The following is a 72,089-nucleotide window of genomic DNA, read 5'->3' on the forward strand; positions in this document are numbered from 1 at the left end:
CGGAAAGTTATGGGCATTTTACTAACGTCATAGAAAGCTATAAAAAAAAGCGACTTTAAGCTAGCAATTTTGGGAGAGATTTTGATCATCATTTTAACATGAGATGGAATAATTGATTACACATATGGAAAGAGTATTAAAAGAGATTTCTAACCGTATAAACAATTTTAGAAAAGATCACCCAAGAAAAGAGTAATTACCAATAGAAAGTAGAGATTAAAACCACCAAAACTGCATTCCTGTTTGCATTTGAGACTCCAACTTAGCAAAGTCCTTGCCTTTCATCTTGTTCATGACACAAACTAGAGAGTAAGGGTTAATTAACATTGCACAGTGGTGGATGACGTAAATCTACCCATGGTTCCCAAAGTCTTTCCACATGCTCATTATCGCTAAAACCATTGGTACCTCCAAAGGAGGAGGGCGGCAATAAGGCAAGGGCTACCTTGAGAAGTCATAGGCCCACCAAGATAATAACTCCTTATCTCAAGCGTTCCAATCTTAGGGTACAGCCTTGGGAGCTAATGCTAAGTAAGCCTACATATGCAAAGAGAGTATCTTGGGAAGAGGATTAAGAGAATTGGGAGAGTGATAATGACACAAGAATGCTCAAAAGCTCAATTGTGCACTCATTGATTTGAAAGGGAGAGGAGGGATCCTTTTATAGATGGAAAAGTGACCCCCTCTCTCCTTGTTACAAGTTACAATTATAGAGTCCTTCCACCTCCCATGACACCTGTGAGGAGGTCACATGAAATGTCTCTTTAGGCAAAATCTTTTTTCTAATTTTTAATTTGGAGATTTTTGACTAAAGATACTTGCATGATGAGACAAGGTTAAGTTGGCACCTATGTGGCATTTTCACTTTACAAATGTCAAAAGGCTCCTTATCCATGTAGGATTTCTAGAAGAATCTTCCATAATTATGCACCTACACACACTTCTCCACATGCTAGCTTGTGGTAAATAGCATTGAAATATTACAAAGGTGAGCCATGCATACATTTAGGCCCACTTTTATTTTCCACATCCCTATACAACCATAGTAAAGCATTTATAGAAGATACTTGGTATTTACAATGAGCACATCCACACATTACACAAAATTTAGGAAATGCAAAATATTGATGAGAGACGCCGTCTGGGTAGCCGCCAAGCCGCTGCCATGATGTCATTTTATTCGGGCCCACCACAATCTTCTTGGACAAGCTTCCACCTTATTACCATTGCAAATCCACAAAACTATATACAAAGTTGAAAATGAAAGATATTATTTTTTCATGTCACATCTTTCCTCCCCCAACAGAGATCCCCATGCTTGTCTTGGGGGTCTGCTGCTGGCCATGGTGTCCTAGGATAAAAGATTTTTAGCCGATACTCATTGACGTGTCTTGGAACCTCCTAGCCATTTGCATCTTCCAAAAGATAGGTGTTGTTTCTGAGCTTGTGTTTTATTCTAAAGGAGCCTTCCCAACGCGTCGAAGAAGCTTCTTATCTAACCGCTTCTCCACACAGTCTTCAAACCGCATGACCAAGCTTCCCTCCTTGAGTTCTGGCTTCTTCTTCTTTTTTGTCAGAGTGTCATGCCTTGCCTTGCACCGTTGTTGTGCTGCCTCTAAATTTTAAAGTCCCTGAAGCCGCTTTTCATCCACGGTCTCAAGTTGTATCAAGCGCTGGGCATGAGTTTCTTCTTCATTGTTCAGGCGTGCAAAAGATGTGCGGAGGCTTGTGATTTCCAATTCTATTGGCAAAATAGTCTCCACTCCATAAACTAGTTGAAAAGGTGTGAAACCAAAGGAGATCTTATGAGTGGTCCTATAAGCCCATAGGACCTCTGGTAAATGCACATTCCACTTTCGCTTCATATTATCCATTAGCTTAGACAAAGATCCACAAAGCAAACCATTAGTCTTTTCCACTAAACCATTGCATTGAGGATAATAAGGAGTCGACATAGCATGATTTATTCTTAATTTTTGCATCAAAGATTCAATCAATTCATTCCTAAAAGATCTCCCTCCGTCTGTAAGAATCTCTAATGGACACCCAAATCAAGCACATATGTACTCTCTAAGAAATAATGACACAGTCCCTGCTTTGTTATTGATTGTGGCCTTTGCTTCTGCCCATCTCGTTGCATAATCTGTGGCCACCAATATGTAATACTTTCCATGTGAGGAGCGAGGAAGTGGACCCACAAAATCTAATCGCCACCTTTCAAATGGACCATATGCTGGAATGGGATTTACGGGTCCAGGAGTCAATTGTTTGTGACCATATGCTTGGTACACTTCACAGCTTCGACACCACTCATAGACATCTTCGCTGAGTTGAGGCCAGTAATACCCAGTGTTGAGGATCCTACGAGTTATGCTAGCTGAGGCAAAGTGACCTTGCCTCCTGTAGAGAATGTCATCTTGCCTGTAAGGACGAGCTTTCCTCATAAGCCTTTGCTTCTGCTGAGGGTTCAATCCAGGAGGAGAGTGGCCTTTATCCAAGTAATGTTGAACATCTTGGAGCTTTGGCCAACCTGTATCCACCATCAATGCAAGAATAGCCACCTTTAAAGAAGCTAAAGTTTTAGTGGCCAACTCATCAGCCTTTTGATTATCTTTCCTGTTAACATGTACAAATTTGCAAAACTCAAAAACTTCTTTTAACTCCATTGCCCTTTGGTACAATTCTTGCAAATTAGGACTCCTTGCTTTGTATTCTCCTTTCATTTGCCTAATGACCAGTTGGGAGTCCCCTTTAACCTCTACTTCCTTCACACCCTCCTTCAAGCAATCTTCCAATCCATAAATCAATGCATTATTCTCAGCCACATTATTTGACATAGATTCTGGAAATTCCTTACCTTATGCCCATACCTCCTTTCCTTTTCCCAATTTCAATAATGAGGATCCTTGATCTCTCATCTTGAATCCCTCTTTGTGCATGCATTTAAAGGACGGAAGTCCACACATACACGCCATTTTCCACCCTTTTTTAGAGTGACCACAACTGGAGAAATCCATTCTGAATTCTCTACAAGAAAAATGAACCTAGCTTCAAGCAAGTTAGTTACCTCTCTTTTAAGCACATGACAATATGTGGAGTAGCCCAAATAAGAAGCAATGGTAGCCGTCAGAAGAAGCACATGACACAGTGTCCAACATGAGTAGGAGAGGTAGGTGGTAGTTGCAACAGTACCGACGCGAGCAATAGCAGCAATTTATGCACCAGTTTTGTCAACAGAAGGAACATGGGCTGATTGGAATAGCTCAGAAACAAGCTATGGTGGTGAGAAACTACAGTAGCTGACAACATCAGACGGACAGCAGTAGGCATAATGAGCTGGTCTCATCAACATAGTAAAGCAGAGACGGATAATAGAGCATTGACGTGGGAGCATGGAGAGACAAAGACACAACTCAACTGTAGAAATGATTGTTGTGACGGCATCTGAGGCGACGATCTCTTCCTTAGAGGCGGCAAAGAGATCGTGTGGTGCGAGTGAAAATAGAAGATAAGGTGGTTGTGGTTTAACAGAACCTTCAAAAATAAGAACAAGTTCACATGGAAAACAAAATAAGCATGGAGCCGTTCACATGTAATCTATTTGGTTGACATCATGAGGGTGCCCAAGAGGAGACATGGAGTGGCCATGATAACAAACCAAGTGAGGTAAAATTTTGGTGTGGCTAAGAGATTTCCAAGATGTGCTTATAGGAGACACAAGTAGATGGATGTAGTCACATCGAGCTACAAGGTTACCATGGTGAATGATGTAAATCTTTTTGGTTACCACTATGTTTTGAGATGGGTGCCCTGCCCTTGCCTTAATGCATAAAAAGGATTATATTTTCTCTCACCCAAATTTATGAGGGTCCCCTGCTCGAGACTATGGGTGCTCGAAATGGTTTGTAAATGTGGTGTGCGTTGAGTTGTTCACGCATAGGCATCACACTTTATGGGTTGGCTCCTTTTCTTAGACACGTGGGTGTCCTAAAAGCACTTGGGTGGTTTCGTTCGAGCGACTTGGTGCTCGAAACAAACTTGAGGTGTCTAGGTTGGCTAGATACATGTACATAAACTTGTTGATCACTCCAATTTTGCATTGAGAGGGAGTGTTGAGATTGGCATTGCCAAATTAATGGGAGTTAGAGGTAAGTTGATCAAATTGATTGGAGAGATTGTATGCACACACCCAACTTTATATTGAGGAGGGGTGTTGAAATGTGCAATGTAAAATGAATGGGTTATTTGGTTAAGTGTGGGAAAGCACCCTAGAGGTGCAAGATATTGTGGTGTGTGTGTTGACCAAAAGAGTGAAAAAGGGAGTGCCGTGCATGGCATGATGATGTGTAAAGTGGGATGAGGCTAGAAGGACTATATCATTGTATGGTTCATTGTGAATGCAATAGAGATCTTGTGTTGAGTGTGCAATCTCTCTCTCTCTCATGGAGTTTTTAGTGTGGTATAATCCACCTTAATTCTTATGCTTAATCTTGTGTCTATCACCATGATCAATCCCATATTAGGATTGTTAACACAAGTTATGAGAGTGATGCACACCCAGATTTTGTGTGTAGGTTACCAAAGCCCTATATGGCTTGAAGCAAGAACCCAGAGCATGATCAAACAAGATCGGGGAGTATCTTGTTAGCATTGGATTTCAGATATTCAATGAAGATTTTTCACTTTATGTGAAAAAGACAAATAGAGGGATCATGCTATTAGTCATTTATGTGGATGACTTGATTATCAATGGTGATAGTGATGCTAGCATATATGATGGTGATGGGAGGCTTTTGAAGCAAAAGTTTGAGATGAAGAATTTGGATGAGCTGTGGTATTTCTTGGGCATAGAGGTGGTGAGATCATCTCATGGCATTTTGTTATTACAAAGGCAGTATGGTTTAGACATGTTATCCAAGTATGGTATGATAGGCTGTAAGCCTATTTCAGTGCCATTGGAGAAAAACATAAAGCTTTCCATAGATATAAGTGAGATTTTGGAGGACCCCACTATGTACAGGCACATACTGGGGGGGTAGCTTGATCTACACGACCATTATTATAAGGCTAGACTTGAGCTATGGTATTGGACTTGCGAGTCAGTTTATGGAAGCCCCTAGGCTTAGCATAGCATAGCACCTTCAAAAAGTCTCGACATGGCATCTTATCGACATGATGACTTGTAGATTACATTACATCAACACATGACATAAAAAGAACCATGTGACATATAGGTTCATGGCATCCATAATACATAGTGACATCACATTGCATTTGAAAGCTAGGAATCATAGAATAGGAATCTGTTAATGCAATGAAAGAGTTGGCTTTTAAGCATCAAGGAGATGATAATTAGGAGTAATAATGTGAGGATTAATTGTAATTAATCACTCTAATGAGTGATTAAGTCTTTGGTCACTTAAATTTTGATAGTTTGTTACACCTTAAAAGGCAAGAGATGGTGTCAGATTTGCCAAAGCTTGAGGCCCCTTGTCAAACATGTATGTGAGGGTGCATTTTGGGGGCAACATGAAACGGGGATCATTCTCGAAAGATGTATATGTTAGGGTTGTCCACCAACAATCATAGCTCATACATAGTGATGTATGTGGTTCTATGAGGACACCATCGATTGGGGGATACATTATGACTTTTATTGATGACTACTCCAAACACACCTGGTTACATCCGTTAAAAGCAAAGGCAGAGGTTTTCACATGCTTCATGAACTTTGTTTCTATGGCTGAAAATGTGTTTATATATAAAGTTGACAGCCTTTGTACAGATCGAGTGGAGGAGTATATATCAAAGCAGTATCATGTATATATAAAATTGACAGCCTTTGTCAGATCGAGTGGAGGAGTATATGTCAAAGCAGTGTCATGAATATATGGCTGAAAGAGGCATAAAACATCAATGCACATTGCCTTATACACCTTAGTAAAATGGTATGGCTAAGAGGAAGAATAGATCTCTCATGGAGATTGTTGAAATATGGTGCTCGTCATGTCATGTATGGGGCACATGTATGTGAGAGCATAGAGGATGTGAATGGATGAATGTAAAAGGGAGTCAATGGTTAAAAAAGTAGGCACATGGAAAGTGCAAGGGGGTTCAAGACATGTGAGCATTATGAACAACAAGGGTGTATGGAACATGTGGATGAGAGCTACAAATGGATGTAACAAGCTCATTTCTCATAATGAAAAAAACGTGATCATGTGATTAGTACCTCTCTTTCCCTTAATTATACTAATTGGTGTTAATTTCTCTCATTAACTATGGCATTTCTCATGTTTGAACCACCATAGCTTCTGTTTAGCACTCTCTTGTACATGAATGCTATGTTATTAACATGGTATCAAGCCAATGTGCCATTCCTCCACTCATATGCATCAAATCTATCTCTAATTAGAAATAATTACTATTAATCATCATTTTATTAAGTATGAGCATCTTAGGGCATCCACACACACCAGAGGGATTAAGCAGAAACACGAAAAGACAAATGAATTCGATGTTGCAATTGGTGCTTGAAAAATTAGAAAAAAACACAAATTCGTCGAGCATGCGTGAAATCAAGGAGATTCCACCAAGCTCGGGGATTTTCGAGCACGCTGAACACGTTTATGTGGTTATTTTCTCAAATGGTGCTGCCGTTTATGAGCTTCAGCTCTATGCATGTCTTTTTAAGTGACTTTGATTAAGGTAATTAATCACTCATTAGATTGATTAATTATAATTAATCCTCGCATTATTACTCCTAATTATCAAGTAAGTATGTGTCACTCGTAGCACATGTGGTAATAACTTAACAAGCATTATGAGCCAATCTCTCATACTTTAAAGCCCATGGCTTAGAGTATCGGATACCATAATGATGTCTCCATCACACCAATTATGAACTATACACTTGTCATCAACAAATCTAACTGGAGTGATGTCCCATCACTCTGGTCATGAATTGTGGTCCCAACACAAACAAGTGGTCATCCAGCATGAGCATGCGGTGTTTACTGTAAAAGCACATTAGGAATCCATTGGATGGATATACATATGATATTAGTATATCCACTTTCCCTTCATGCACATGTACGAAGGGTTGAAGGTAGAAAAAAGTATATGATGTGCAAGCACCTTTACTTTGTGTACATAAGGAAGCTTGGATTGAATGCTACTAACCAAAAGTTTATTCACCAAGCTACACTAACAAAAAGAGAGTTCCATCACACACTTAAGACAACAACCTAGGTGCCACATAGTTGTCCTCCTTGGGTTGCTTCTCTACAAATTGCTTTTTGAGGCACTACTAGTTTTGTGTTAGTGTGAGTACTTATAGAATGGTTTGTATTGTGAACAATCAAGTAAGTATAGTTTTGGGAACTTTGTAGCACATATGTGTTTTTTGGAATTTTTGAATTTGTGCATAAAGAAGTTAACCTTGTTATTGTAAACAGGGTTTGACCTCTCCACTCGCTATTAACTCTGTTGTACAAATTAAACATGTCTCAGTACATTGTGTGAAGGCTACTTTTTAAATATTTTTGGTATATTTGTAGAACTAGAGTTGGGTTTCTAAGGGAAACTTACACTTTAAGGTAAAGTCTTATTTGTTTGTTTTGAGAATTTAATGGGTTGTTTTTTTTTCTGTCGCTCAAAAGTTTCCGCTCGAAAAATGGTTGTTGCCCCTGCTAAGCATCATTTCCACACTCTACATTCTGTAATTTTTCATACACTTTATAGGATTCCTTCATCATAAGTGATCCACTAGCAACAGCCATATCGATTACATTTAGTGTGAACATTGAAAGTACCTACAGGAAAGTACCTACAGGTAGTTGGGATAAATTCATGTATTGCTTTAACCATGTAAGCATAATGATGGGTATCATATCTTAATCTATCAAACATGGTACCTAACCCTCGTAGACCTGCGTACACTTGGATCATTGCTAGGTGTCCTCAAAATAGCTCTGGTTCTCCTTACACACACCGATAATAACCATAGATAGAATGCTAATCTTCTCATCAAGGTTTGCTTAGAGCCACTAGCGTCACCATCCACATATGAGTGACCTGTTGATAGATTAGGCACAAAGGTTGATCTACCTTTTCCTTTCCTTTGTGTAATACATGTGTATCTACATATTTCTCAACCTGCTTGATGATGGACTAACACTAGATTCACTGTTAGAGGGCTCTCCAAGTCCACTAAAAGCACCTGTGATTGATACTCTACATGTGGTGCAACATCAATACTTCTTGTATCTACATCTTTTGTTACCTTCACTGGTGCATACCAGCTACTCATCTCATCAAAGATAATATCTCTGCTTACTCGCATCTCATGAGTGGTACGCTTATAGCATTTATAACCCTTCTGATTCAAAATATAACTAATGAAGATGCATTTCTCTACCTTTGGATCCAATTTTGTTCTCACTTCGTCGCGACGAGAACATGCCCATATGCAATACACCCAAACACTTTTAAGTGAGACACATCCGGTTTATACCTATAAACTTTTGTTCAAGTGACATACCATGAACAATTGCAGTGGGAATCCTGTTCATATTGTACACAACAATTGCTACTACTTCTGCCCAAAAATAATGTGGCATATTATTTTCATACATCAAGGCATATGCCACTTCTACAATGTGCCTATTTTTTCTTTTTGCAATACCATTTTATTGCAAAGTGTACATGCATGTAAATTGTCTCTTGATTCCTTGTGTTCTCAAGAAATCACTGAACTCATTGAAGAAATACTTTCTCCTACCATCTGATCTCAGGTATTTTATTTATATGCCTTTTTCCTTCTCGACCAAGACTTTAAATCTTCAAAACTAAGCGAACACCTCACTTTTCTCCTTTATGAAATAAACCCACACTTTCCTAGTGTGATCATCAATGAATGGAACATAATACCTGCAACTTGCAGTTGTTGCAGTCTTGGTTGGTCCCCATTTTCATGTAGGAAGGCATGTTTGGCCTGCCAAGCTGGCATGCTTCACATACTTTATGCATACCATCAATCTTAAACGTTGGCAAACCTACAACAATATTTTGGGTTTGCATAGATTTCAGCCGCCGCTACATATTCACATGACTAATACGCTTGTGCCATATGTCAATATTTGCAATGACACTTGTTCCATGCACAAACATGGATGCCTTTACCTCAAGCATGTTCAAATCTAAAGTAAACATCCTGCAATTTCTGTTACCCTTTGCAACCAAGCGATACTGATTTTTGTTACCCTTTGCAACCAAGCGATACTGATTTTTGAAGTCTTCCACAAAACATCCTTGAGGATTAAATCTCACTTGCAAACCCTACTCAATCATCTAGCTAACAAAAACCAAGTTTTTTGTAATATTTGAAACATAAAGTACATATGCCAAGTACTTCATGTAATGGGATGTACAATATCATCACATGTTTCTACATAACTTGGTTTTTTTCATTTTCTACATCTCTCTCTAAACCGCTCGCCATGAGTGGTCATGTGGTTAGAGGAACTAGAATCCACATACCATATATCTTTAGATCCTGACACATCTCTTGTTATAGAATTGAGCATGTACTACATCACAAACAACTGCTCACTTTTGCCACCACCATGTTTACTCAATGATGCATAGTTGCCTTGCTGTGCGTCTTTCCATTTTTAATGTCATTCTACTTTTTAAAGCAGTCCTCTGCCATGTGCCCTGGTTTGCCACAATAATAGCAATCTATGCTATTTGCACTCTAATTTCTTTGTCAACCACCTCGACCCCTCTAACTCCCACTGTCTCTAGACTGGCCTCTTCCACCTATGTATGATTGCTACTGCCTGCTGTGAATCATTGGACTGCTGTTGTCCATAGTTTTGGTTTCCATGTTGGCCACCTTGTCCTCGACCACGACCTCTATCTGCCTCTACCTGAATTGGAGTAGAAGGCATGTTCTAATGTGTTCTTGATTTGTGAAGAAGAGTCTACACCCATAGAATTTTCTTCTATAATTAATATAGACACTAAGTCTTGAAAGTTAAGAACATTCTCCCTTACTACAATGGAGATCTTGAAAGTTAAGAACATTCTCCCTTACTACAATGGAGATCTTGAATGGCTTATACTCTTTATCAAGTCCATTCATACAGACGCTCACTAAATCATCATCTTCGATCAATACATTGATAGACCCAAGGGATTCAATAATGCCCTTGATCTTTAAAGCATACTTATTGATAGACATGCTTTTCTTCTCCACAGTATGCAACTCTTGTTTTACTTGCAATTTTCTTGCCTTTGTATTGGTTTGGAACATCTGCACCAGGTTCTGCAATGCAATTGGTGTAGTGTTGGCATCTTGTATGTGTCCTATCTTTGTGTTTGTAACACTGATTGAAAGCCAATACATGATTTTCCTTGTACGAAGAATATAATTCTTCCCAAAGTAAAACAATTCTCTAAACAAGCTATGCTTGTCTTCTTTCCGAGGCGAGTTCCCTCTTCAAAGGATATTGGACAACGCTTTCAAGTTTACATGTAGAAGGTGTCTACTATGCAGCCCGTGGCTTTTATGAAGTGGTGCTCAAGCAACTTTTATGAAGTGGTGTTGCTCAAGCAACCTAATTTCAAGCCGTTGTTATTTCAAAAGTCTCCTTTGTTTTATGATCAACAGATTGGAATGGTAATTCTAGTAAAAGAAGATGCATAACACAAGCCAAGATTGTGAAAGCGTATAAAGAGCATGTGGAGGAGTGTGCAAGTATGCATAATAGAGAAGCATCCTTCTAGAGGTCCTATGTAGACTAAAGAGACTTTTTACATATGGACTTGAGGAGCCTTTGTGTGGGCTCAAGCTGAGGTGGATCCTATCTTCCAAGTCAACAAATCTTTAAAGTAAGAAATCGAGAAGACACATGCCAAAAGTAGCCAAGAAGGACACCCATACTTAGGTAATCCAAAGTTGAATGCTTCTTCTCTCTCTCTTAATGTGATTCTCAAGAAGGTGAGAAATCTCCTATATAAGGAGCCTTCTTACAATGCATATTTATTCAAGAAATTATACAACATTTCTTGGGGAGTTTCTGGCACATCATCACCTTTTTCTAGAGGGAAAAAATGTTCTACCCTTTCCATCTGCAAGTGGAGATTGAAATAAAAATACTTTCCATAGTTTAAAGCCTCTTCGCCTACAAGCCAATCTGATAAGGTAAAACATGATGGGTGAGCGCCACTTTTCACGTTGTGTATAATGAACACTACAACACGAAAAGACAATTATAGAGACAAAAAAGTACCTAGATCAAGTTGCCCAAAAGGTAGTTAATTACCATTTCTTAGTCTTTTTTGTCCATCTAATTTCCAATCCATCAGTCTGTTTTATGCATTAAGCGACGAAACAGATTGTATAGACTGCATTATCTGCATAATCTCTTGCCATATTGATTTGTGATGCATGACCAAATCACATTGACATTTTACTTGAGGAAAGTTGAGAACTTGTCCATTTGCATCTATAACATCTTGTACATATGTACATATCAAATACCTTTGGTGGATAGAAAATAAGCTTTTCGAGGTTCCAATAATGCTAGTGGTTCATCAAAGACTACTCCAACATATACTTTCCAAAGCCATAAAGTTTCTAGTGTCTGAATTCCGACTAGACCAATGCAAGTGTGAGAGGATCTATTTCCAATCCTGAATAAGCCTCGTGCAATACGGATAAGAGCCAAGTATTGTACCATCAATAAGTCCAAAAACAATGTCCCAGTGTGTAGGGATCCGGTTGCCAAATGCCAAGGGTTGCATATTTGCACATAAGGTGGGTAGTATAATTGCCCGTGGCTATTTTTGTCGTAGAAACCAGCAATCATAGTGACTCTTAAGGCCAACACATGATAATGTCTGTTGAGAATATTCAAACCACCATGCATCTTAGGCTTACAAACAAATTCATATTTCAATAGCTTTAGTGTGTCATCATATGATAGTGAATTGTTAAAACCACCACAAATAAATTCATTACAGCACCAAGGATATCTCTGAAATGAGTGCCACATTTTGCCCTTTAAGCTAAATTCTACGAGGCACACACATTGGCAAATTCATAAATTTCTCCATGAATCAGACATTGAATTACCATCCATATTGTAAGCAATTTGAGGATGAAGCTCATGCTTAATAAGCATGGCTGCCCCTAGAGTGATGATTGTCTCTAGTATAGAAAATATGATAACTAGCAAAGTAACCTTGCCTACCAGCAAAAAAGTTATTAAACTACTTTTTACTTTTTTAAATTAAGCGTTGAACCATGATAAAAAATAAATAAATAAAGGGTGATCAAAGATTTGGAGTCTCGAAACATTTTAGTGAGGCAAACCTCTCTGAACTCCCTTGGGTGAGCCGTATGATGGGCGATTGTCTCCCATTAAAAAGTTCTTTAATAGGCATAAACATTGATTATGCTCTTGTAAACATACAATATGCAGCTGCATTTTACATAACTGCAAAAGAGCCTTCATTTATTTATTTGTCACAGAGGCCTTGCACATTGTATGAAAGACATTTTAATTGTATGTACATATGGAACATGTGGATTTACTTACGGTGAATCATATTTGCATCTCATCCTCATGCATCGCAAATTCTGAATTCTTTGTGGCATGAGACGACTCATATCTAGTCTCATCATTCATATAAAGCATTCCACCCTTTACTACTTCAGCCCATTTTTTTCCCAATTCCTGTGGCAGCTTCCAGAGTTATTGACCAACTTGTTAGTGGCTGATCTACTAACTAGTTACAAGATTGAATTGGGCGTTGCCTTAATGAGATCACTTTACATGATGTGCCATCCATCCTCACCAATTTTGTCTTTTTCCTTCTCTTTTCCTTTAACTGCCCTTGTAGGTATCACATTCTACTGCAACACATTAGTCGCAACCTTTTGTTTTCCTTTATCCAAATGGGTTGGAAGAGAAGTTAGCACAAGGCCTTGAGGTTGAGGCACCTATACTGATGATTTGAGTTGTCTTGTAGGAGGTCCAAATGGGTTGGAAGAGAAGTCAGCATAGGGCCTCGAGGTTGAGGCACCTATACTGATGATTGAGATGTCTCGCAAGAGGAATTGCTGTCATAGGCGGCCTGTGGTGAACACTCGGGCATTCTGATGCATGATGCTCAAATTTATGACAATTGAAACACGCACCTGCAAAGACTCCCCATCAATGGCGGGGGTTGGTTAATCAGTATCCCATAAGATACAGAACCGATTGCGACTACCATTAGGCTTGGGAAGGCATATAACCTTCCCCAAGGTCACTGCAATTCCTAGCAAATCAGCTCGCATATATTCACAGAAGTTCACCACTTCTACCCAAACAAGATAGCGATGCCTTATCAAACTTTGATAATCCTTGGTGGGTGACCAAGGGAGTACATGCACCATCTGAGTACCAAAGAATAATGGTGATTTTTCAAGCATTTGCTCCTTGTCTTGCATTTCAGGGAGCAGCACTTCATAAAATCTTCGAGCAGCATGTATTCCACCAAGCAATGATTGAATCCATTGAGCAACATTGCTGGGAAAGGGCATCCCACCAGGAAAGAAAATGATAATAGCATTTTGTGAATATTTCTTGACAGGAGAGAATATTTGGTAGAGCGACCTTGTATTTGAGAGTAGGAACAAGTTTATTTCATGTAGCTCTGCCATCTTCGAAGTCCTCATACAAGGTGTTGAAGACATTGTGCATCTGGATTGTCATGCTGGTAGTCTCGTTCTATTTAAAGTTTGATTCTCTTGGGATCAACACTCGCATCTCAACAATAGAAGGTATTGATGATCAAAGATGAAGCCATCCGTATTGAAGCCGAGGTAAAAATATGACTGCAGAGTTGCACACACATACACACACACACACAAGCCAAGAGGTTGAGCAGAAAGCAGAGACAACTATGAACACGAAGAAGCGACAGCCAACAGGTGGGAAGGGAGCAGGAAAAGGTGACAACAGCAAGAAAAGAGAACACAACAGGTATAGACAGGTGACAGCCCTTGCAAAGACAGATGACAACCCACTGACTGGCAGGAACAGACAGGCAATAGCCCTCAGCAAAGAGGGTCGACGGTCCACTGACTGGCAGGAACAGGTGACGTCCAACTCAGCACTGCGGCAGGAACAGAAGACTGCTGAAACTCCAGCAGATGCAGGCGACGAACCTCACACCAGGAGCACATACAAACCGTGCACACACACACCCCTCTCTCATACACATACACGTGTTATGTCGTCCCAAACAGCTGCAGCAGTCCTTACAGCCATTGCTCTTGTTTCAGAAAGCAGTAGAAAGCAAGAAGGGACTGATCATCCTGTCCCTAGCCGAGTTACTGGTATCTCAAAGAAGATCCTTTGCATCGCATTCACTAGATTTCCATACCAAGTTGTGTGGTGATAGATAGTATGCATTTCACTAGATTTCCATACCAAGTTGAGTGATGATAGTAGATAACTTCTTCACAAGTTCAACTGCCCATAGGTGGGGTCTATCTCAGCCTTAGGCTGGGTTCTCTCAGCTGACATGGAAGTTGTTCGCTGACACAACAATCATTCAAGAAGCTCCAAGGTTCACTACAGCGTGAAGTGTGCCCAACAGCTGGACTAGCCCAATTTGCTGATGAGTATGTCAGCAGCTTTGTCATATGTTGATGTGTATGAACCGGAGGTGGGATGTGCCCCTTGTCCAACCGGACACGTAGTGCAACATCAGCCATCAGCAGCTTCCACCCGTAATGCTATGAGTTCATATTTTGTTGGCCTTTTAACTCAAGCCCTCTGAAACTTTATTTTGTTGTAGACTGCAAAATCCTCTGAACATGTTTTGTTTAAGCTTTTTATGTTTCATTAGAGCATCCAATAAGACAGCATAGAGAAAAGAAACTCAAATTTGATGCAACTCTTCACTTCCCCACTTTTATCATCAATGCAGCTTCCAAATATCCTCTCTTATTTAACATTTTTAAACCGAGAGGACCGACACACTAAGACCTACGTTTGGCTTCTCTCTGTTCAAGGCCCTGCAATTTATCTCTGCACACAATCCTATTGTAACCAATGGCTTCGGCTCGTACTCTAAAAGAGTGCTTAGCACTCCGGCATTGTTGACCTTAGCTCTCAAGCTGGTTTGAGGATCAAATTTGTATAATCCACCAATTGTTGAACTGCTAATCTTTTTCTCATGTTGATAATCAACATGCATAGCCCAAGAGAGATTTTCATTAACCTCATGTGAGCAATATAAAGTCAGGTTTCTATCCCCTTTTGGATTGCACAGAAGGGCCAAAGAGATCGGAGATGCGGTGTATCCAAGCCCTGCACATAGAACATACATGAACAACCCGAGAGAATGAGTTAAGAACTATACCCTCCTCACCCAATCCACATTGAATAACTATAGATTTTCAGCTGAATACACAACCAAGGCCAGCTTCCCGTCAGCTAGGGCCCATCCAGGCCACCCGTGTTGATGGACAGGCAACCATGCTCATCCAACTTCCATCCCATCAGGATGGACACAATCTTGCCCGTCCATCTCCCCTCCTGTCGGGTGGGGCGGGGAAGCTTGTGCATCTAGCCGAAGTAGACTTTCCACACCCACCCATCCATTTTTTGTGATATATCTGACCATGGGAAGGGAAAGGTGGGGGCTTGGGCAATATTGCCAGTCCATCAAGGCATTTCCACAGTCCATTCTTTTCATATGCAAAAAGACCATGTGTTTTGTGCATTAATAGAAACGTAGGATATATGATTTTTTTTTTTGTCGTAATGAAGGGAAAGCTTCAAATTTACCGGCTACTGTATTGATTAGCATGTTCGTCCCTGTATCATATGCAAAACCACCTCCCACACACATCTTGCCAGAGCCAAAGTTTGCAGTACATTCCACAGTTGGTGTAGTTTTGAGGCCTTTCATTATTGCTGTAATGGAAGCAGCTTCATGCTGATATACTACCTCTGCTTTCCCAAGATTTCTTGCATCAGGGATTGTTGTTGTCAACGAAATTTTTAGACCTGGAGCTAAATCTTCATAAGTTGTTTCAGCAGTAACCTGTAGAACCATAGGCAAATTTTCATCAACAATATAGGTAACAAAAATCTCTCTTTCTGTACAAATTAGTGAACTGGAACTGCTGAAATGATCAAAACTTGACAGCTTCCCGAATTCCCATGGTCAGTGCGCACAAGTAAAATTTGTATTAATCACAACAACAAGAAACAGCCCTTTCATGGCCAAAAACATGGAAACACCGTAGTCACTATTTCCGTTTGCCTTTCCGGATCCCTAACCCTAATACATCCCCCACTAATGTTCCCCAATAAGTTTAATTTTCCCAATTTGCTCACTATCCCGTGCAAATTATGATCTACCCCAAGTTTCTCCTCTTTTTCATTCCCTTTCTTCATCTTTTTTTTTTTCAAGTTTGGCTTCTCATTTTACTACATAACATCAAAGATCCGTTGTTCCTAGCTATTTCTGTTTCTTAGTTTCAAGCTGTCTTTGTTGCATAGACATCAGCCGTTTTCATTTCATTATCTATGACAATGGACTTAATGTTGCGCTCCTAGATATAAAGGAAGAGAAATTTTGTTATAATCACATACCTCAAAACCCTAATAGGGTTAAAATAAAGTTGATGGCCCTAGTAGAATTTGGATAGCGACTCTCCTCCCAGCAATATCTCCTGCTCTAAAACCACCTCCGATTGCAGTGAGTCAGCTGAGCCCCCGCAGCACACCTTGGTGTCCCATACCACCAGACCGTCTAGCTACCCTTAGCCACAGGGTCTCTCACCTTGGTAGACATCTCCACTACGAGGATTCCTCACAATCATCATAAGTGAGCTCAAGGCACACTGATATGGTATTAACCGCACTATTATTGGCAATTGTTTTTATATTATGCTTATAGTCATTATTAGCTTCTCACTAGCTTTCAATCGATCCAAGGCAACCTAAGACGTCCCTTTATGAGAGAAACGAAAATGAACCATGATTGGGATACGGATCACGTCTATATCCAAAAAAAGACTAACATTTAAGATTAACCTATGCACTTGGAAGGTCCATCCCATGAGTGGCCAACCTTTCACAGAGGATTTGGTAAACACCACCCGGTCCACTATCCACTTATGCCAAACATGCCACAAAACGATTCAAGAGGAAAGGGATAGCTTGGAATTTGCACCCCTGCCAGAGCCGGAAGACTCCGAAAATTGGATGCATATCCTTGCTACCTTGGACATACTTCCAAAATGCACAGGAACCCCATTCAGGATAGCCGACAGGCAAGAAATCACGTGCCCCTAGCCCGGCAAAGCCCTACCGTAATTTGGGTTAGCACATCCCCTTTAACAATAGGTCTACAGCCCCTAGTTAACACTGTACTAGCCCGGTTCAGGATGTAACATTAAAATGGGGCAGAATCAACTACACAACCTAACCTTGAGTTCTTCTTTTCCACCATAGCATGCACATAAGTTCCCTAACCCTTACCTAAGCTGGAATTGAACCCCTCTAGTGAATCCTTGCTCTATTGGACTCACAGAATCCCTTTAAGGTAGCTTACCAATCCAACTCCATCCTAACATAAAGGTTAGAGTCGGATACAATGAAAATGCCACCAAGTCCCACCAAAGACAACCCTAGCACCAATCCCAACTCTAATCCTTGGGATTAGCAACCTAATCCGATAAGGTTAGAGGAGACTTAGGATTAGGGAAAGCAAGCTAATACAGGTGGCTAAGATGGATTATAAGTAAATCCATGGTTAATGGCTACTTATGACTGGATCGTTATTTATAGTAACAGTATCCATGTAAATTCCCCATAGGACCACCTGATACACAAGTTAAACACACGAGGTTAATACATACAGAAGGGTGCAGGCAAACTCACCTCCCAACTGTAGATTCCATCAAGAATCTCCCCCGAGCTAGGGGCTAGAGTTCCACTCCCTACAGGCCAAACCAGTCAGCCTTGGTGTCCCATACAACCAGAGATTCTCCTAAGGGATCTTCGATGAGCGCCATGTCCATGGCAGGAGTCTCGTCCAGGCACAGACCATCAACCAACACTATGAATGAATGAATCACAATAACCCATAAGTCACTTATATAGTGACTACTACCGCTATAAATAACAGTCTAGCTATAAATAGCCAATAACCAAGGATTATCACTAATAATGAACCTTGTGGCCTTCCCCTAATCCCAAGGCTCCCCAACCTTGACCATATTAGAACCTAATTCCAAGGATGTGTTAGGTACATAACAACTCACTATATAAGTGACTTATGGGTTTATTATTATTGTTGTTGACAGTTTTTGATAGTGGATTTGAGTCTAGACCAGAGACACTTGCCATGGTCTTGGCGGATGGGAGTGAGCCTTAGCCTTCGGCTTAGGGGTGGTTTGCAGTCGCAAACCTACGGTTGGGAGGTGAGCTAGCTTGCACCTCTTCTTTTTGGTACTAATCTTGTTGCTTGTGTTTAAGAACATTTTGGAGGGATCTTACAATTAGTATCAGATTGAACCTAAACACCGGAAGCGAAAAACACAAGGTGTCCATGTCCCACACATGGTCGCAAATATGTCGAGAATCCCATGTATTTTTCTTGTGGAATTGCTAGGGTTTCAATCTCGCTTGAAAAGGTATGCAGTTTCTTATCACACGTGTTTGAATCATGTGGTCTGGTGGAGGAAAGAGAGAAAGTGTGCATGGAGAGAGGGTGTATGCAGAGATGTGTCCAGCTGTGGTTTAATCACATGTGGGAACCTTAACACAAGATGCCCTGTAGGCCGAGTTTCATGTGGGTGTGCAAAACTATGAGGGACTCCAAATAAAAGGGGTCCAGGCAAGCTCACCACCCAATCGTAGGTTCGCATCCGCAAACCTACCTCGAGCCAGGGGCTAAGTTTCACTCCCACGAGTCCATGCCGGGCAGCCGTAGCGTCCCATACCACCAGTGCCTGCCCACACATTGGCAAGGCGACCAATGATCCGCCGCATCCATGGCAGGAGTAAGACTCTTGGCCTAGGTCTAGACTACAATGAATCAATAATAATTCGAGCCTCACTTATGTAGTGCTTATTGTGGCTATAAATAACAGTCCAGTCATAAATAGCCACCCACCTTTCATTAAATTTGAACCCTAGCCACTTGAATCTGCCCACTTTTCCTAATCCCAGGGCTCCCCTAGCCCCTACTAGTTGGATTAGTCCCTAACCCCAAGGGTTAGTGCTCGGTACATAACATTCCTCTCCACTTTAGGACATTTCCACTCTTGGAAATAAATGAAGGAGAAACCAACTACCTCCGTCAACTATCAATGAAATCAGGTTTATACCTGTCTATTAAATCCACATAGCCACGTATCAAGGAACCAACTCAACTGAAGCTGTTGTTCCTCTACCATATGACCTTGGAAACAAGACACAAAAACAGAACCTTCTCAGGTCCTTGAAGAACATAAACCATCCCTGAATCCTCTAACTCCTCATGGGAATCGTTGAGACAAATAACTGCTAGCTGCAACATAATCAGCAGCAAGAAAATGCAGCATATAGAAGCCCGCCTAAGAGTGAAGCAACATGGTACACAGAGAGAGATGCAGCCCTGAAGGTGCCCCGAATCAGCCCAAAACAGAGGTTCCATTCGGTCCAAAACAGTCCTCAATATGTGTATGTTCATTGTTTAGTGGACAGCCAGAAAGTCAATCTTGTATTTCATTTACATCTTGCAATACATAAGCAAATACACTTGGCAACATGTGGGGTCCCTTGAGAGGGTGGTTGGGACCCAATCGGGTGTGTTGTGTGCTATCTCTATCTTTCTATCTCTCCTTCATCATTCTTGCAAATTTAACCAAGCACTTTAAGCTCTCTCTTATCTATTCAATTGAAAGAATACTTCCACATACATGGCATATCACACCTGGAGAGTGCAAAATCTGAAGATGAAACATAGAAAAAACCTCGTATGTTTCCTTGACAACTTAGTTTGAGTCAAGAACTACCTCAGACTCTAATGATTGGTTTTAACCATAAATTCAGTCCGTAGAAGATAATGATTCCATATGGTGAGGGCATGAATCATAGCTAACAACTCTTCCTAATGAACCTGCAAGTGAAGCTCTGCGTGTTGCAAAAGCCTACTCTCATAGGCCACTGCATGACCTTCTTGGTTCAACACAACTCCTATGCAATCTCCACATGCATCACACTCCACAATAAAAGGTTTGTGCAATCGAGAATGATAAGCACAAGTCCTCCTATGATAACTACTTTCTTCAATCTCTGAAAAGCATCCTTCTCAATGTCGGTCCATTTAAACATTGCCTTCTTCTTCATCAAATCATGCAACGGAGAAGCAAGAGAAGCAAAGAGCCTAATGAATCTCCTGTAGTAAGAACATTAACCAAGGAAACTCCGTACTTCATGTACAGATTTTAATTCGGGCCCCTCTTGAACAACTTGGATCTTTGCGGGATCCATGTGCTCACACTATCCTTGGAAATAATATGATCAAGGTAATGGATCTCAGAAAGCAAGAACACAGTCTTCTTCCCCTTGATGTAAAGCTTGTGCTTCCTAAGCTCCTCAAAGACTATGGTGAGATGCTCTCGATGTTCGGCCAGAACCTATAAATTTCCGGTGTTGTCTAAAGATTATATCCATCATCAATTTAAAGGTGGCAAATTTCTTTTGAATTTGAATATGGCTTAATTTAAGTTCTTTTACTTGTGCATCCACAAATATAGATTATGCAAACAAGGTTTTGCTTCGAATACGGATGTCAGTTTCTAACAAAAAAAGGAAACTGGCTCTGATACCAATGTAATAGGGTGGAGCGTATCTTGGAATCAAATAACTATCGACAAGATTAAGACCGATAATAACATAGTAGATGCATCGAACGATAAAGAAATATATGCAAGGTATACCACACTAGGGGCCGAAAATGGGCCAATCTTCCTCCTTTAGGTTATATTATTACCAAAAGGAGGCTACTCCAAATACAAGATGGCACAAGATTCACCCACGACTCACGAGTCTTTGCTCAACCGATACAAGTACATGCAATGAATACAAGAAAGCCTCGGTGATTCACAATCACCTACCTTGTCCATTTCTTGATGCACATTGATGCACACTGATGCACAGGAACCTCCTTGGAATTCACTCGCCCTACGTGAGAATCCCAAGGCCGCTTTCTTCCGCCTTGCGAAAGAATCCAAGAAACAATCCTCCTCGAAAGTGGAGTCTTCAAGATTTCAAGTGTGCAACAACCCGAAAAGCCTCTTTCATGCGATCAAAAGTCCAGAAACACTCTGAAGGTTTCATCGAAAGCAGGTTTGGACATGATACGGGGAGGTGGACAAACATGCCCAATCCCTGTGCCATTGCATGCATAAAATCTACCATAACTGCATGTCTGTTTGGACTTGAGACACTTCTTTTCACTTGTTTGTGTGTTAAAAAAGGAGGCATTGCTTTTCACACTCTGGCTTTCCATTATTATCTTCAGGAGGCATGGCCTACCTTCCACACTTGGGTTAGTGGCAACTACCTAGAAAATTATGACAAACTGCAGTTTTGAACAATCTTCAGATGCGTTGCAATGAGGCAACTAAAGTTTGACCAGCACATCTGGGCACTGCCATTAAGCTCAATGGTCTCCCCATGACCATATTATCTTGTAACCTTAGGATTGATTGAAACCTTGATCATCCAATATGACAACAAACATGAACGCACAAACTACATTCTTGGATATGCATTTTTGAAAACACTCAGTGCATTATTAGAAACATTCCTAGTGCAATCTTGGAATTTAACAGTAAATTTTATTTTAATTAGCAAGGTGGTGTAGAGAACTGGCACCCTTGATGCATGGTGAGATTAAAAACCTCATCTGCCCTAGGCTATGGCAAATGAATACAAAAGTAAAGCAGCAACAAAGCATCATACAATGATATATGTATATGTTGTTTGTCAATGATGTATGTTGTTTGAAACAGAGCGTTTATAAAACACATACCCACGCACGATGCACTCATGCACACAGACAGACAGAGACAGAGAGAGACCTGGTTAAGTGTGCTGAGGGAGAAGTCCGTTTTAACGCCCCCACTCTTGAAAGAGGAGCTTACAGTTCCAAGCATAATACCCTCTGTCATGATGGATGTTGTGGAGAGAGAGGCGCCAGCGGATGTCACGTGCGAGAAGAACAGCATGTGGCCTGTAGAGAACCCCTTGTACAGCAAATCTTTTGCCCTCTTCCCAATCTCGGTAAACAAGCTAGGCTTATTGCTGCTGCTGCTGCTGCTGCTGCTGCTGCTGCTGCTTGCCATCTCTTTTCATCTAAAGGATGATAGACGCAGGGAGTCTCTTAGGCCACAGAGAAGCTGATCTTTCAGAACCCAGGCTACCTGCAGCTTCTTTCCCTTCCTGTTAGCTCCACTTGGGAGACATGCCATACCTCCACGACCACTGCATGCAGCCTTGCAAGGTTTTGCCACGTGTCTTGCATCCTTATAGTTTTAGGTTTTGCCACGTGTCATGCATCCTTATAGTTTTCCACTTCATACAAAAGCCAAGGGGCCCCAACTAAGGAACCATTAATAAAATTTTTTTGAGGATGCTTTTCTTAATTTTCAAGGATAAAAGGTTAGGAATGCTAAGGTTTTACTTTGAGGGTGCTAAGGAATGCTAAGCTTATTCACTCTCACATTAAAAATAAATAAAAATTGACGGTGGTTTTTTTGAGGTTGCTTTTTTTTAAAGCGTGTTTTTTTTATATCACAACGTAGAGGAAAATAATAATAAATTGAACAACTGAATTTGAAAAAGGAAAGAAAAAGCTCCAAAAATTTCCAAGAAAATCAATATCCTTTATTAATACAAAAGAAAAACATGGAAGCATGTAATGGAATATACACATGTGAACCCAAAAGCTTGAAACCCAATCCAAAAAAAGGCAGAAACCTGATGTAGCACAAGCCATAAACATAACCTACAGAAAGCAAGCTTCCTCCTCGGTAAGTAAGACCCCCAAACTTACTGACTTCTGGTGACAGTGGTACAAACTCATCTCCATCCACAATCGCTTTTTTGAACTTGTATGCTCTTTCCCATACAAAGAGATATGATGTAGAGTAGTTCTCTTCTAACTAACTGTTTCAATGACAATTGGATTGCCACAAGTTCCGACCTCTACATTGTGGTTGCCGTGCACATCTACATTGTGGAAGGATTTACAATATATACAGTATAAAAAAACAGGTCCCTTGTATCCACAATGGGGACTGGGATGGTCGTAGTGATTGCACTCAATACAAGGCATTTCATTCCTCACTTGTATAGGCATTAAGGATGTTTGGTTTTGAAGGATCTCATCCTCTCTTAGAGATGTCGATTGAAAGGTTTTAAGCAAGGCTGCATAGAATTCGGGGAATGTCAATTCCGAGATCGATCTTTCTTTTGTGATTGCTTCACTTGGTTTAGATGAGGAACACCTTGTAGCATGATCATCTTCCAGCATGTTGTCATGTAAACGTATTGTCTTCCTGCATAGAATTCGGGGAATGTCAATTCCGAGATCGATCTTTCTTTTGCGATTGCTTCACTTGGTTTAGATGAGGAACACCTTGTAGCATGATCATCTTCCAGCATGTTGTCATCTAAACGTATTGCTTCTTTACAATATTGATCGAATGTTTTTAAATTGGATACAATGATCAGGTTGTGTAAGCTGTTATTCTTTAAGCCCATCATGAAATATCTCTTCAATTGAATATCTTTTAATTTTTCCCATGACTCACATCGTGAGTCCAAGAGTTTTATCTCTAATGGATTCATTTGGCTGACGCTCAATTGAATACAGTTCTGTTGTTGCACTCCACCGATCACCTTGTCTAGAAAAGCCATGTATAAAGGCCGATTTCAAGGTTTTGAAGTTGGTCTTGATCGCGAGATGAACCATCGACTAGCTTTTTCCTCGAAGCATAGGTTCAACGCATGTACCTTGGTGGGGCAGCCGAGATTTCCAAAGGCTTCACATCTCTGTTCAAACATTTGTATGAATTGAATAGGATCTGTTCGTATTTGTCCATAATTTTGAAAATTTGTACAAACTAGGAGTATCTGCAAAGAGGTTTTCGTCAATGTCTATGAACTAGGTCAAATGAGGGAGCTTCATAACTTTCCAAACACCAGCAGACTTTGTCCTGCTCATACCAGATCCCATATTTGGGATTATCCACAAAGCTACTAGGTAGTATTTCCTCGTCCAAATCATTTTCAGAAGAGTACTTTGCAATGAAGCACCTAGTTTGTTAGCTATGTAATTGTCCATGTATACAAGCATACTTTGTTTTTCAAGTCTGTTTGTCCATAAATATAGTATAGTTGCCGCCCTCGTGTTATCTCCTCACCAGAGATATTATGCGAGAAGAACTTGAAATGCGGCTTATGTAAATCTTTCATACAATATCCTATCATGCCTTCAAATCTATCTTAGTCCTCTACACATGACTATAGCACCCTCCGGTTTGAAGAGATCCCAACCTAAGTATCTTTTGATGGTTTTGCCTATACTTATGAGTGATGGCGCCATAAGGCTTACAACCATTTGAAAATGTAAGTAGTTTAAAGTACCACCTTTTTCTAATCCAAACATTCCTTTTAAACAATCCATTCTTATGAACTCTTTGAGTGGCTCCCAACATGAAAGATGAATGTCTTTATTTCCTATAGCCACAGTCACAGATACTTCAAAGAGGTTTTTTTTCTTGTCTGGTGGAAATTGTGAAATTTTATGCACTGATGGTTCAGAGTCTGCATTTCTTTCATTCATTAATGGTTGTTTGCCTTTTAAAAGTCGTGATGTGCAGATCCTGCGAAATAATTTTGGGTTTGTTAACATTTCTTCTTTTTGACATAGACACAAATTTTTAAATTTTGCATTCATTTTGAAAATTAATTTATAAACATTACGTGATTAAATAAGCAATAACATACCTAATAACTATGAAATCAATTCATGCAAAATAATTTTAAAATTGGCAACATAATTAACATGTTTTAACTATATCTACGATTTTATAAGCATGGAAAAACGTCAAATCAATGAAAGTAAAATCAAAATTTAAAAGCCTTATGTAATTAATTTAATTAAAAAATAATTAAATTTACATAATTAAAGAAGTATAAATTAATTAAATATACCTATTTGATAATTGTATTAAAAACTATGTAAGTATAAATTAATTAAATTATTACATTTTCACTATTTCATAATTACATTCAGATCAATGATAGTAAGAATATGTGCCCCCAATGTTTTCAAGGTAAATGAACGAAAGGTGCAACATAACTTAAATATTTAACAAGGCGTAAGCAGATAGAGACGTTCTCAGAATGTTGCAAAAAGAAAACATTGCTTGCTTATATATATATATACGAGAAAAAGTATACAATGCATCTGTGGTTTATGTAAGCTTATATAATCTGGGGGTGCATATTCACAATATATTGGGGTACATATTCATAATATATTGGGGGCACATATTCATAATATATTGGGGTACATATTCATAATATATTGGGGGCACATATTATTATTCAGAGTATTGTAGGAGAAAAAAGTAAACGGTGCATCCATGTCTTCTACAATTAGCACCCCTACAAGAAAAACATAAATGGAGATTCATGTTCTCATAAAAGGATCTGCAAAATAAGCACAAGTAAATTGAGATTCTAATAAAAGACTGTCAAGAATTTACTGCATGCATTAATCAATTGCTTCCAAACAATTGTTGTGAGAAAAGACTGAAGAATTAACTGCATGCATTAATGAACTGCTGAAGATATGAATATCTATACCTGAAGAGAAAGCTTTATCTTTGACTGCACGCAAGCTACGAACAATATGGAAACCTTCCGGAGGTGTCAAAATACGAGGACACAAATGGCATTCAGCCCTAGGAATAGTAGATGCAATGGGTTGGACTTCATCACAAAGCAAGGCTGAGGAAGATGGGCAACAATCTACCTTCATAATATTCCTAATATCATGAAGAAGCTTTCTCCTTGGTGGCATTACGAGGACAGGAAAGCAAAAATTGATAAGATTGAATACACCAGAGAAACTCATCAAGTCAATAGTACAGAAACTCAATCATGTAATGACACATAGGGTTTTCTAGAACAACGTACGTCATCACTATGGCATAGAGAGACATATACCACTCAGACGACGACATGCAAATTCTCGCACGAACGTAGAACCTGCTAGAACTCAAGAAATTACCGTGTCGTCCAAAGCATTGCGACACGACATGCAAGTGCATTCACGAGAAGATTGCGACACGACATGCAAGTGCATGCACGAGAAGATTAGCGAGCACAGCAACGGTGGCCAGCAATCGAAGCTTGGAGAAGGACATCAACAACAACTAGTAAGCAACAGACTTGCAGCCGTCCAGACGAAGAACCGAAAAATGGTCGAAGACAGTGTTGTCCTGGCCAGCAATTGAACCTTGGAGAAGGAGCTGCATAACAACAAACAGCAAAACCAAACGTGTAGTTGTCGAGCCGAAAAACCGAATGGCTGCATGCTATTGGTAAGCAAGCCTGCAGACTATCATAAGGAAGAACCTGTTGAAGGTGAATATGCACAGAAAAAAAGAATATACTAAAAAAAGAAAATTATATACACGTGTCATACAAACATGCAATAGCGAAACATTGAATTAATTAATTGCTACCTTGAAAACATTGGGGGCACATATTGGTTTTTTTTCCAAGGAATCATTAATTTATTACGAATATTCCGCATTGTTTGAAGGTTAAAAATCTGCTCTTCAAAGTAGATTTTTTGTGCTCTTCCCTAAGGGTGCCAGCATTTTCCTTAAGTATTCTCATCAAATCTTTGACAAATGTGTGAACCCCATGTATATTTCACCCCTTTCTCGCCCTCTCATTCTCGTATGATAGGTATCGGGGACTGTGTGGAGAGGAAACACACCTTCTCTTGCTTGCATCTCCTTGGTGAACCTTCCTCTCTCTATGCTTACGACCCGTAGTTCATGTCTCGCATTATGTAGGATTCCAAAGTCCAGCAAGAGGGGGGAGAAATGAGAGCTCAGTGAAAAAGCTCCCTCTGTAAGTACATTTCTCAAGTGTAGGAGTCCAACAAGAGTGGGGAAAGGAGGGCTAGGCAGAAACTCTCTCTCTCTCTCTCTCTCTCCAATTGGTTGTGGCCACGTACCAACCTTAGAAGTTCAAGCCCTTAGGTAATAGGTACAAGTGATTATAAGTGAAATAGATAACATTTCTATGTTTTGTGCATTTGCTATAGTGCATCAATTGGCATGATATTTCATGAGCAAGTATGTCTTACCATTGCTAAGCCATTGCTAAGAGGCCTTGTACCAATTGTGAGGAATGCCACCAATTTTTGATTTGCCCACGTGGCCTACTATAACCCAAAATATGGTGCGATATTAGACATGTCAACTAATATAGCTAGAAATATGGTGTGATATTGGACATATGAATAGATGTACTCCCTTGAGCTTTGACTATGAGAAGGTCTTCACATTGACAATTTTATGCACCTCCACCATAAACTTTTTGGACCATATTGGGCAGACTAATGAAGTGCCATTATTAAACATTGGCTTATAAAACAAAACACATGAAACTCTAGAAAATCCCATTATCACCAAGAGGTAAGTGACATTATTAAACATTGGTTTATAACAAAGCACATAAAACTCTAGAAAATCCCACCATCATCAAGGTGCAAGAAGTCACGATTAATAGTAAAAATAGAATACATTTTTAGTGAGGATCTCTTGGTATGAAAATTACTTTTTTTGTGAGCAATCTCTCTCTCTCTCTCTCTCTCTCTCTCTCTCTCTCTCTCTCTCACACACACACACACACACACACGTGTGTGTACATACATACATACATTTATATATGTATATACGTGGACCATGATTGTATGGATAAAAAACTACCCTGGTGTCCAAGTGAAAGTTTTAAGGTCAATTTTCGATCATATTTATGCCATGAAGCTGGCTAATCTTTAAACCATCCTATTGGGAACACAATTACGATGGTGTGGCTATCATGTAAAATTGTTATGGCTCACCCAAACCCCCTTCGAAACACATCCAACAAGAAGATTACTTGGTGAACCACAACTGTTATGAGGATCTTTCCATTGGCTGAGCTCGTAACCCTTGAGGTCTCCAAGCTCCATAACTCCTTGGGAAGAAATTCCACCATGCCTCTCGCGAGCTTTGTCACACCGTCGCATTGCACTATGGGTACTCGTCCCTCATCTCACCTCACTTCACTCACACACACTCACTAGCATGCATTAGGGAGGGAGATTAGCACGAGGATTAGCAAGAGCAAGACTCAATTGCACAATGGGAGAGTTCTTTGTATTATGAGAGATATTCACTTATATACATGGCCATAAGTGTTCGCACTCACTTAAACTGTGGCTTACCGGGCACTTTAGGCTCATAAGAGGCCTAATGCTATTACAATGACTACTCTGATAAGAGGCCTAATACTATTACAATGACTACTCTCATAAGAGGCCTAATGCTATTACAATGACTACTCTCATAATATATCCATGAAGTACATCACTTGGGGACTTCATCCTAACTTACTACCTCACGCTCTTGAAGCGAAAATCACCATAAGTATTCCATCGGACCATTACGGGCACCCATCCAAGTTGTAGACATCATTGCTCCATATATTGAATCTATGACCTTTTGGTGTATGTACCTTGAATCCTTGATGTAAGATAATGGTAGTAGCTCTTGTTAACCCTAGGAATGCGTTAACATTCCCCCCTTCTTGATGTTGATCGCGTCCTCGTCGTGATCACGTTGAAGACCTTTGTGTGGGGAGAATTGACAAGTTTTATTGATGGATTTTGATGTTGAGTGACGTTCAATGGTCCTTGTTCCTCTGGAAGAAATAAGAAAGGCTAGTTAGTAAATGAAAAGGTCAAAGATTAGATGGGAATTCCTAATGGGGTGGGGGTGGTGGGGTTTTTTGCGAGTGATTGCATTTTTATATTTTTGTGAACATTTTTTATTTATGATGGGTATATTTTTTACTCACTTTGTTTTTGGCAATCATAACTAGTGTTACATGTTATTTGTGTTAATGGGAAATCTAAGAGATGTTAATAATGGGGGAGGAGAGAAGGAATCATCCGGAGGAATGTAGACAAAATCATCAGAAACGAGATTGTGATTCTCAGTTCCTCATCACTTGAAGAATTTGGCCTTCGATGTTGTCCCTTTGTGGCACGATTCCTATCAAATGTTGTTGAGTAGGACCTATTCCTGCATGCTTCTTCCCATGTGCTTTTGATACTTTTATGTATATTTAAGTGTTCTATGAAGTAGATATGCATGAAGTACATTAGATGAGTCAAATAGACTCTTTTTGAGCTCCTACTTGTTGAAGTAGGAGCTCCTACTTGTTGAAGTAGCCACTTGTTAATGAGGCACGAAAGAATTATAGCGACTTATGAGGCTAATATAGACATCTTCATTAGGATTAGAGATCAATGTGTTATGAAGATTTAAGTTTTTGTTTGGAGAGGTTTGAAATTTGAAGGAAAATTCTAGACGATGGGTTGTACCATTGACCACGCTTTCACCCACCATAGCCCCCCCATCCAAAGATGTACTTGGAAAGTTGTTGATGGTAAGGCTTTGGTGCAAATGTCCTCCAATGCATAAGTATGGATATGTACTCATGGAGCAGCAGAAAATAGAATAGTAAGCTATAAGCTTACCTTTTTTAGGTAGGCCATTTGTGTGACTCCCTTGTGTTTTTGTCTTTTTCTTATTATTATTATTATTATTATTATTATTATTTTACCACCTTGCGAGCAATAGGTTCTTGTGGCTACTCTCCTTTTTGAGAGAATAGGTTCTTATGTCTGCCCCCGCGTAGCTTCTACACTCATGCTTTTCATCCAAAGGGGTGAAAAGAGCATTGTGAGTTTGTTCTTGATGCGCTTATAAGTCTTCATTGCAGATGTGGGAATTGATTCATGAATTTGTGGCTTAATTATTATCGAGGTGGTAGGGACAGTTTCTTGTTGGTTGCCATTGCTGTTGACTGAACACACAAGCTCTTATGTGTTTATTGTATGCATTAGAGAGTTTGAGTCGCTTGTTTGATGTTTCTTGGGCCTCCATCATTCTTATGGAACTTTAGGTGAATCTTCTGGGGTTGAAGGTGTTGGTGAAGTGTCCCTCCCTTTGCTCGATCTTGGCAACCATATAATGAAATTTCCATCATAGTATCCTTGTTCCTGAAGCACGTGCATAGGCACCCATCTTTGATAAACAATAGGAGTTAATGGTTGATGCCTTTGAGGCTTCTTTCTTTAAGTAGGCTTGGGGCACTTCTTGATGCGCTTGGGAACCTAAGCTTTAGTATTACCTTGGTAGTACCCTTTGAGCTTGTAGTAACCTTTTTGGTACCCACACTTGCTGAGTTACTGAAGTTCTTTGAGGAACTCGCATCGGCATTTGTGGATGACGTTAAGGAGTACTTTTATTCTTTCTTGGCCTTTGAGTTTTGCGTTGAGAAAGAGTCTTTTATTTTTAAGGCGGCCAAATTGGATTGGCACCTTCATGATAGCCCTAAGCTACAAGTAGCTGCTTTTCCACCCACATTTTGATACCATTAAGATACCTTGATTTTGGTTGTCATGGTGGAGTTTTATTTTTGGTTGAAGTGGAAGGTTTGGGGCCCTCCTTCACATTGATTGGTGCTGAGCTTGTAGTTTTGAGACTCATGGGCGTTGTTGATGATGAGGCTTGAGTCTCTTGCAGAGTGGTAGTTGTTGACGATGAGGCTTTTGAGCCTGCAACCTTCTCCTGTGGTGAGGGTTGTCAATGAGGAGTTGTTAAGGTCGAGGCTTTTCCTTTGAGTTCCTTTTTAGCGATAGATGGTTGTACTTGGGGGATTTCTTCAGGAATAGCTATTGATTTTGTGAGGTTTTGGCATTATACTTTAATGGTGAGGATCGAGTTGAAGGGGTAGATTCTTTGTCGGAGTTAGTCAGTGATGCAAATGGTAGGTCTTTGTGTAGAGGGGCTTCCGAGGAAGAGGCTTGTAAATTTTTGCATTTAGCATCATAGAAATCCATTAAGGTTGGATCATCTTCCTTGTAGTATGGTATTGTCAACTTTGTGTCGTTGACCATCATGATGACTCTATCGTTAGCAAGGCACAGTGGTGCTTGGACAGAAATAGTCCATTTATGACCCAAGATCAAACCTTCTTCCAACACATACTCAACCACAAAAAACTTGCAAAGTAAGGGTGTTAGATTCTATATACATTGTTTGTTCAAAGTACCCCAAACATGGTATGTTCAAGTCTTGTGTGAATGGAATTCTTTCAGGATGAGCCATGAGTGTTGGTTGACCTAACAAACCCATAACTTGAGGGTCATAAGATTGTGCTCTAAATCTGTGCTTGGATTGTGGTGATTTTATTGGAAAGTTCCAATCCAACCATAAATCTTGGGATATTGTGAGTAAGATATGTTAGAAGTTTCAGCTCCTCTAAGATCTCTTCCTCCCGTAATAGCAATTTCACAATCCCTGTGCAAGAGCATTCACGGTGATTGTTTGCATGGATTCGTCAATTGAATACCACGAGTCATTTACCCAAGTGCCAACCAAGATGACATCATACTCAAGGGGATCTAGGGTAGCATGGAATCTAAATTCCACTTTTCCGTTAATTGTTTAAGTAGCATAGCTAAAGCAACCTGGAACTTCAATCTTTTGTCCATTGGCACCTCTTGCAAGACCATTTTTTTTAGGGATGATTTTAGGTTGTCCTAATGACACCCAAGTGTCTATTGTCAAGATATTATGACTAGCTCGAGGGCTAATTAATGCACGTTTGCGCTTAACATCAGTGCCCATAGGGAAATCTAACCATACCATGATAGAATCTTCAAGTAGAACCATGGATGTTCCCATATCCGATTTAGTTTCAATTTCCATTTTGGTTTCATTTTCATCCTCTTCAAGAGTGACCAATGTATACAATGGCACACTTGGTCCTTTGACAACTTTAACTGAGATCTATTTGGAAACTTGTGAATCCTTACAGACCTGTTCTATGTAGCTGTGATCTTGGTACAACTCATTTGGTGAGCCTTTAAGGGTTCAAGGGCTGAAGCTAGCTTCACCATGATAAAAGATCACTCCTCCAAAGTAGGATTTGGGAGATTTCTTAAATTTAATAAGGGATTCATCAAATTCCTCATGTGTTGTTTCCATTGCATCTTTTGTGCAATCTTCCTTTGATGACCCTCCTTGGTTTGATGAGTTTATATCTGTAGAGATTATTCCCATCATGAAACATCTTTTAAATTGAGTATCATTTAGTTTCTCCCATGGCTCACATCGTGAGTCCAAGATTTTTATCCAAAGGATAAAATCTCTAATGGTTTCGTTTTGTTTTTGCTCCATCGAATAGAGTTCTCTTGCTACAGTCCACCGATCACCTTGTCTTGAAAAGCCATGGATAAAGGCTATTTTCAAGGTCCTAAAATTCGTCTTAATCGCAAGCATCAATGTGATGAACCATCGACTAGGCGTTCCCACTAAGCAAAGGTTCAACGCATGTACCTTGGTGGGGCAGTTTGGATTTCCAAAGGCTTCACATCTCTGTTCAAACTTTTAAATGAATTGAACAGGATCAGTTGTTCCATCGTACTTGCCCATGATTTTGAAAATCTAGACGGCCATGTTTTTGGATGAGTCACTGAGGCCGTGTGTGGGTGCTAATGCAGTTAGAGCCTCATTTAGTCCTTGGGCAACCCCCCTTCCTAGATTAGTCAATATATCCAAGGTTTGGGCATCTAGGGGTTGCAAAAGGGTTGGTACCTAGCCCTTTTAAAGGTTTAGGACTTGTGGAAGTGCTAGGCAAGGGACCAAATCCCAGAGGGATTATTGTGACAAGGAGTGCAAAACCCGATGACACTCTTGTTGTCAGCATGGCAAATGGTATTGGGAATTGCATTTGGGGCATGGATCTCAATGTCTCAAAGATTTCAGCCATTGGGTTTAGTTTGGGTGTGAGCCCACGTAATCCCTCTATCGTTGCCAATTGCTTCTTAATGAACAAGCACGTGTTTTCTTTTTGCTCTTTAGGTTTTCTTATAGCCTGTTTACATCTCCTTAGGAGGCTTGGCGCACCCTTCTCTGGGTCAAATGAGGGGGGTGTTGAGAAATGTGGTGCCAAAGAGCACAAGGAAAATATGGAATGAGTGTGAGAAGTCACATCACCTAGTGAGAATTATCCCACATGCAAGAGAAAGGCCAAGTTGTATTCTCCTCATATAAAAAGAGGACTTTTCAAGCAATGGAATACAAGCACAACATCTCAAGTCTTTGGGCTACTTAAGGTGGTTGGATGTTGGTTACATAATGTTGTTTGAATTTTTCCTTTCTACATTCCCCTATGTGCTATGAGCAACTTTGGCCCATGTGCTACTTTTGCACTTCCCCCCCTTAATGATGCTACTTTAGCTCTTAGGTGAGGGATGAATTTCTAGCTTGGGTACATCATCGGTCCCAAAGGCTAGTTACAAGCACTTTTTGTAGGAAGTAGGATTTTTTAAAAAAAAATTTGGTAGTGAGGTAGGTAGCTTCTTTAATGTAGACTACATGCAATTTCCCATTTATGGTTTTCACACATATGCTCGCATACTCATATGGTTGCGGCATTTTTACAAATATTGTACTTTTTCTTTTCACACACACTAGCTTCCTCATTTGGCCGCTCTTACAAAGGTTACAAATTTTTGCAAAAATAACTTTTCAATATTATCTTTGTAAAAGATTTGCAAGAAAATGCTAATGATATTCATTGTTGCTTGGTGTGTTAACATGATTAGCATGAAAGATTTCTTTTCCATGTGAACAACCTCTTAGAAGAGACAATTTCACCAAAAACATAAGCATAATTAAAAAAACACCTTCATTCCACAAGGTACTATACATGTTGAGGCTTTGGGACAGAGTTGAAACTGTCAGTTTCCTTAATGGTAGTAAGTTAAAAAAATAATATGGGCCCCTTACCGAAGAATCCTTATGTACTTCTCATGATAAGAAAGCTGCCAAGGAAAGGACCACTCAAAAGAATACCCAAGCCCAATAGGAGGCAAGGGAAAGATGGACAAAACTTCAACAACATCGGGAAGCAAACCTTGGACCTACCACACAAGCTTATGTTGGAGAGGCAATTGACATCATGAAGTGGGAATCGCCAATAAATATTGTCACACCATTACGAGTGCCTATCCAAGTTGTAGCTTTGGACACCATTGCTTCATATCTTGAATGTATGACCCATTGGTTGATGTAAGATAATGGTGGTAGCTCTTGTTAACCCCTAGAAATGGGTTAACATTTCCCCCTTCCTGATGGCGATCGCGTCCTCGTGATCGCGTTGAAGACCTTTGTGTGGGGAGAATGGACAAGATTTATCGATGGCTTTGATGTTGATTGATACTCAATGGTCTTTGTCCCTCCGGAAGGAATAAGAAAATCTAGTTAGTGGATGAAAAGGTTAGTGGTTTATTGGGAATTTGTAATAGGGTGGGGGTTTTTTTGCAAATGATTGCATTTTTATATTTGTGTGAGCATGTTTTTTTTTTTGGTTTTTTGCTCACTTTATTTTTGGCAATCATAAGCAATGTTACATGTTATTCGTGTTAGTTGGGAAACTAAGAGATGTTAATAATAGGAGAGAAGAGAGGGAATGATCTGGATGAATGTAGACATAATCATCACAACGAGATGGTGATTCCCTATTCCTTATTTGATGCATTGAAACGACATTCATCATTTGAAGAAATTGTCTTCAATGATGTCCTTTTGTGTTGCAAGATTCTTGTCAAATGTTGTTGAGTGTAGGACCTATTCTAGCTTTCTTTTGCCCATGTGCTTTTTATGTTTGTATGTATATTTAAGTTCTCTTATGAAGCAGATATACATGAAGTACAATAAGTGAGTCATATAGACTCTTATTGAACTGCTCTATGTTAAAGTAGCCATTTGTTGTTGGCGACGAGGATTGAAAGAATGTTGAGGCTAATATAGATATCTTCACTAAGGATTTAAGATCATTGATTTGTGAAGTTGGTAGCGTCGTTTGGAGAGGTTTGTAATTTGACGGAAAATTCCAGGCGATGGGTTGTGCCATTGACCAGGATTTCACCCACGATGCCCCCCCATCTAGAGATGTACCTGGAAGTTATCGATGGTGGTGAGGATTTGGTGCAAATGTTCTCCAGTGCATGAGTATGGATATGTACTCATAGAGTAGCTCTGCTACATTAATTTAGCCAAACAAATAGTAAGCTATAAGCTTAATAATTATATAATGGCTATTAAAGATTGTTGAAAGATCATTGAGAAGGTGTTAATGTATGAGCATTACTAGAATTGTGCTTTTTATTTTGAGTGTATGGATCATTTCCATGTCCTTTACACAAAGACATCATGAATGTTGTGAAGCTCACCAAGAGTGCAGAGTAGCTACTATGCTAGGTTTTAGGACATGCTTGAGAACAGAAATGAAGATCTTAATTTACGTAATGATTTTTTCTTATCAAATTTTACATGATTTATTGGGAAATCACTTCACTTTTCATGTGGATCATAAGCCTTGCTTCTTTTGGTTAATAAGCCCAACTTGCTTGGAAAATTGACTTGGTGGGGATGTTCTTGTTCTAGGAATTTGATTTTTCTACATTGGATAATCAACATTTTGTTGTAAATTTCTTATCCCCAATTGAAACTAGAGAACCACCATATGAGCTACTTATTATGAGAATCATTCTTGCGTTATTGGGAATTATATTTCTTATTTTATGTCGAGGATGCCCGTGTGTACCATGCTAGTGGGTACCTGTGGTTTGATATTATGGTTTCCTATTTCTCTAACAGCATTGGGATTGATTTATGTGTTCAATTTATTGTTTAATTAACATGGATTATGTCTATAAGTATAGGTAGTGAGATGTGTGAGGGTACTGATTTAGGTGTCACACCATATAAGGGTACCAACTGAGGTGTTACCTGCCGTGAATTGGCCTAAATTGTGAAAGTGCATGTTCTTAAGCCATGAGACTGTTAATTTGTGAGAGACCTGAACTCATGAGATTGCAGGTTTTGACCCCGTGAAGTTGCAAGTTTTGATCCCAATGGTTTTTTGATTTGAAACGATTCTATGGGTCAACTAGGGCATGACATGCGAGCAACAAGATCTTGTGCACTTATGCTTCACATCCAGAGGGGTGATAAGAGCATTGTTATTTTGTCCTTAATGCACTCATAAGTCTTCGTTGGCAGACGTGGGTATTGATTCTTGAATTTTTTGCTCAAATGTTGTGGAGACGGTAGGTAAGTCTGCTGGTTGGTTGCGTGAACACACAAGCTCTTGTGTAGGTGTTGAATGCACAAGAGTGGTTGAGTGACTTGCTTGGTGTTGTTTGGGCCTCCATTCTTGTCGAACTTCACATGAAGCTGTTGGGGTTGAAGTTGGTGGTGAGGTTTTCTTCACGTTGCTCGATTTTGGCAACCATATGATAGGATTACCATCATAGTATCCTTGTCGTTGAAGCACTTGCACTGGCACCCATCTTTGATGAACATTATAAATTGGTGGCCGATGCGTTTGGTGTGTTGATGTTCCTTCTGTGTGCAAGCTTAGGGGGATTTGTGAAGTGCTTGGTAATCCAAGCGTTGGTATTATCTTGGTAGTACCCTTATGCGTGCAGAAATCTTTTTGGTTCCCACACTTTATGACTTGATGGAGTTCTTTGAGGAACTCGCATAGGTTTTTGTGGATGGTGTTGTGGAGTTTTTTTAATTTTTCCTTGACCTCTGAGTGGTGCATCATTGAGGAAGAGGCATTGACTATTGAGGCACCCAAATTTGATTGGCACCTTCATAGTAGCCTTGAGCAACAAGTAGCTGCTTCTCCACCCACATTTTGAAACCATTAAGATATCATGATTTGTGTTGTCTTGGTGGATTTTCCTTTTTGGTGGAAGTGGAAGGTTTTGGGCCCTCCTTCACATTGGTTGGCACTAAGGCTACAGGCTTGGGACTCATGTGCATTGTTGATGATGATGAGGCTAGAGTCTCTTATGGAGTGGCTGTCAAAATGATGAGGCTTTCGAGAATGCGGTTGTCTCCTTTGGTGGGGTTTGTCGATGAAGCATACACTCCAGGGCTTTTCCTTTGAATTCCTTGTTAGAGATAGATGTTTGCCCCTGGGGAACTTCTTCAGGAATGGCTATTGATTGCGAGGTATTGGCATCTAACTTCATTGGTGAGGATGGGGTTGAAGGAGTAGATGCTTTAATGGAGTCGGTCATTGACGTAGATGGTAGGTCATTGTGTAGAGGGGCTTCTGTGGAAGAGGCTTGTAACCTTTTGCGTTCAGCATCATATAAATCCATTAAAGTCGGATCTTCTTCCTTACAGAATGGTATTGTCAACTTTGTGTCGTTGACCATCGTGATAACCCTATCGCTAGAGCAAAGCACAGTGGTACTTGGGCAGCAATAGTCCATTTATATCCCAAGATAAAATTTGGTTCCAACACAACCACCAAAAACTTGCAAGTAAGGGGATTAGTTTCAATATACATTGTATGTTCAAATTGTATGTTCAAAGTATCCCAAAAATGGCATGTTCAAATTTTGTGTAAAGGGAATGCTTTTAGGATGAGCCGTGAGTGTTGGTTGACCTAACAAATCCCATAACTCAAGGGTCATGAGATTGTGTTCTCGTGTTGGACAAAGTTGTGCTTGAGCTGTGGTGATTTTACTTGAAATTTCCAATCCAACCAGAATCCTAGGGATCTTTTCAGTAAGATATGTTGGAAGTTCCAGCTTCTCCAAAGTCTCTTCCTCCCGTTAGCAGTTTTTTTGGAAAAACATCTCTAAGATCGTTCACGTGCGTATAGCGCCTAAGCTAATTAGGGCGAACGGACTCTCGTTTGACCCAACGAAGAGAACATCATGCCTCTTGAGGCTGTAAATGGGCTGTGAGAAAATATAAAAAGCAGGAAAAAAAACGTGTGCTTGCTCATGAAAGAGCATTCAGGCAATCAAACATGGCAACGATAGAGGGATTGCTAGGGATCACACAAGGACTGAACCCAATGGCTGACATCTTTGAGCCGTTGAGATCTATGCCCCAAATGCACCTCCCAATACCATTGGCCATGCCTATAACAAGCGTGTCATCGGGTTTTACACCCCCTGTCACTTTGATCCCACCGGGCTTTGGTCCCTTACCTAACATCTCCAAAAATCCTGAGGCCGTATGTGAGTGCTCTTGTTGGGAGAGACTCCTTAAGTCCTTGGGCTTCCCCCTATAGGTACCAACCCTTTCTTGATGCCCACACCTTGTACATATTGACTAGTCTCTGGGAAGAGGGAAGCCCAAGGACTCAGTGAGTCTCTCCTCCCAACAAGAGCACTCACATACGGCCTCAGTGACTCATACAAAAATACGGTCGTACAAGAGCACTCACATACAACCTTAGTGACATACAGAAATACGACCGTACAAATTTTTAAAATTATGGGCAAATACAACGGCACAACTGATCCTGTTCAATTCATACAAAAATACGGTCGTACAAGAGCACTCACATACGGCCTGACTTACACAGAAATACGACCGCATAAATTTTTAAAATTATGGGCAAATACAACGGCACAACTGATCCTGTTCAATTCATACAAATGTTTGAACAAAGATGTGAAGCCTTTGGAAACCCAAACTACCCCACCAAGGTACATGTGTTGAACTTATTTTTAGAGAGAAAAACTAGTCGATGGTTCATCACATTGATGCCGGCGATCAAGACCAACTTCAGAACCTTGAAAACAACCTTTATCCACGGTTTTTCAAGACAAGGTGATCGGTGGAGTGCAACGAAAGAACTCTATTCAATTGAGCGTAAACCAAATGAAACCATTAGAGATTTTATCCTTCGGATAAAACTCTTGGACTCACGATGTGTCATGGGAGAAATTAAATGATTCTCAATTGAAGAAATGTTTCATGATGGGCTTAAAGAAAAAAGCTTACACAACTTGATCATTGTATCCAACCCGAAAACATTCGATCAATATTGTAAAGAAGCAGTACGTTTAGATGACAACATGTTGGAAGATAATCATGCTACGAGTTGTTCCTCATCTAAACCAAGTAAAGCAATGGCAAAAGAAAGATTGATCTCGGAATTGTCATTCCTTGAATTCTATGCATCCTTGCTTAAAATTCAATCGACATCTCTAAGAAAAGATGAGCTCCTTCAAAACCAAACATCCTTAATGCCTCAAGTGAGGAGCAAAATGCCTTGTGTTAAGTGCAATCACTCTACGATCATCCCAATCCCCATTGTGCATACAAGGCACCTATTTTTCTATACTGCATATATTGTAAAACCTTTGATTATGATACTAAAAAGTACCCTACTTCATCCACAATCGACTCAAAACCTCTATCTCCCGTGCACCAAATAGAAACAGTCCAAAGGACAGAAACTACTTAGAAACAGTTAATCGAATACTTCAATGTTCCTATTGTTGTGGACCTCACAAGGTGGTAGACTGCACAGTTTGGAATACTTCTATGCCCATAGTCACTGACACTTGTTTGCGACCCATGTGTGAAGGATGTGGCATTGATCACATGTTCCAAGATTGCCCAAGACAAGTTGCTTCAATGCAACTTGTCTCACAAAATATAACTCTTAACATCTTAAGTGTACAAAATGGGAAATTGTCCACAGTACCCTTGAATGTGCTTACACGCTTACAAGCCAAGGCACAAGAAATGGTCAAAAAGAACGCAAAAGACAATACCTCAACATGGGTAGAATAATGTGCTTTAAAGCAGAACTCAAAAGAGAAAACAAAACTTTTTAAACCCAAGAAAAACAAGGGACAACAAACTATCTAAACCCAAGAAAAACAAGGGACAACAAACTATCAAAACCAAGATTGAATTAAAGGACATGAAAAAGGAGCCTGTGGAGGACATAAACCCAAAAGAGCCAAAAGCTACACATAATGCAGAAGCATCCACCTCAAAAGCCATAACACGAACCACAAAACCCATATGTGCGACACATGGTACAAAACATCTCGTTACATGGGCAAATATAAAGAAAACTTGACGATCCAAAGGAAGTCAGAAGATGAAACAAGTTCTAGTACGTCACTAAGTGAGGATGAAACAAGTTCTAACTCTTTACTCAGTACACGTCATAGAACAATCAAGAAACTAGAACCCACCCAATCACCCCAAATTGAAAATCATGATCACATGACATATGCGGAACATGAAAAGCAAGCTTAGGAGAGCATGCTTAGCTTGGTTGAGTGTCTTATACAGGATCACCGATTATGATTGAGCCTTATAATACCAAACCTAAAAAAATAACTAAAATACAAAGCCCAGAGGAGTACCGCTTCCCCTTTCAAGAGGAAGACATACTCTCTACAGAAGAGTCATTTGAGACAGATTGACGAATTATGCAATTGAGAAAGCATGTGAGGAATTCGATAATTCCCTTACAAAATCTAAACAGTCTCTCTCAAAACCTCATTTGGAGGAATGCTCCTCTCATGGGTGGTGAAGCCAGCATAACATCAGCACTTGCACCTTTAAGGACTCAACATGAGTTATACCAAGACATAAAGATCTCAATAGAATAGGACTCTGAGGATCCGCAAGCTTCCAAACATCCCTCATTTAGTCAGAGGACCAAGTGTGCCAGTGTACACATTGGGTACTCTTGAAAAAGTTGAGAGCCAAAATGAGGATGAAAGTGAATGGGATAATGAAACATAAATGGGATCTAAAGCTGAAACAAAAACTAAAATATCCATGGTTCCTCTTGAAGAGTCTATCATGGTATGGTTAGAATTTCCTATAGGCAATGATGTTAAATGTAAACGCATAGTGATTAACCCTCGATCTAGTCATAACATCATGAAAATAGACACTTGGGTGTCATTGGGACAACCTAAACTCATCCCTACAGACAATAGTCTTGCAAGAGGAGCCAATGGACAAAACATTCAAGTTCAAGGTTACTTTAGCTATGCTACTCAAAAAATCGGTGGAAATGTGGAATTTACATTCCATGTTACCCTAGATTCCCTTGAGTATGATGTCATGGTGGAACTTGGATACGTGACTCATTGTATTCAATAGATGAATCCATGCAAACGGTTACCTTAAACACTCCTATGCATGCTTGTAACTTCCCAGATGGAAGAGGAGGTCCTAAAACCTATTTTCCATCACTGTCTCAAGATGGAAAAAAAAAATCCATGAATTTTTTCCCTGTTTCGCAGCACATTTTTTAGGGTGTTCCAAAGGAATTTTGAAAAAACTCTATATGAGAGAGTTGTATTTTTGGAGTAGTACAACTTTTTTTCTTGAGTCGTTCGTGATTTTATCGTTTAAAAACTCTAAAAGTAGCCTGAATATGATTCGACGTTTTCGCGCTATTTTTGCAATTTTTTATGCTTTTTGTGCTGCTGTTTTGCCTCGATTTTCGGGTCAAATTTTGAGGCTGCTGGTCGGAGGCCAAAACAATCGATTTTGACTTTGGATGGCGGGATCAAAGTTGAAGAGATTGATGTTAGCTTTCCGATGAGCCCTAGAGCGCCTTCATCGGATATACGGTTTAGGAAATATGAGCCTCCAAACACGGGTGTTTTCCAAAGTCTTAAGGCATGACCCTTAATCCGTGAAACACTTGGCCATGAAACTCTTGGTCATGAAACGCTTGGCCGTGAAACTCTTGGTCGTGAAATGCTTGGTCGTGAAATTCTTGGCCGTGTGAAAGGTTTAAGCCACCCGTGAAATGCTTAGCCGTGAAAGGTTAGCTCATGAAATGGTTTAAACCTGTGAGAGGTAATTCCATGAAATGGTTTGGAACCGTGAAGGGTAATCACATGAAATGGCTGGGAACCATGAAAGATAATCTCGTGAAATGGCTTGGAACCATAAAAGTAATCCCGAAGAGTGAAGGGTAATCTCGTGAAATGGCTTGGAACCGTAAAAGTAATCCCGTGAGTGAAGGGTAATCCCGTGAAATGGCTTAGAACCATGAAGGGTAATCCCGCGAAATGGCTTGGAACTGGGAAAGGTAATCCCGTGAAGGGTAGTCCTATGAAATGGCTTGGAATCATGAAAGGTAATCCCATGAAATGGCTTGGAACCATGAAGGGTAATCCCGTGAAATGGCTTGGAACCGTGAAAGGTAATCTCGTGAATGGTAATCCCATGAAATGGCTTGGAACCGTGAAAAGAGTAATCTCGTGAAATGTCTTGGAACCGTGAAAGGTAATCCCATGAAGGGTAAGCCCATGAAATGGCTTGGAACCGTTTGAAAGATAATCCCGTGAAATGGCTTGAAACCGTTGAAAGGTAATCCCATGAAGGGTAATCCTGTGAAATGGCTTGGAACTGTGAAAGGTAATCCCGTGAAGGGTAATCCTGTGAAGGGTAATCTCGTGAAATGGCTTAGAACCGTGAAGAGTAATCCCGTGAAATGGCTTGGAACCATGAAACTCTTGGCTAATATAAGGCTTGTCTCATGTGGGTTTTTTTTTAATTTTTGAATTTCTAAATTTTTTTCCTGAATTTTCACTTTTTTAAAAAGTCTAGTGCGAAATACAAATTTCCTTATTTGGGAGGGATATTTTTTGAATTTAATTTTAAGAAAATATTGGCATTTTCTCAAAAATGTAAGTGGGAATCAAAAAAGTCAACCTTTATGTGACACCCCTTACACCCCTCATAAATGACTCCAAAATGAACAATTTGACAACTCATGAGCATCTACTCATTGAATGCTCATTAGCCTTAATGAGTTATGTAAAAGGTGATTAAGAACTAATTAAGGATTAATCTTTTCACTAATCCTTCTCTCTTTTACACTAATCAAGGTCTCTAATTAACCACTAATCCCTAATTAATTCACACAATTGAGCACATCATTATATTATCTTACAAGGTTAGGGTATGAACCAAGTTTCTCTTCTTTTTGGTTTCTTGGGGGCCTACATCCTTTCCTTTTTAGTCTTCTTAGTTTTTGTTTAAGTGTCTCTAGTTTGCTCAAAACCAGCATGTGTGAACCGAATCGGGATCCTCATCAATATCATTCATGTAGACTGGTTCATCAGATGTTCCCAACTTCACTCGTTCCATTTTCTCCATTTTGCCTCCTTTCATAGATTTCTTTCTTCTTTGTCCTCTCTTGTTTTTGGATCCCGCTACTAAAGTAAGCTGGTTTCCTCTATGTCCTCTCTTGTTTTTGGATCCCGCTACTAAAGTAAGCTGGTTTTCTACTTTCTTTTCCACAACAGGTGTATTTTGAGCCATGAGTCTCGTTATTGCATTCAATAGATGGGTTAGGATTTCTCAAAATTGATCTCTGAGTTTGACCACCCACTACAATCATGTTGAGAGGTGTGATGGTAGGACCATTCTGCTGATTTGCAACCACCACTTTCATTGGGAAATCTTTGATCCAATGATATATGCCACAGCGATTATAGGTTGTGCGGGTGGCATTTTGGAAGACGTAACTTGGGTGATTGGATGGTTTCTAAAGGGGCACTCAAAGACCCGGTGTGGTTCCTGAGAATGATAGCTTTGAAGAGGCATTCTCTTGATAATAGAGATGATGTCTTGACCTCTTCCTATTGCAGCTAGCTGGTATACTGGTTTGACTCCACTCTTGCATTGACTACATAGTAGTCCTGATAAAGCTATGTGGAGTCCTCAACAACATGTGAGGCACTGCCCAAGTCAACCTCATATTCTGGACACTCAAAAGGTTCCTCAAAACCTCTTTGATTCAATGGTGTGATCCTTAGGGGTAGAGGTTGGGGTTCCAACTTTGGTGGAGGTAACAACACATGTTATGCATTGTAAATCCCCCTTACAATAGGTTGTTGTGCCGTTTACTTAGCATTGGGTTGAGGTGTTACAAGCATTATGGCTTATGGTGGCTGTGATGGAGCTGGTAAAGCCAACTGCTAAGGTCTAGAAGCATTATCAAGGGTTTGCAAACGCGTGCGGAAGTGTGAAGCCTCATGACCATAACGTCCACAAAAAGTACAATTTTCATTATAGCGTGCCCTTAGGACTAGAAACTCAACTGGTCAAATTTCCTTATCAGCATATTGAGAGTACCATTGAAGCTCGCTCCATGGATACATATGTACATTTTTTGGAGCTTTATTGGCCTTCATCCCCTCTTGGAGTGATTTCATGAAATCTGTGAAATTCATATCCACTAAGTGTTACCTTTAGTAATGGGTTTAACTGTAGAAGTGCTATGTCATGACTCTGGAAGCAACAGATTTAGAATCCAATGCTTTGGCTCCTTTGACCATCATATTATCTTCTAGTTGGTTAGCATTTGTTGTGACTTCATCCCACGTGGTGATCCCTCTTATGACTAAGCCATTATAGATCACTTCATGTTTAAGCCCATGGATGAATCTATCCAGTATTTGATTATTTAAATAGCATTTATAAGAAAGGCAATGGAGTTCAAATGCTTGAGACGGCTAATGAAATCTCTAATCGACTCCTCTTATGACTAAGCCATTATAGATCACTTCATGTTTAAGCCCATGGATGAATCTATCCAGCATTTGATTATTTAAATAGCATTTATAAGAAAGGCAACGGAGTTCAAATGCTTGAGACGGCTAATGAAATCTCTAATCGACTCCTCTTTTCTCTCTCGGCTTTGTGGAGCTGTGAAGCTACAACACATAAGACTCCTTCATGGACAAATTGTTTCAAGAACAATCTCCTAGGAGCGGTGAAGTTCAAGCGTTCCTCAACCTTGAGAGTTCTATACCAATCCCTAGCCTTACCGTCTAATGTTAGACTAAAGTCATTGGTCTTGGAAATCTCATTTCATTCTCCCAATGTCTCACACACTTGATCAAATACTTCCAAATGAAATGGAGTGATCATCACATAAAGCTAAGATTAGGGACAAATCATCATGTGGATTAGCATGCAATTAGCAAGAATCACACATAGTACCTAAGTGATTTAACCTCTCACCATGAGGATGGATATCAAGCTTGCCATGAACCCCAGACCATGAGTGGCCATCTCCAAGAAAGGAGCCAAGAATACATGTAGATATCAAAAGGTCAAAAAGGTTCAAAAGGGTACAATGAAAGTCCATGAGCCCCCTTTTATACTTGAGCCCATGACCAAGGTCCTAGACCTAAACTAAAGGTGTTGTTTCATTACAAACCATCCCCTCCTATAATGATTTTATCCTCGAAATCAAAGGGTGGGTGTGCCCAAAGAAAAGACATATATAAGTGGCTATGTACAAAAGCCAAAAATCACATCCATGGCTGAATGTCGATGTATCGGAAGACCCATGCATGAATCATATAACTCCTAGAGTCAAATGGAAAGGATGAAGGAATCCCGTCGATGATGAGGCTATCTATGCAACTTCCTGGATCAAAAGGAAATCCAAGGCTATGGTCCCACAATAATCTAGTGTAAGTGGAGAGGATAAGGAATAACTATCGATAATGAAGTTCGTCCAGGATCAAAAGGATATGTATGGTATACACCCCGAACCGTCGAGCTGAAATGGTAGTAGCTCTTGGGTTAAAAGGAAAGCTCAACTCCGAAGCCAAAAGTAATGGTAGCTCTCCTGAATCAAAAGGAAAGCTTGACTCCAAAGATATAGTAGCGCCAGGGTCAAAAGGAAAACTCAAAAGCCCATCCTCACAACCGCAATGTGAATCTGGCACGAAAGGTATCCACCAAAAAAGCTCGAAACTCCTGGCTAGAATGTCAAATGGTCCTGGCGCAAAAGAAACATCGTGTAGGCCAAGACTGAGATATGTCGTAGGTGCATCTGAATGTTGAGCCACGTATCCAAAAACTATGCTCCTCAAGTGGCAAAGAATGCATCCAAAAGAAAATATCCTACATCCAAAGTACATATGCTCGTGTTGACATCCGTAGAAGCCAAAGAACATATCTCAAGGTCGGCATCATGCGAGGGTAAGAGTGAACCAATGCCGTCATCCCATGTAGCATCACTCAAAATGTCAAAGACATGATCCACTACGAGAATAGGTATATGGGCATGAGCCAAATCATGCACTACCTCCTCATGTGCAAAACCCTCTATGTGTTCATGATGATGATCTAAGATATCAATATCAACATCAACATAATCATCATCTCACTGAAAAATGAAGAGGTATGCTCATATGAAAGATAAATGGTATCATCTCCTAAATCATCATCTATGGCATCCCCAAGGCCTCCAAGGTCATCCTCATAAACATGGTCTATCTCCATCAATGATGCCCCTATGTGAGCTACATCCCATGATAAATTATCTCCAATAATATAGGATCTAAGGAGATGTCTAGATCAAATTCAAATCTCTTAAGATCTATGCCATATGATCTACTATGAAAATGGTCAATATGCATAATCCTACTACGATGTCTCACATCAATGAAATCATCACTACTCTCATGCACTATCCCTGACTACTCAAATACATGAACTCTATCCACACAAACGCTATCAAGAATGCTATAAATACTAGGAGTAGTGGTCGTATTATCAGTGATATCTCCAAAAATAGAAATCCTAGAAGAATAGCCAGATACATCTAGCACTAGGAACTCAGGTCTATGCTCATATGTGTCTTTGTCACCCATATGTGGAGTATCACGAATCTTAAGTGTGCTAATGGATACATCACTAATCAAATGCACACTATCCTCTAGAATGTCACCATGATCAGCTAGAGTGTCCACATGATCCGTAGGAAAGCTGCCATCTCTACCCTCAAGATCATGCCCACATGATCTTACCCACACACTATCACATACATCATCATTATGTGCATATGTGTCAATAGCATCATGTGCATGTGTATCACTATGATTATGTGCATATGTATCATTATGGTCGTGTGCATGTGTATCACTATGATCATGTGCATGTGTATCAATATCACCATATGTGTGTGTGTGCGATACAATCTCATGTGTATGAGATACAACATCATAGGTATGTGGGTGTGACACATCAATGACATCATGTGTGTGTGTGTACAATACAACATCATCCCCATCATAATACAATGAATGAATCGGTCTAAGTAAATGAGAATCAATGAGATGATGACTAGTCGATATTGTAGGTGTCATAGAAGCTATCGAGGCCCATGGGAACACCACTGTGATATATGTCCTCCAAGGATCCAATCCTATCATCCCATAACTCACCACATGTATCCCATGAATGATCTCCATGATCATCATCACCCATATAATCATCTATGGCCACATCACAAACATCATCATCATCCTCAGAAGTGCCCGTGTCGATGTAGTCCAGGTCCTCATCAAAAACATAATCACGATGAAGAAAGAGTGTGTGAAACTAAATCAAACCACCAAAAGAAGAATCATCCCATGCAAACAAGATTGAACCATCCATGCTGATGTAACCAAGCAATGAAGTGATGAAATCATCGTGTGTAAACCATCTGGCACATATCTCCTCATCATCGCGAACAAATGTCGAAAATGACCAAGCATCAAACTATGAAGCTCAAACATCCAATACTGGTATGAATATGCTGACTCGCTCATGATAACAAGAAGTCGATGAGTGAAGATGTAGAGGCCTACGCCTCAAAATGCCGAAGGCATGTGCGAATGTGACAAAAGATAGGCAACCCATGACACGAGAAGGCAAATCACGATAGCAATTGTAGAGCCATGATGATAGTGTATGAGTGGCTCTCCCATTATCACAATCAGAAATGCTATCAACATTGATGTCGATGATGATGTGTGGTGTATCGGTCATAAGAAGGATAAAACTAGTAAGAAACACCCTAGCTCCGTGTAAACACCCTAGCTCCGTGTAAACACCACTCAACACAATTCCAAATGTGTGAACAAAGTCTACAAAATCCAAAGTGTATGAATAAGCCCAAAGTGCCTCTCCCGCATGCGAACAATCACTAATAAGACCCAATGCATGTGAACAATACCCAATGGAAGCTCAAAGCAAATCGAACACCTCACATAATGCACTAGATCACACCACAAGTGATCGTCCCTCTTCAGAAATGAGACACAATACACCAGGCATGTAGCTAGCAATGCACAAAACTCACACCATGTGTGAATAAGCCGAAATAATGCCCAAACAGTAAAATCATGCGTGAATAAACTCACCATCAAACCCAAGCATGTGAATAATCTCCAATGTCCCACACATAGCATGTGAACAAGCCTCCTCGAGGCTCAAGGCATGTGAACAAACTCAATCATCGCATGTGAACAGCCCAAAACCATGTGGACCACTCTACGTGTGAACTTCCCCTAGTGTAAATGGACTAGCCAAGCAATAGGAAATGTGAACTGGCCAGAAACTTAGGATGTGTGAACACACAAACCCTAAGGTTGAAGTCTTCTTATTACCAAAAGGAAAAAAACAAAACGTATTGTTTCCTTTTTAAAAAATCTCACATTTGTAGCCCCAAAAATGGAAGTAATGAGTCTCTCTCTCTCTCTCTCTCTCTCCTCTACATGCACTATGCACTGGTGGCCAAAACGCTGAGAGCTGAAAGAGCTCAAGGATGCTATGAATCGTTGGTTAAGCAGTTCTTTTTGTTGTTGTTGTTTCGTTTAAAAAAAAAAAAAAACTGCCTGCAGTTTCTGTTTGCTGATCTACGAGTCTCCTCAGAAAGAAAATGTTTCCTTCTAAGCTGGATGTGATAAACCAATGGCAAGCCTCCACGTTTGCTGAGGCAGACACTCACCTGCACACACGCAACACCAGCTAATTGCTTGAGTGCTTCACGCTAATCTTTGTAATGAGACCCGCTGTACCAGCTAATCGCTTAAGCGCTCTACGTTTGCGAAGGAGGAGGTGTTGGATAGAGGCGGCCTCTTGCACACGCTGCACCAGATGATTTCTTGAGTACTTCACGGCGGTGATCTCTGCTAGTCCCAGGCTCTGCTAAGTACAATGGCTAAGACGAAACACAAAGTTGCTGTGAGACAAACAAAGAGAGGGTGTAGAAGGCTCTATGGAGAGAGCTCAACCTGAGGCTAGAAGGCGACCTTCACTAGCTTTGAGCTTTTTTGGGGGCAACTCCCTGTAATAATGAAAAACGATGATGTAGCTTTTTATGGGGACGGGTAGCGAGCATTTCTGGGCTTGTGGCTACTCCGTCCGACAACCGCCCCACGTAGGTGATTTTCTTACTGTGGGATCCGTCAACTTTGTCCGTCAATGTCGACCTTCAAAGTTCTTCCTGGTTTGCATGTAGAAGTCACAGAGCAATGATGAGGCTTACACCAGTCTTGGTGCTTGAGAGTATGGACAGCATCCATGGCAGTAACAGTCTGTTGGGACTAGATCTTTTTGTTATGAAGCTATTTGCTGAATGCTGCAATTGAATTGGCTCAGCCTTTAAAGGTGATGATGCATGTGCTTTGTTAAGAGATAGGAACATTCGGTGAATGTGATGAATATGATTTTTGCTTTTGCTGACCTGTTTGTAGTTGAAGAAACTTGCACACCCAGCTTGTCTCTTGTTTCAGCTTTGCTGAGCTATATGTGACGCATTGCCTAGTGGCTCATCATGTTGAACAACTACAGCCAGCACATATGCCCAACACTCCAGCAACACACATAAGGGTGTTAGCTCACATGGCAATCCAGATCTACATGAACATGAGACCTAAATTATTGCCAAAGTGGTCATATCATTGGTGTTGTGAGTGGCCTATTCCAATCTTCTTTGTAATGTAGGCCAAATCACATGTGCACTATGTAGAGAACAGGCTACCTCTTATGTCACAAAGGAACTCTTCTTGTAGAGAGCAACACCTACTTGAGTGTCAGTTCTATATCACATCATTTTCATCATGCACTTGATCTATACTTATTGAAATGACTTGTAAAAATCTTACACTGGGTAAATCACAGCACCTATATCATAAGAAATGTACTTGCATCATGTGTTTGCATATTAGAGAACTTTATAGTGTATGGTACACACTAGTGGACATTGGGTCACACTAGTGGATTGGGTTCAATTCCCAGCATGGCCATACTTGCAATCACAGTGTTAGCCAACTGACTTTCTGAAATTTTGCACTTGTAATTGTAAAGCTTGTATACTTTTGTATCAAAACTAGTATAGCTTGATCAATCTTTGTTGTAGAAGTGTGTTTAGCATAAATCTTTGAAAGATTAGTACTAATCTATGATAAGAACTTGCTATTACACAAATCTGAAAAGATTTAATAGTTTTTGTGCACTTTCTTGCTTAAGAATTGCATCATTTCATTGCTATTCTTTATAATTCATTGCTATTCTCTGTAATTCATTGCTCTTGAAGCTTTCACAACTTCTTTGCAATTGTTATGCAATCTTTGTCAAAAGTTGTAAAGATTCACTTAATATTTTACCAAGCACCACTATCATTCAATTTGTTACTTGTTGAGCAAGCCATAGTTGCACAATATTCAAAAAACATGAAATGAAGTTAAAGTTTATGCACTTACTCCAAGATTTGTTGAAAACTTCATTAATCTTGAACTGCACTAAAATCTTCACTGAAATCTATTCAAAACCGCAATGAATCTGCACTCAGTGCACAACACTTTGAAATTCTACAAATAGTAGTCTGAAAACTCTCCACAGTAATCTGAAATTTATACACACTTCTTGAAACTAACCAAGATCTTGAATGTCCTTCACTTTACACTTGAATCTTTAACTCTGCACTTGAAACTGCACAGCAATATATTTTGCAACTGTATTCTGTAAACTTTCTTGAAATTGCATCAAGATTCTACAGAGCAACCTTCTTCTTGCAATTTTCTTTCAAGAACTTAAAGATTTGGCAATCTAGGGTTTCAATCTTGAGGGAATAAGGGCTCTAAGGATTAATATTTGAAACAGAATGCTCCCTAAGTAAGATAATGCAAGAAAATCACTCAATATTGGTTACTAAAATCTCTACAAAATCCTAATTTCAAAAATCAAGAAAATTTTCAAGAAATCAAGATTAAGAAGATCAAGAACTTCAAGAAATCAGACAATAAAGTGGATAAGGGTTCTGAAAACATTGATTAATACAAAATTTAAAATGTCTACTGCCTGCACTTCTGCTAATGTTCTACCATCAGGCATAAGCACTTATGCAAAAGGTGGTTCGATGGTCACAGTTGCATAGCAGGTGCAACAGGAGCTATATGAACATGAACGCTCCCTGCTTATAACGATGAGAGTACACCAGGTGTCTCTCTGGAGTTTATCTTAACTCCTTCATCATGTGGTCTATATGTAGTAAGATTTGGTTCAGAGGTAGCGGTTGAGGCCGAACCTCTGAGGAGGTAGCTAGCCACACGGTCAAAAAGACTGGTAACTGGATTGACTAGTGAGGCGGCCTGGTTAGGGATCTCACTTCTTGGGACTGGGGATTCTTCCATTGACTCGCAATTTGATGATATATCACTAGCCCCTAGTGCAGGTCTTTGTACAATGCTAAATTGGGTTCCAACCAAAGATCCTAAGCCTAGTGTAGCTTGGTATACACTTAGCTCGTCTATCGTTCTAAATAGGCCTCTAATACACGCCTAGATCATAGGTTCATGTGAATATGGGGTGTTTATAGGTCCTATAGATGCCTAGGAGAAGTTTGAAAATTTTTAATTTTATTTTATATTTTATTTGAAAAAAATTGGACTGTCCAAATTTTTTTCGAAACACGTTTCTAGTGTTTCTTAACCCGTCTGGCACAAAAAATAGTGCACCTTTTTTTTGATCAATTAAGCATTACATGCGGTGGCCCCCATAGTTAAGAAAGCTCAACTATGTAAAAATGTAAATTTTTTGAGGTGTTACACAAGTTGCGTCAACATGATCGCCAACAGCCTAAAACATATATTAGGCAAACTTGTACGTGCACTTTTCAAAAAAAAATCTATACCTTTTTTGCCCTCGGATGGACCTTTTATCTTTTCCCTTTTACCTTTCCCCTTTTCCCTGTTGCCTTTTTTTAATTTTTTTTCTTTTTAATTTTTTACTTTTTACGTTTTCGATTAACAATTCATAGTTTACATTTACTTGCCAAGAAAGAGTATTCCTGGAATCTTTGCCTTGGACCTGCACTCATTAAATGTGTCCAACCACTCAAAACTTACCCGAAAATGGATATTGACAGGCTTTTGGACTTTTTTGGCTAGTGACCTAAAAGCTTGCACGCATTAAATGCGGCCAGCCAATCAAGTCTAATACCTAGTGACCCAAATTACAAGCAGATTAAGATAACTTAATCTGCATTAATCACACTAATTCACCTTGCAAATCCTCCCCAATTTAATGCAAGGCACCTAATCACCAATTTACTATTTTTAATTTTTTAAATTTAAAAAACCAAAAAATACAAAAATTAGCTAAAACATGAAATGTAGAATCGAAAAACACACAGCTTTTGTAGAAATTGACCAAAACTAAACACATATTTGTAATTATAACAACAAAACGCAATAAGAAACATAAATAATGCAGCAAAATAGATAATTTTTTGAAATTTCTATTATGTTTCTTTCTTGACAAAAAACAAAATTATCACAAAAATGAACCACACACAAGCATTCAAGATAAAATGTGGCTATGCGGTGGGGCTATTCCCCGGCAATGGCGCCACTTGTGGAAAGCCCTTGCACCATAGAAAGAGTGCAAGAACAAACCATTGTCGTGGGGCTTTGCCGAACCACACTCGGGAGTATAAAATAGCTCAACCGAGAAGCCAATGTTCCATGACCTAGCTCACAATTACATGGGTAAGGTGTGTCACTCACCTTGTGAATACTTGTGCTCGGGATTCTCATAGGAGACAATGTTGTTGTGCAGCCGCACTCCAAAGCTCCACTCCGCTCTCCGCCACACTCTAAAGGAAGCCCCTCCTCACAGCTTACTCTCTCATATGCAAGCAGGAAAGCACACATAAGACCTCACACAAGCAAGTAAGAAAGAGCATAAGATAATAGATAGAGAAGAAGAGCGCTCTATTAAATTAGCATAAAAGAATGAGTCATGAGAGTTACATTTTAGGTTTTGTAGGTGACCTCTAAGGTTCACACTCTTGGGCGACCAAAGTTAAAAGTCTGGTCCTTCGGCTCATTTGGCCACTCTAGCTAATGTAAACACCTATTCTAAAGCTAGCACTCTCCACATAAAATCCCATGGTGCACCTTTATCAAGCGAATTTCGCATATTCCGACGCTTGTGACCCAAAGGTCGTGAAAATGATGTGGTGGCCAGAATCGACGCCATAGAGGTCTTTGGTAAGGGTTAACAGCTAGTACTCGGTGTCACAACAAGCGTGAGCTTTTGATCTATACCATTTTTTGTAGTCATGTCAAGACTTCACCTCCTAGTCATCCTCTTCTAAGTCAACGACTTGGGCCATGTTAACAAAAATGTGACGATTATGTAACTTTGCTTGTCTAGCCTTAGCTTCTCACTAAGCCTCACGCTTTATTAGAGCTTCTTTTATTTTTTCCTCTTTCTTCTGATGAATGGTCTTCAAAGCATTCATAGTTAAAGGGCTATAGTAGCATTTAAGTTTGCTAACGTTGAAGAATCCTTTCATTTTCACTTCGTCAAGTGTTTCAATGCATGCGGATCCTTATGGGGTGAGTTCGCACACACAAGGAACGATCTCATCCCTTTGTACTTTAGCTTACGCTTTTGGTTCTTTGTGCTGTATATAAAAACTATGTCCCTAATTTTAATATCTTTGTGTTTGAGCTTTTCACTGAACCACTCATTGAACCAAGGATCATGTTATTCTTCCCATAGTGCAATTCTTACACTGACCAAAAGATAATGGAAGTATTTCTTTACAGCGTAGAACATTGAGAGTCCTTTCCTTTCTATAGTGGTGTAGTTTTATTCACCATCATTCAATTGGCAGTTGGCAAATCCAACACGAAAATCCATGTTATGCTCTCCTGGTTAAGCCAAAACACAACCAATTGTGAAAGCTAAGGAATCTATGTACACATCGAAAATAATATCCCAATTGGGAGATCTTAGGATTGGTGTGCTTGCTAAGGCTTTATTGATAGTGTCATAGGCTTTTTGACACTCATTCGTCCACTTAAAGATGACAAGTAGTATAAGGGCCTTGCTATGTTAACGTAGAAGATTATATAAATCTTCTACAGTATCTGACATGTCCCATGAAGTTAGTGGGTGGTAGAAGCTCAAGAATAAGCTTCATCTTGTTGTCATCAGTAGAGATGCCATGTTCATAAACAACGTGGTCCTCAGTCTTTTGTTTGAGTTGGTATACACCTTTAAGGACACGATGGCTCCATCTTGGACCATAGGCCATAAACTAAAGGACATGGCTCCATCTTAGACCGTGTGGTGTAAATTCAATGGTGAAGGTCTCCTTCAGAACCTTAAAAGCACCTTTGTGTTTGAGAGTTAGTAATGAGAACCGTTGATTGGCCTTGCCATTTAAGGCTAAAAGCACCTTTGTGCTTGAGAGTCAGTAATCAGAACCATTGATTGGTCTTGCCATTTAGGCTTAATCCAAAAACCTTGACTTTGGTAAAATCATCTAAATCTCCAAATGTATTGTAGATTTGTTTCATTTGGTTTGGGTATCTCATGTGGGTCTGATCCCATGAAGCTTAACAACTCTAGGGCCACTCCCTATATCTTGTGCTATGCTCAAAATATATGTATGCTCAAGCGGAGGAGGTGATCAATTTTTTGCACCAAATGTTTGCTAGACGTGGGTGGAATCAAAGGGATAGAATGTAGATTGACACTGGGCTCCCGGGGGATTCTATGTAGTCGATCAGAGGAGCAATAACTTGCGTTATGCTCGGTCTTACTGAAGCAACTTATACCTGATGCTAATGACCCAAGTTACACTTCATCCCAAAGTCTTGTTGTTTGAATTATTACTTGCTCACTCACGTATGCTTTGATCGCTGTCCACTCTATCCATGTAAACACCTCCATTGGAGCCATTTTTAGCCACCTTACCAAAAGCCAAGAGCTTGCTCTTCACAATGGCCTCATGATCAACACCAGACGTCAACTGGATGCCTCAAACTATCCTAGAGATTAATCCTCCCTACCTAGGGACTAAGTCGCTCCAGAATGTAGAATTCATCATGCCATTGCTCACAAACAATGCCAAGGACAAGGCAGAAACACTGCCCGCCCCCCCCCCCCCTTTGGGTCGGTTTGTAACTGTTAGTTTAAATGTGGTTCTCTCTCTCTCTCTCTCTCCTCTTCTCTACACCCATTCTCTCTCTCCTTCTCTACACCCATTCATATGTACTCACTTTCAGTCTCATAGACCCTTTGGGTCTTTCATAGACATTTAATATACTCTCTCTCAATCTCTCTCTCTCTCTCTCTCTTACACACACACACAAATCAGCAAGTTTCTTCAGTCTCTTCCTTACTCCACTAGTGTACTGCTCTTTCTTAATCCTCTAGTGTACTCTCTCTCTCTCTCTCTCCATCCATTTTTTCATGCATCATCTGTACTCATTTTCAGTCTCATAGACCCTTTGGGTTTTTATAGAGACACACACACACACAAATCAGCAAGTTTCTTCAGTCTCTTCCTTACTCCTGCTCTTCCTTAATCCGTTAGTGTATTGTTATCTTGTGGTATACTTGTGCTATGTGCAAGAAATTATAATAGAAGACGTGAGCAGCAGAACACATGCAACGCAAGCACAAACCAACGTAGACCTAATTCAATATACAACAATGATTACAACTGAAAGTTTATGTACAAAATGATAACCTTGCTAATAGGTGTAAGCACTCTACTCAATGTTGTAGTAGATCTTTTTCCAACTTTTCCCAATTGGCCTCCGCCCCGTGCTTCAGCTTGGTAAGCTCCGGAAATATGAGACGAATAAATGAGAAGCCAAACCCTTTTTTATAGGAAAAATATGCCAGGTTGGGTTCGAGTCAAGCAGGTTTTTTCAGGCCAATACATAATGTCATAAAACATTCCAAATGCTTTAATATTTTGCTCCAAGGTGTTCCATCCATGGGTGCCTTGCCTGGGCACTTATGGACACCTATTGGGCTGCTAAACCGGCTCCAAGTCCCTTCCAAAACTGGCTGTCTAAATGGAACCCAAAATTGCATGTGCTCTTCCACTAAAACTACAGCTGTCCTCAGCTGTGTTGTGTTCATGTCAAGTGTCCACCTAAGAAATTAAAAAATCCATCCAAGTCTCATTAGGATACAAGTTGTCCTGGGCACTATGCCATCGCCTTGTAACCATAAATGCTAACATTCCATCCATGCCTTGTCACTACCAAAACTTGCAAACCAACTGCTCTGTACCTCCATGGCTAACATCGGGATATAGCACCTGCCATTGGTCATGATGGAATACTAACTTCCATTGAGCATCCTTCTGTACAAGATCTGGCAAAACGGCCTCCTAAAGCACTCTCGAACAAAACTCCAGCTACTCTTGGAACTTCGCACATGGACCATCACCCCTGGCTTTCCAAACCCCCACATATGCCTGCAAACGAAATGCATGGCCCCTCAAAACAACAGCATCAACACCAGATTTGCTAGTACCTCTCGGCACCAGTATGCTCAAACCAACATCTCCCTGCATGCGGTGCTAACGCTTGGTCCTCCCTATGGACACCTCCTTGTCGAACCTACTCCAGACAATAAACCCTGTGATACACAGAATATAACACTCCGGCCTATGTCTGATCAACCAATTACAAAGTTGTCTCCTATGAACCCTCATCCTCTAGCACGGCCTCTAGTGGTGAAGACACATCAACTAACATGTCCTCTTGTGGTGCCGCCTCTACTGCTGAAGAAAATAAAGACTCTCTAACCAACTCTTTGGATGCCTTTGAAGCAACCACCTCTACTGCTGAAGAAGATGAAGACTGTCTAACCAACTCTTTGGATGACTTTTAAGTGTCTGATGTTTTATGTGGGATGACCACCCCCCCCCCCCCACCCCCCACCCTCCATGTCCTCCTGCGGTGCCATCTCTGCTTAAGAAACCACCTCTGCCGAAGACTCTCTAGCCAACACTTTAGATGGGTTTGAAGAATCCTTGTGAGGTGTCTGTCGTTGTCTGTGGAGTGACACGACCCCTTCAGAATTGTGCTTACCTATTGTAGCTAGCTCAGTTGATAGGCAGCTATGGATGCATCCATGCGGACCTCCAATCAGTTGAGGGCCTTCAAGCGGCATAAAAACTCTGCCACCTTCATGCTGCAAAACAACTCTGCCACCTGCTTTGCATTCATGATGAACATTAGGAACCAATGATCAGTAAGAAACACCACCAACAGCCCCTCCCCGCAAAAAAAAAAAAAGAAAAAAAAACTAAGAAAAACTTTCGCAAACCCAACCTTTGTGCACTCTGTTTTTAAAGGGACTCTATATCCTAAAAAGGTAGTCAACGCATGCGAGATGCCAAAACAGAAATTTTAGTAGGTTTCCTAAGCTCTACTGCCAACTGTGGTATACTTGTGCTAGGTGCAAGTGTTTACCAAAGCAGACGTGAGTAAGGGAACACACAAAAGCGCAAGCATAAACACAATGTAGAGCTAGTTCCTACTGTGTATTATGTACAAGAATGATTACAATTGAATGTTCATGTACAAAATGATACTCAAAATACGATCTTAGCCTACTATTGTCATTAGGTGCAAGTACTCTGCCCAACGTTGTTGTAGATCTTCTTCCAACTTCTCCCAATCGGCTTCAGCTTGGTAAGCTCCAGAAACACGAGATGAATAAATGAGGAGCCAACTCCCTTTTGATAGGAAAACACGCCAAGTTGGGTTCAGCCCTTTTCAGCCTGAAATATAATGTCATAAAACATTCCAAATGCTTTGATTGTGCTCTAAAGGTGTCTCATTCTTGGGTGCCTTGTGTCGGCTTTTTTGGGCTACTAAACCAGCCCAAAATCTGTCTCGAAGCTAACTGTCCTAACACAATCCACAGAAGTTTCCCACAGCCTACTTGGACTTACATCACATATCTGGCATGCAACCCTGAAAATAACCCAGCCTTGAAGAGAGTAGAGCGAAAGCCAACTCCCAAGCCACTGCCAGAAGCACATGAGCCTCCACTAATACCCCAATCAGGAATCAAGCTCCCTAGATTGGCACTATTAAAACCACTGAACAAGGTAGGGAAACTGCCCTCTCCATCAATCTTGCATCGACATATCACGTAAAAGGGGTAATGACCGTTCCCCACACATACACTTTCCTTCCTCCAAAACGTGAACATGTTTTGAACCTCTAACAAAAAATATCTGCAGCTCTATCTTGATATGATTGCCAATGCCAAATGACATCATTACAAACCCAGAATTTTTGGACATCTTGTATGGGTCTCCCTTTGGGTGTATTACTTATGGCATGCACCATAACCAACCTCTCAATGTGCTTACATAAAACATCTTGTCCTGTGACACTCAAATCAAACTCGAGGCATACCCTTTCTCTCTCATTAAGAGGGAAAGATCTCCTAGCTTTGCACCTTTTGGAATGTCTATTATCCTCAGCCAAAACTGAATGCACAATTCCGGCAGTGTTGTCAGCCCGCCAACAATGTCCTGCCTCTTCCATGGTTATCTTTACACTCTCATTGCTTCAACCTTGTTGCCTTCCTCCTGCAAATCAGCACCTGCATAAATGTGAGACATATAGACATAAGCTACAGAATCTCTGTCATCCATACACACTGCATGTTCAAAGGCCTGTTTTCCAAACTGCACATTTCCCCAATTTCTACAAGCACCCAACACAGTATGCCACACCACAGGATTAGGACGGAAAGGCATCTTCTTGATCATTGCTACTGCCTTGTCTAATTGGCCTGCACGACCAAGGAGATCAACCATGCAAGTGTGGTGCTCAAGAGTTGGAACAATTCCATAGTCTTTGCTCATGGCCTCAAAGTACGTATGACACTTATTAAATAGACCTGTGCGATTACACGCACTGAGAACAACAACAAACGTGACTGGATTTGGCTTTATACCTTCTCCTAGCATTCTGTCAAAGATATGGAAAACATTTTCACTCTCTCCAAGCTTGGCATATCCTGCCATCAGTGCAGTCCACGAGACTATGTCTCGAATTGGAAGCTTGTCAAACACTTGCTGTGCTTTGGCAAGCGAGCCACATTTGGCATACATATTAACCAAGGTGTTGCCAACAAGGTCTCTTTCTAACAACCCCCGTCTTTCAATCTCAGCATGTATTTCTCTGCCCTTGTCTGTGGCTCCTATGCTACCACAAGCTTTCAAGCTGCAGACAAATGTGACAGAATTCGGGGAGATGCCCTCTAGTTGCATCTGTTCAAAACATTTGAGTGCTTCTTCAACATCCCCATGTTCAGCATATCCTGTGATTAGTGCATTCCAGGAGACAACATCTCTAACTGGAAGCTTGTCAAACATTTGCTGTGCTATAGCAAGCGAGCCACATTTGGCATACATATCAACCAAGGTGTTGCCAACAACAAGGTCTCTTTCCAGCAAACCCTGCCTTTCAATCTCAGCATGTACTTCTCGACCCTTCTCTGTGGCTCCTACGCTGCCACAAGCCTTCAAGCTGCAAACAAGCGTGACAGCATTAGGAGAAACACCCTCGAATTGCATCTGTTCAAAGTACTTGAGAGCCTTCTCAGCATCCCCATGTTCAGCATATCCTGCAATTAGTGCAGTCCACGAGACTACATCTCGAACTGGAAGCTGGTCAAACACTTGCTGTGCTTTGGCAAGCAAACCACATTTGGCATACATATCGACCAAGGTGTTGCCAATGAGGTCTCTATCCAACAACCCTCGTCTTTCAATCTCATCATGTATTTCTCCACCCTTGTCTGTGGCTCCTATGCTGCCACAAGCTTTCAAGCTGCAAACAAACGTAACAGCATTTGGGGAGACACCCTCGAGCTGCATCTGTTCAAAACACTTGAGTGCTTCCCCAACATGCCCATGTTCAGTATATCCTCCGATTAATGCATTCCAGGAGACAATGTCTCGAACAGGAAGCTTGTCAAACACTTGCTGTGCTAAAGCGAGTGAGCCACATTTGGTGTACATATCCACCAAGGTGTTGCCAACAACACAGTCTCTTTCCAACAACCCTTGTCTTTCAATCTCACCATGTATTTCTCGGCCCTTGTCTATGGCTCCTATGCTGCCACAAGCTTTCAAGCTGCAAACAAGTGTCACAGCATTTGGGAAGACACCCTCAAGCTGCATCTGTTCAAAACACTTGAGTGCTTCCTCACCATGCCCATGTTCAACGTATCCTGCGATTAGTGCGGTCCAGGACACAACATCTCGATGTTGAAGCTTGTCAAACACTTGCTGAGCTTTAGCAAGTGAGCCACATTTGGCATACATATCAACCAAGGCGCTGCCAACAAAAACGTTTCTTTCCAGCAACCCTTGTCTTTCAATCTCAGCATGTATTTCTCCACCCTTGTCTGTGGCACGTGTACTGCCACAAGCTTTCAAGCTGCAAACAAACGTGACAGCATTTGGGGAGATACCCTCAAGTTGCATCTGTTCAAAGCACTTGAGTGCTTCCGCACTGTGTCCATGTTCAGCATATCCTGTAATTAGTGCATTCCAAGAAACAACATCTCTGACTGGAAGCTTGTCAAATACTTGACGTGATATGGCAAGCAAACCACATTTGGCATACATATCAATCAAGGTGTTGCCAACAAGGTCTCTTTCCAGCAACCCCTGTCTTTCAATCTCAACATGAATTTCTCGGCCTTTGTCTATGGCTCCTATGCTGCCACAAGCTTTCAAGATGCAAACAAACGTGACAGAATTTGGGGGCACACCCTCGAATTGCATTTGTCCAAAACACTTGAGTGCTTCCTCACCACGCCCATGTTCGGCATATCCTCCAATGAGTGCAGTCCATGAGACAACATCTCGAGTTGGAAGCTGATCAAACACTTGCTGTGCTTTGGCAAGCGAGCCACATTTGGCATACATATCAACCAAGGTGCTGCCAATAAAAATGTCTCTTTTGAGCAAGCCCATTCTGGCAACTTCGGCATGTACCTGGAGTCCTCTTTCCAGATCTTTAAGCTTCGCACAAACCTTCAGTAAGGCAACCAAAATATGCCCACTGGGATGTAGAGAAGCATCCATTTGCATTTCCTGGTACAGGGTGAGAGCATGATGTGGCTTCCCACATTTGATATAACCAGTGATAAGGGAATCCCAGGACCACTCGTTCCGATAAACCAACCTGTCAAAAATCTGCTGGGCATCGTGCATGCTCCCGATGTCCACCAACATCGGGACTAGGTAGTTCCCCAGTGATCTGTGAGCTTCCAACCCACTTTTGCGCATGTAGGCATGCAAACGCAGTGCATGAGGTCGGTCTCTCGCCTTCCTGCACTTGTGCAAGATGCATGCGAGGTCGTCAACGGGAGGCTGGGGAAGCAAACCTTCTTCCAATGAAGAAAGTGCTTCTTCTAAGCTAAGCATTCTCCAAACACCGCCGGTACTGTTCTTCATTATTTCTTCTTAGCCTGTACAAGCCGGACTCCATCCATGGCGAGTCCCTGGTGAGTTTAGACTTGAAATCTGTGGCCCTTGGGTTCGTCTGTAACAAGCACACACAGGTCAGGAAAGTGGGGAGGATCAACGACAGCATCATCATCAGTTACTTATGCAAGAACAGGGGGAGCTCGGTGTCCCCGATCAAAGGTCTCCGTCACATTTTTATGTGATTGTGGGTAATTATATATATATATATATTTATTTATTTATTGTAACTAACTAATTAATTCATCACAAAAAAACGTTTTGGGTGCATATTGAGAATTTCGTTTTGGTTGTATTAATTAAGTGGCCGGTAAGTAGTGGCCACTTAATTTATTTATTTTTTGTCTAAGGCTACTCCCTTCTCTCTCTCCTCCCTCGTAGGCGTCCCCCTTTCTCTCTCCTCCCCGCAGCCTCTCTCTCTCTCTCTCTCTCTCTCTCTCTCTCTCCCTCCCTGGAGGCATCCCCCTCTCTCTCTACTACCTCTACGCATCTCCCTCGCTCTCTCTCCTCCCTCGTCCCGCACATCTCCTCCCTCGCTCAAGACCTCCACACACCTCTCTCCCCTCCCTCTCCGCTTGGCACCCTCTCACCTTCCCAAAACCTTGTGCACTTCACCTGCAGCTTCTTCTGTAGGGGGAGCTCGAAGAACGCCTTGGCCCCGTCTTTCAGCCTTTGCACAGCAGGGCCTGCACGATGCCAAGATTGATAACCTCAAACAATCCCCACTCCTCGCAAGCCCTCCACTCCCTACCCTTGTGAGACAGGTGCCCCCCTCCTCACAACATGCGTTAGTCCACGCGTCCGAACGGTGACACGTGGATACACTTCCTATATATAAAAGATATACTGCCGAACATGTCTTCACAAAAAAGCCTTCGAAAAAATATTACAATTAGTAACAAGCAAACCTTCATTTGATTCATTCCTCTCATTAAATTAATTAATTAATACAAGGCACAAACAACATTTTGGAACATATTGGGGCACTCAATTGTTTTTGCTTTAATTAATTAGTTGAAGAGAAGCAACCTTAGGCATCCAATAAGGGTGGAATGAAGGCTCAATGAGAGGCGCTTTTTTAGATTTTAGAACAAGTGTACTTTTTTAAAAAAAGTATCTCAAACCTTCCCCACATTGATTTTTCAGACTGTTCAATGAAGGGTTTAAAAGCCAAGCTCCACCTCACATTCAAGCCGAGGCAAGAGAGAGAGAGAGAGAGAGAGAGAGAGAGAGAGAGAGAGAGAGAGAGAGAGAAGCTATAATAAATCACATTTTTTGCTTGTTCGTATATGCAAGCGAGGAATATGGTATGTCAAAAAAAATGTATATATGGTTGTGAGAGAGAGAGAATCCTATGCAAATCTTTGCTGGCATAATTCTAAGCTCGAAACCGTAGCTTTTTTTTAATAGCTTTTGCATTGGCCTAATTAATTAATATGAGCGCTAGAGCGAATACATATAGGTAGATGCCGTATAGGTAGATTTGAACCAATAGGATATTTACAAATTGTCTACATCTCATTTAATAGCTTTTGCCTGGTCTAATTAATTAATATGAGCGCTAGAGTGAATACATATAGCTAGAGTGAATACATATAGCTAGATGCCGTATAGGTAGATTTGAACCAACAGGATATTTACAAATTGTCTACAGCTCATTTAGTGTTAGCAATAAGTGGCTCTACTTGTTAAGTGTCAAGATTACATCTTGGCAATAGGGTAAAGATGTTTGTAGGGTTGTATAGTCCACGTAAGTTGAGAGACTTCATGTAATCCTCTACTTTGACTAGCCCATTCCTCAGTACCAATTTTTGGCATCAAAGATCGTGATTCACATGTGAAGATAGACAAAAAGAATGCCACACAAAATTAAATTGTTTAGTTATGAACCCCTTCTTTGTCGTAAGCAAACATTTAAGAATATGATTCATGTTCTCTCATTTATATGTTTCTCAACCCTTGCTCTTTTAGGGATTGCCAATTGTGGTTTCAAACACTCCTTGAATACCAATATTCTTCCATGGTTTTTCTATATCTCTTACATGTCTCACACCATTTACTAAGAAAGCGTGAAAATTTTGGATGGCCTAATCTTCCACATTGTCTGCACTATCTCTCATTTCTTGTCACCTAGATTTTTTGATTTCACCTTCACTTGGAGTCATTAGTGGCCTTCTTGAAAATTTTGGATGGCCCAATCTGCACTATCTCTCATTTCTTGTCGCCTAGATTTTTTGATTTCACTTGGAGTCATCAGTGGCCTTCTTCTTTGGAGGGGATCCCATGACCAAATCTCTAGCAATAAGAGCTTTTAATGTATTTGTATGTGTGTTCCAGCCCTAAAGAAACCAATATCTTCGGCTTTCTCTACCTAGTGGAGTCTTTGGTTATCTTGATAGCTCTTTCATCTTCTCTGCAAACTTTTGTTTAACTTGATCCAATCAATATAAAAACTCTCCATCTTTTATTGGAAACCTCAATCTCTTCACAACTTCTTTTTTCATCAGCATGCAAGTTGCTAACTTCTTGGGTGGATACTTTAAGTACAACCTCTTCTCCATGCCATGCTTCTTTGTCAACTAAAAATGTTCCGTCATAATCTCTTCATTGAATCTCTTTTTATGTCTCCACCTCTCAAAAACATGTATGTCCTTTTTCTTAGAGATGACTGAGTAAACCAACAACTTTGCTGGCCGATATTAAAGTCACCAATATCATAGTTACATTGAGGTCGATGCTAAAAAACAAGAAAGCAGTGATTGAAGGTCTTAGGTCCAAGTTCAAAACCATTTTTTATGCTTGAGTTTTGAAGCATAGTTGGATCTATATTTTTGTCTCATGAAGCTTATGTTGTCATAGTTACATTAGGAGCATGACTATGATGCTAGTCCTGCTCTAATACCAAGTGTCAAAAACCTCTAGTCTTACACCTCATGAATGAAACTAGTCTCTCACCAAGTGTCAAAAACCTCTAGTCTTACACCTCATGAATGAAACTAGTCTCTCACCAAGGTCATTATAAAGGATCCATTCATGAGGTGTAAGACCAAGGGTTTCCAATTGGTGGTGCTTCCACCTTACACACTTCTTCTTCCATTTTGTCTTTCGTTAAAAAACACCTTTAGTTCCTAATCATCTCTTAGAATTCAATGAGGTGTTTCACATAATGTAATTAACACTATAAGAATCTCTTAGAATTCAATGAGGTGTTTCACATAATTTAATTAACACTATAAGAATCAAATGCAAATTGAAGCACAACATACACAACAATTACTGACTTCCTTAAAAAATGTGATGTCGAGATAATAACTTGAATGTTGTATTAAAGGATATGGTGGAGGGGTAAGATATTGCTTCATATGAAAGAGGTGATTATTGAATGACTTGTAGGATATGGTGGAGGGGTAAGATATTGCTTCATATGAAAGAGGTGATTATTGAATAACTTGTAGGATGCAAGAGAAAATATGTTGTCCCACAGTTTGACTTCCAACCTACAAATGGACAAGTCAACCCATACGACTGGCTATGACCATTAATAATTTGCCTACAACATTAGCAAGTCTTTTTCCCCATCCAAATTGGTATAAGACGCTAAGCAAGCCCCAGTTTAACACTTGGTCAAGGTGCTCAAGTTTACACTTTGTCAAAGTTGTACAAACTAGAGAGGGTCAAGGACAATGTGAGGGTGAAGCATTAATTTATAATATCCCCTCTCAATGACCACACAAAAATGTGAGGACAATGTGAGGGTGAAGCATTAATTTATAATATCCCCTCTCAATGACCACACAAAAATGATCAATGCCATTAAGACTTGTTGATGGAGATGCCACTATAACTAATCTCTATTAAGATCGTAGTGAACATATCAATGATTTCTTTTCCATTGGGCAATATACCAAGTTGACCTCTCCAACCTTGACCAACTTGTGCACAAAGTGATATTGAATCTTCATATATTTTGTACAAGCATGAAAAACTATTTTCTTTGCAATTTCCATGTGTTCGAGTCAAGAGAATACCTTAGCCTTGCCAAAGCACGTGTTAGTCTTCCTTTAGAGTCACAAAGTGCAACTTTTCTATGTGTGTGCGCTAGCTCATCTATCGCATCCTCACTCCATTGTCACCACATTGGAATGCTCCTTTGCCAAAGGGGTGAAGGGAGAAAGCTAATGTAAGAAAACAATCTACAAATAAACCTATTCAAGCAAGCATCCATCTAGCATGCATGCATCCAATAGCATACAAGCAAGCAAGAAGAGGGAAGAGGGATATTCACAAGTAAACTATTGCGACAGAATGATTATTTATTTCTTATTGTCCAAAATGACTTATATACAAATGGCTAGTTTTCACACTAGGCTAACCAAACTTAAAAATAGTATGGTCTCTGTTGCTGATCTTAAACAACTATGTACATGGAGTCTGTATTTAACATTAAGCATAGGGTAAGCCCATTCCATATTTGACATTAACCACAAAGTAAGGCCGCTTTATATGTTCCAGCGTTGTCTTTATAAAGAATAAGTGCATGCTCGAGCAGGTAAGATGGCAAAGCACCTTACCGTGGGTCGAGCAGGTGAAACCATGTTAACCTATGGAATGGTTAATATACCCCTCTTCCTAATGGTGGTGATCGCATCCCTACGTCACCCAAGTTAATGACCCAACTCGGTAGTGAAGTTAGTATCGGGTGAAAAGTTATGGATGGTCCAAGATATGTAGGTCGAGGTTAAAAGTTATGGTTTGGGACTGATCCACAACCAGATGCATAGAAAAGTGGTGAGAAGCTTTGGGTAGCTCTGATTGACAAGTAGTGTGTCGAGGAAAAATGGAAAGTCATAGGTGATGTAGAGGTTTTTCATGCCAGGCCTCCATTGGTCCACCACCTAAGTCAGTGATCCAAGTTGATGGTGAAGTTACTATTGGGTGGAAAGGTGTGGATGGTCTAAGATACATCGAGCGAGATTAAGTGGTATGGTTTGAGACTGATCCTCCATAGCTAGATCCACAGAAAAAATGGTGGGAATCTTTGGGTATGGAAAGGTGAAGTTACTATTGGGTGGAAAGGTGTGGATGGTCTAAGATACATCGAGCGAGATTAAGTGGTATGGTTTGAGACTGATCCTCCATAGCTAGATCCACAAAAAAAAATGGTGGGAATCTTTGGGTAGCTCCAATTGGCAGGTAGCGAGGCAAGAAAAAAATGGAAAGTGATAGGCGATGTAGAGGTTTTTCATCCTAGGCCTCTGTTGGTCCACATCACTTAAACGTTAGGTTAGGTGTAGAAGCAATCAACACCTTTATATTAGTGGAAAGAGCACGAGGACCACCATGGAATGATTTGCATGGGTAGATGGTGGTCCAGATCTTCATGACACAACATGAGATTATGTTCCAATCTTGCAGCGCATGAAGCTAAGAGCTGGGCAAAAAGTGTGCACATATAGAAGCTTCTTCTGATGAAAACTCCAACACTCGACTTTATTCCACTTTTCATTATGCTTTCTTCAACTCTTTTTTTAGGCAACTTTTGTGCAGTACCTCAAGACAAGGGGTTTTTATAGACATAAAGGATTAGAAATAGGTTGGGCGATGCACACGGGGTGGAAGCACTTTGCCAACGGCATAGCATAGGTTCAAGTCAAAGAGCTTATATACAAAATGTACCTTGCATGCCAAGTTCTTGCAAGAGCTTTGGAGGCATCGGCCCAATTTGTCGGTTGGTCGAAAAATTAGCTTGGCAAGGATGGGGAGGGAAAACTTGTTGTGGCAGTCTCCCGAGCCTTAATGAGTAAGGAAGTTGAGCACATGAGCCGGTGGCACCCATTCAAGGATGACCATGTTGTCAAATTTTGCCCCATTTGAATGTTGTCAGTGAGGGCAATTAGGTGCCGAACCTCGTTCATGGGTCCCTTCCTATTGTGGAATTTGGATGCATGGGTTAGGAGATGTAGGGCTCTATGCACAAGATCCTCGGCATCTGAATCTTCCTTAAATTATACGTGTTATGGTAGGACTCAATGTAGTGTAGGGTAAGAGAGAGATCCAAGAGCGATCAGAATTGGTTACGGAAGGTTGTGATGCCAACCTTATCAAAGGTAAGGGACTACTTTAGGTAATTTATGGAACACGACATTACATTCTAGCAACAGTTAGGTGGCCCTAAAGAGGTTGCCGAGGGGGATTTTGACTTGGGCATGAAGTAGGCTCCTCAACTGGTGCAAAGCATTTTAGGGTCGAGGGAGCATGAGTCATCCCAAATGTAAGGGACATTTCAAGCGAATGGATCTGGAAGATCCAAAGGCCACTTTCTAGGCTTCCTACCTAGGGTTGTGGATGTGGCACCATCCACCATGATGTATTTATGAAGGTTCTTTGTGCAATGGATTGAATTCTTAGTTTTTGGGATGCACATGGTCATTAAGTGGGTGGTGCCATGTTAGTGCCAGGCATGTGTGTGTAGTGGAATGGCAAGTTGGCTATGAGAGTCATTGATCTTAAGCAACTTCAATCACCTCTATCATCCTTAAGCCATCTATGCAGGTAGGGTGTGTGTGCACTGCAAAAATATGTGTGTGTATGTATACGTGTGATTGTGATGCACGAGCAGGATGTGCAATTATGTGGGAATGTGTTAATGGGTGTGTGTGCACGCAGGGTGGTGTATGTGAGCAATAGGGTGCATATACATGTGTGTGCACAAGCATCTGTAAGAGTGGCATGCACGCATATGCGTGCTATGCAAATGGGTGCACATACATGCATGATGTGCACATGCATGTGGTGTGATGTGCAAAGGTGTGTACACGTACATGTGCAAATGTGAGTAGTTCACAATGTACATGTGGTGCATGATATGTGTGTGAGTGAGCACATGCGATGTGCATGTATGAGTGAGGTGCATGATGTGCAAAAGTGTGTGCAAGTGTGAGTGCATGCTAATGTGGGAGTAAGTGTATGAGATGTGCATGTATGTGTGTGAATCTATGGCGTGCATGATGTGCAAAAGTGTGTGCAAGTGTGAGTGCATGCTAATGTGGGAGTAAGTGTATGAGATGTGCATGTATGTGTGTGAATCTATGGCATGCACGATGTGCAAAAGTGTGAGTGTGTGCTAATGTGTGTGGGGTGAAAATGTGTGTGCACGATGCAAATGTGTGTGTACGTGCGTGTGAAAATATATGTGCATTAAGTGTGTTAATGTGTGAATGTGTGAATGTCTGTGCACAGGCTGTGAGAAAATGTGAAGGTAGATACACATGCATGTGTGATGCGTATACATGTATGCATGTGCATGCATATGGATGCACATGTGGGGTACACAAGGTGTGTGCATGTGAGTAAATGAGTGTGTGCACATGCATGTGCATGTGCATGCACGAGCGGTGTGAAGGGGAGTGTGGTGCACATGCAAGCATGTGTGCACTCCCATGTGTAGGTGTGGTGTTGCACATACAAATTATGGTTGAGTTATATCACTAGATTTTGTAGTTGGGTTCACACTACTACGGACCTACCTTTATATGCTATAGTAGGAGAGTAATTTCCCTTACAGTATGTAGTCTTATATTTATGTTATGGTTGTAGAGAAGAGAAGAAAATAGAAGAAAATTTATTCCATCTCTCTTGTGTACCTATCTTCTCTTATGTGTGTGTGTGTTTGCTTATAAGAGCTTAAGTCACCCTCTCCCCCCTGCATTTTTCTCATGGTATTAGAGCATCAATTTGCGTGAAGAGCCCAAGAGGCAAGGAAAGGGAGCAATACACAAGTAAGGGTAACTCCATCTCTTTCCCTTTGATTTGGAAGTAAATATCTATAGGTAGATACTAGGCAAGAGTAGCAAGCAAGCACAACAATAAGGTACATTGTCATATCTAGAGTTACCCTTCATGGCAAAGCATTCAAGGCCATTTTATGCCCCATTTTGGCTCTCTAAGTTTTTGGCAGGCACTCTATAAAAGTGTCAATTTTGATTGTGTATGTGTGTTTTTGTGACTAGTTCACATATAACTGTGATACAATAGATTTACAATATCACTATGTTGAAGATTCCAAGTTTGCTATAGATTTTAAAAGCACTATTTAGTAATTTCCTATAGGTAATCATGTCTAATAGCCTATCCCGAATCGTGAGCGAGAAGCTAGATAAGAATAACTCCCAAGCATGAAAGTTCAAGATAAGAAACTCCCTCATGGAAAAAGGATACTGGGAGTTTATTCTGAGTTAATTTTAGGTGATGATGAGGAGAGGAGCTTCCAAAAGAAAATATCACTCCTCAACAAGCATCCTCAACAAGCATATGCTTTTAAGTTATAGCATGAGAAAGCTAGTAAAGTGATGTATTGGCTATCTATTAGCATGCTAAATGCTATGATTGGTCATATATAAGATGTAGTGACACCTAAGGATGTATGGGATATCTTGGTGAATCAAGGCAATAAAGATGTAGTTAAAGAAAGAGTTACATAATGTGGAGAGGAATAGGATGAGTATCAGTGATAACTCATTGAAAGTTCAAGGGCTTGCAGATGCCCTTGGCTCTATTCGAGCTCCTGTTGACCAACGATGACTTGGTATCAGTCACATTGAATGGGCTTAGCAAAGAGTATGATTAGTTTTTAGACATCTATTCAAACTCGATAAAACTTCCCAAAATTTGAGAATATTATAGCCCATCATCTTCTGGAAATATGCAAGAGTAGGCCTTCTATATGGACACAGGTAAAGGTAGAGTAGATCATCATATAGAGGCAAGGTGCACGACGTTTTGAAAATAGATATCATGGATAGCAATAACAAGAATCTAATGTATAAATAGGAGGAAGAGGCCACTCTAGAGGCAAGGGGATCTAGAGAGTCTGAGGTGGATGGCAACGAAATCATAGTGAAAATAGCATGGAGTGCTATTATTGTGGCAAAGAAATCATAGTGAAAATAGCATGGAGTGTTATTATTGTGGCAAACTAAGTCATATAGTAAAGGAATGCTATAAAAAGCAAGATAACATCAAAAGTGAAAAGCTTCTCGAAGGGAACTATATATATCTTCAAGAGTAAGCAAGCCGAAGATCGAAGTGAGCAGCTTTTTGTGATGTAGCATCATATGCTTAGTTCCATGACTGTACCGAACCTTGGAGATGTATGTATGTTGATTCGGGTGTTTCTAACCACATGAACATTCATGGAGAGTCGTTTAGAGATATATAGAAAATGAAAAAAGTAGGATATGTGGAAACAAAAGATGATATGCATCCTTGCTAATGTAGTGTATGTTCCAAACATTACAAATGGTTAATCCTAGTCTTCCCAAGTGAGGTTTAACCCTCATGGAGAGTGGTTTACAAATATACAAAAATAAAAAAAATGAGGTATGTGAAAACAAAAGATGATATTATGCATCCTATTATACATGTTTCTAAGGTGCCATTATTAATGCAAGGTGGCAAAATGAAGCATGTAAACATTATAAATAGTTGATCGGGGTTTTCCTGAGTGAGGTTTAACCCTCATGGCTACTCTAGACATGTATGTAGGCTCATGTGTCCAAGTTCACACCTCTAGAGTCGTGTCTCTAGGATCAGTGTCCAAGTTTTTGCCTCTAGACTCACGTTTCTAGGCTCACATTTCTAGGCTCACATCTATAGGCTCACGTGTTCAGCTCGTGTCTCTAAGTTTAGGTCCCTAGACTTGTGTCCTTTTTATATGAACTCGGCTCACATACTTTCCTTTTATAAAATAAGCCTACCTAGGGTACAAAAAATCTAGGAAGTGGTTCTATGATAGGGTGGTGGTTGTGCACTTATTAGGTAATAATTATACTTTAATTTCTTAATAATTACAAATAACAAGAATTTTCTTTGGAATTTGTACTTGGTATAGATTATATGTCATGAAAATCTTCCAAGAACATGAATAGATATGTACATATGAGTCTTTAGGGTAGTAATTAGTCCATACAATGTTAGGTATACCTACCTCTTAACTCACATCTCTAGGCTCATATCTATAAGCTCACATGTCAAGACTCACGGCTTACGTATCCATGCTCATGTCTCATGTGTCAAGGCTCACAGCTCACATGTTTAAGCCCCACGACTCATGTGTCTAACTAGGCTCACATCTGTAGACTCACGTATCTAGACTTACATTTGCAGGCTCACATGTCTCACGTGTCAAGG

The 72,089-nt window shown here is 40.4% G+C and overlaps 2 protein-coding genes across 2 annotated transcripts; both read right to left on the bottom strand.

The window, feature by feature from the left end:
• Window positions 1-13,560: 13,560 nt before the first annotated feature.
• On the bottom strand, window positions 13,561-22,554 carry LOC147635668 (mitochondrial outer membrane protein porin 1-like). Its single transcript, XM_086802224.1, has 3 exons — window positions 22,154-22,554; window positions 15,855-16,113; window positions 13,561-15,374 (listed from the first exon to the last, which is right to left on the bottom strand). Exons 1-3 carry the CDS (start codon window positions 22,415-22,417, stop codon window positions 15,022-15,024), a joined length of 876 nt encoding a protein of 291 aa, XP_086658350.1. The 5' UTR covers window positions 22,418-22,554; the 3' UTR covers window positions 13,561-15,021.
• Window positions 22,555-57,895: 35,341 nt separating this feature from the next.
• Window positions 57,896-62,068, bottom strand: LOC147635669 (pentatricopeptide repeat-containing protein At2g39620-like). The gene has a single exon (XM_086803068.1). The coding sequence runs from the start codon at window positions 61,869-61,871 to the stop codon at window positions 58,950-58,952; it is 2,922 nt and encodes a 973-aa protein (XP_086659194.1). The 5' UTR covers window positions 61,872-62,068; the 3' UTR covers window positions 57,896-58,949.
• Between the last annotated feature and the right edge of the window lie 10,021 nt (window positions 62,069-72,089).

This window comes from Cibotium barometz, chromosome 9 (genome assembly GCF_041138505.1).
Source record: "Cibotium barometz isolate CiBa-2024 chromosome 9, ASM4113850v1, whole genome shotgun sequence".
Classification (NCBI taxonomy): domain Eukaryota; kingdom Viridiplantae; phylum Streptophyta; class Polypodiopsida; order Cyatheales; family Cibotiaceae; genus Cibotium; species Cibotium barometz.

Bases quoted from the DNA above. Each gene is read 5' to 3' on its own strand.
- LOC147635669 (XM_086803068.1), bottom strand. From the start codon at position 61,871: ATGAAGAACAGTACCGGCGGTGTTTGGAGAATGCTTAGCTTAGAAGAA.
- LOC147635668 (XM_086802224.1), bottom strand. From the start codon at position 22,417: ATGGCAAGCAGCAGCAGCAGCAGCAGCAGCAGCAGCAGCAGCAATAAG. The intron at 16,114-22,153 runs GTCTCTCTCTGT...ATGGTTCTACAG, and splicing joins CCCTCAGCACACTTAACCAG to GTTACTGCTGAAACAACTTA. The intron at 15,375-15,854 runs GTAAATTTGAAG...TTCTATGTGCAG, and splicing joins GCTAATCAATACAGTAGCCG to GGCTTGGATACACCGCATCT.